The sequence below is a fragment of the Anomaloglossus baeobatrachus genome, chromosome 1 (genome assembly GCF_048569485.1).
Source record: "Anomaloglossus baeobatrachus isolate aAnoBae1 chromosome 1, aAnoBae1.hap1, whole genome shotgun sequence".
Taxonomy (NCBI): domain Eukaryota; kingdom Metazoa; phylum Chordata; class Amphibia; order Anura; family Aromobatidae; genus Anomaloglossus; species Anomaloglossus baeobatrachus.
In genome coordinates, this window is record NC_134353.1 from 538,948,012 (window position 1) to 539,020,100 (window position 72,089).

General features: G+C 45.6%; 1 long non-coding RNA gene across 1 annotated transcript; it reads left to right on the forward strand.

The window, feature by feature from the left end:
* Window positions 1–26,762: 26,762 nt before the first annotated feature.
* On the forward strand, window positions 26,763–32,807 carry LOC142296142 (uncharacterized). Its single transcript, XR_012751594.1, has 3 exons — window positions 26,763–26,804; window positions 28,379–28,445; window positions 32,749–32,807. It is a non-coding gene; the product is annotated as an uncharacterized LOC142296142 (long non-coding RNA).
* Window positions 32,808–72,089: the final 39,282 nt, after the last annotated feature.

Here is a 72,089-nt window from a genome sequence, read left to right on the forward strand (position 1 = left end):
CTTACCTTTGTTTTTGTCCACCCTTGCTGTTGCAATGTTGGAGAGCTGTTGCTGCAATCTTCTACGAAGTTCTTGGGTCATCTGACCAACATAGCTTTTAGGACAATCACATATGAAAGCACATAGATTAAGTTACATGAACAACAGTTGTGATACATTCTAGATTTAATCTGTGTGGGAAGAGAAGGTAGAGAAATATGGTCCCCAGCAATCAGGTAGGGACATGTCATACAGGAGCCACAAGCACACAACAATTTTGTTCCTCTGTGACATTTTAATTGACTTTCAGTTAATATGCTCTTGAAATTCTTTGCTCTTCTAGCAATAACCCTGCTTTGGGAACTGATATGTGGAAGTAATCTGGAATCACTGAGTAGGATCCCCAAATTTGTTGAAATAGTTGATACATATCACGCCATTGATTATGGAAAGTGGTAATCATATTCACAGATTGAGGAATATCTTATTGCTTTGAACACAGAAAGTCCTCTTGATTCGAGGCATGTGAAAAATGAAATGAGTCAGCTATCACCTTCTTCGGTTAGCCCCAATGGTGCAATATAAAGGTTAGATCCTGAGCATGAGCATGGAAATCCTGATTGTTACTGCGGTTTCTCTTAATCCGCATAAGTGTCCTTTTTGAATGAAATTACAAAGATGCAATGGGTGGAAACTGTCGTAATGCTAAATATTATTTGTGGAAGTAGGCTTACATTAAAGGTTGTGATGATGAATGTATACTTAATGGAAATTTTTAGATCAAAGAATTCAATGGCGGTATGTGACTTGTTTGAGGTAGAAGTAATATTCTATGGGTAGTTATTGAGGACCTCGATAATTGGTCACAATCCTCCATGGTCCCTGTCCAAAAAATCAGAATGTCATCTATAAATCTGAACCATCATGAAAACAAGCACACACATAGACCATGATAATGAACAGGTGATTACACAGAGCCACTCCCAAATAATACACAGAATTCAGCAGGAGAAGAAAGGGAGAATAAAAAGGCCCATAAATAGAATAATTACTCAAAATGAAATCCTTTTGTTCAAAGTGCAAAGTTTATTAAGTCCAAGTGTCATTACAAAAGGATAAAAGAGTCCATTTACAAAACATTACTTAAACACAAGTACAAAACAGATGCACAGAAAAGAATCTAAAGAAATCAACCACCAAAACAGCATAGACCCATGGGGGAGAGTCCCTCTAAACACCAGTATTTTCAAAAAGCCGGGTTAAAGAAAAGTCAAATTTCCAATCTTTATAAACCTAATAGCCTACCATTATCTGTAAGCACCACTAATGCTGGGTTCACACTAAACGACAGCGACAACGACGTCGCTGTTACGTCACCATTTTCGGTGACGTAACAGCGACCTTGTAAGTCGCTGTTATGATCGCTGCTTAGCTGTCAAACACAGCAGAAGCAGCGATCATAACGTCGCTGTGCTACATGTTCAGAGAGCAGGGAACCGCGCTTAGCGCTGGCTCCTTGCTCTCCTACAGTACACATCGGGTTAATTAACCCGATGTGTGCTGCAGCTACATGTCGCAGTGCAGAGAGCAGGGAGCCGCGCGCACTGCTTAGCACTGGCTCCTTGCTCTCCTTGCTACAGTATACATCGGGTTAATTACCCGATGCATACTGCAGCCACATGTCACAGTGCAGGAGCCGGCACTGAGCAAGAGCGGAGGCTGGTAACCAGCGTAAACATCGGGTAACCAGGGAAAGGTCTTCCCTTGGTTACCCGATGTTTACGCTGGTTACAGCTTACCGCAGCTGCCAGTGCCGGCTCCTGCTCGCTTCATTTCGTCGCTCTCTCGCTGTCACACACAGCGATGTGTGTGTCACAGCGGGAGAGTGACGACCAAAAAATGAAGCTGGACATTCAGCAACGACCGGCGACCTCACAGGCAGGGGCCAGGTCGTTGCTGGATGTCACACACAGCGACAGCGACGGGACGTCGCTGCAACGTCACAGAAAATGGTGACGTAGCAGCGACGTCGTTGTCGATGTCGCTGTGTGTGACACCAGCTTTAGTGAAGCCAGAGAAGAGCGGTCATTCAGGCACAGTGATAATGCATTCCAATAAATCATTATAAACAAACCGGGCTAATTGTGCAGATTAAATTCATGACAAAGAGAAAACTTAACCAAAATGGGTCAGCTGAATGGTGATAATGCGCCCCGACGGTCATTGGGGACTCTTCAAAACAAGGAAGCTGCGGAGACACCATCACATGTTTCTCAACGCTGGCAGGTAACTAGCCAGGTCTTTCACCATGAAGGAAAAACCACGAGAAGGGCAGTCTCCAGTCAAGGAAACCATCTAACTGAATAGGATAACTGAAGTGAGCACTAATATATATATTATGAGTGCAAGCCAAAAAATACATACTATACAAAGGATAAGGCTGCACATCAAACATAGATAATGGTATAATGCCTCAAGCATATGGAAAAATATTGGAATATACAATGAAAAATGCTACTTGCTAATTTGAACATGTGAATAATGAATTGCATACTTGCCATGAATATTAGGAAAAAGGAGATATTTAGCAATCGCATTGATCAATGTAACTGAGCCCCAAGACCTCGTCAAGGTATATCTCTATATTGGGGTCCCTAGCTCTGTGACCCTAACTGTGTGTCATCTCATTGCAATTAAAAACTGCTGTGGGTGGAGAGGGGTAACTAAGGACTTTCTTATATAGGAGATGGAAAAAACATGGCCGAAAGGGGCGGAGCTGTGTTCACATTCAGAAAAAAAAAAAAATACATATAACTGAATAGGATAACTGAAGTGAGCACTAATATATATATTATGAGTGCAAGCCAAAAAATACATACTATACAAAGGATAAGGCTGCACATCAAACATAGATAATGGTATAATGCCTCAAGCATATGGAAAAATATTGGAATATACAATGAAAAATGCTACTTGCTAATTTGAACATGTGAATAATGAATTGCATACTTGCCATGAATATTAGGAAAAAGGAGATATTTAGCAATCGCATTGATCAATGTAACTGAGCCCCAAGACCTCGTCAAGGTATATCTCTATATTGGGGTCCCTAGCTCTGTGACCCTAACTATGTGTCATCTCATTGCAATTAAAAACTGCTGTGGGTGGAGAGGGGTAACTAAGGACTTTCTTATATAGGAGATGGAAAAAACATGGCCGAAAGGGGCGGAGCTGTGTTCACATTCAGAAAAAAAAAACTACATATAACTGAATAGGATAACTGAAGTGAGCAATAATATATATATTATGAGTGCAAGCCAAAAAATACATACTATACAAAGGATAAGGCTGCACATCAAACATAGATAATGGTATAATGCCTCAAGCATATGGAAAAATATTGGAATATACAATGAAAAATGCTACTTGCTAATTTGAACATGTGAATAATGAATTGCATACTTGCCATGAATATTAGGAAAAAGGAGATATTTAGCAATCGCATTGATCAATGTAACTGAGCCCCAAGACCTTGTCAAGGTATATCTCTATATTGGGGTCCCTAGCTCTGTGACCCTAACTGTGTGTCATCTCATTGCAATTAAAAACTGCTGTGGGTGGAGAGGGGTAACTAAGGACTTTCTTATATAGGAGATGGAAAAAACATGGCCGAAAGGGGCGGAGCTGTGTTCACATTCAGAAAAAAAACCAAAACTACATATAACTGAATAGGATAACTGAAGTGAGCACTAATATATATATTATGAGCGCAAGCCAAAAAATACATACTATACAAAGGATAAGGCTGCACATCAAACATAGATAATGGTATAATGCCTCAAGCATATGGAAAAATATTGGAATATACAATGAAAAATGCTACTTGCTAATTTGAACATGTGAATAATGAATTGCATACTTGCCATGAATATTAGGAAAAAGGAGATATTTAGCAATCGTATTGATCAATGTAACTGAGCCCCAAGACCTCGTCAAGGTATATCTCTATATTGGGGTCCCTAGCTCTGTGACCCTAACTGTGTGTCATCTCATTGCAATTAAAAACTGCTGTGGGTGGAGAGGGGTAACTAAGGACTTTCTTATATAGGAGATGGAAAAAACATGGCCGAAAGGGGCGGAGCTGTGTTCACATTCAGAAAAAAAAAACAAAACTACATATAACTGAATAGGATAACTGAAGTGAGCACTAATATATATATTATGAGTGGAAGCCAAAAAATACATACTATACAAAGGATAAGGCTGCGCATCAAACATAGATAATGGTATAATGCCTCAAGCATATGGAAAAATATTGGAATATACAATGAAAAATGCTACTTGCTAATTTGAACATGTGAATAATGAATTGCATACTTGCCATGAATATTAGGAAAAAGGAGATATTTAGCAATCGCATTGATCAATGTAACTGAGCCCCAAGACCTCGTCAAGGTATATCTCTATGTTGGGGTCCCTAGCTCTGTGACCCTAACTGTGTGTCATCTCATTGCAATTAAAAACTGCTGTGGGTGGAGAGGGGTAACTAAGGACTTTCTTATATAGGACATGGAAAAAACATGGCCGAAAGGGGCGGAGTTACATTGATCAATGCGATTGCTAAATATCTCCTTTTTCCTAATATTCATGTCAAGTATGCAATTCATTATTCACATGTTCAAATTAGCAAGTAGCATTTTTCATTGTATATTCCAATATTTTTCCATATGCTTGAGGCATTATACCATTATCTACGTTTGATGTGCAGCCTTATCCTTTGTATAGTATGTATTTTTTGGCTTGCACTCATAATATATATATTAGTGCTCACTTCAGTTATCCTATTCAGTTATATGTAGTTTGGTTTTTTTTCTGAATGTGAACACAGCTCCGCCCCTTTCGGCCATGTTTTTTCCATTTCCTATATAAGAAAGTCCTTAGTTACCCCTCTCCACCCACAGCAGTTTTTAATTGCAATGAGATGACACACAGGGTCACAGAGCTAGGGACCCCAATATAGAGATATACCTTGATGAGGTCTTGGGGCTCAGTTACATTGATCAATGCAATTGCTAAATATCTCCTTTTTCCTAATATTCATGGCAAGTATGCAATTCATTATTCACATGTTCAAATTAGCAAGTAGCATTTTTCATTGTATATTCCAATATTTTTCCATATGCTTGAGGCATTATACCATTATCTATGTTTGATGTGCAGCCTTATCCTTTGTATAGTATGTATTTTTTGGCTTGCACTCATAATATATATATTAGTGCTCACTTCAGTTATCCTATTCAGTTATATGTAGTTTTTTTTCTGAATGTGAACACAGCTCCGCCCCTTTCGGCCATGTTTTTTCCATCTCCTATATAAGAAAGTTCTTAGTTACCCCTCTCCACCCACAGCAGTTTTTAATTGCAATGAGATGACACACAGTTAGGGTCACAGAGCTAGGGACCCCAATATAGAGATATACCTTGACGAGGGCTTGGGGCTCAGTTACATTGATCAATGCAATTGCTAAATATCTCCTTTTTCCTAATATTCATGGCAAATATGCAATTCATTATTCACATGTTCAAATTAGCAAGTAGCATTTTTCATTGTATATTTCAATATTTTTCCATATGCTTGAGGCATTATACCATTATCTATGTTTGATGTGCAGCCTTATCCTTTGTATAGTATGTATTTTATGGCTTGCACTCATAATATATATATTAGTGCTCACTTCAGTTATCCTATTCAGTTATATGTATTTTTTTTTTCTGAATGTGAACACAGCTCCGCCCCTTTCGGCCATGTTTTTTCCATTTCCTATATAAGAAAGTTCTTAGTTACCCCTCTCCACCCACAGCAGTTTTTAATTGCAATGAGATGACACACAGTTAGGGTCACAGAGCTAGGGACCCTAATATAGAGATATACCTTGACGAGGTCTTGGGGCTCAGTTACATTGATCAATGCGATTGCTAAATATCTCCTTTTTCCTAATATTCATGGCAAGTATGCAATTCATTATTCACATGTTCAAATTAGCAAGTAGCATTTTTCATTGTATATTCCAATATTTTTCCATATGCTTGAGGCATTATACCATTATCTATGTTTGATGTGCAGCCTAATCCTTTGTATAGTATGTATTTTTTGGCTTGCACTCATAATATATATATTAGTGCTCACTTCAGTTATCCTATTCAGTTATATGTAGTTTTTTTTTCTGAATGTGAACACAGCTCCGCCCCTTTCGGCCATGTTTTTCCATCTCCTATATAAGAAAGTCTTTAGTTACCCCTCTCCACCCACAGCAGTTTTTAATTGCAATGAGATGACACACAGTTAGGGTCACAGAGCTAGGGACCCTAATATAGAGATATACCTTGACGAGGTCTTGGGGCTCAGTTACATTGATCAATGCGATTGCTAAATATCTCCTTTTTCCTAATATTCATGGCAAGTATGCAATTCATTATTCACATGTTCAAATTAGCAAGTAGCATTTTTCATTGTATATTCCAATATTTTTCCATATGCTTGAGGCATTATACCATTATCTATGTTTGATGTGCAGCCTTATCCTTTGCATAGTATGTATTTTTTGGCTTGCACTCATAATATATATATTAGTGCTCACTTCAGTTATCCTATTCAGTTATATGTAGTTTTTTTTTCTGAATGTGAACACAGCTCCGCCCCTTTCGGCCATGTTTTTTCCATCTCCTATATAAGAAAGTCCTTAGTTACCCCCAGGGCCGGATTATAGGCGGGGCAGGTGGGGCTTCAGCCCCGGAGCCCCCACCATAAGAGCTTCCAAGGGGGCCCCCACCACCAGGGCCATACTTGCCACCCGTCAGCAATTTTTTTTTTTTTCTTCACACCCTCTCCCCCTCCGTAGAGACAGTCTAATAAATCAGCTGTGTTTTCGGGGGGGGAGAGGTACGCGCACCTACATTTATTTTTATCTGTGTCTCTAAGACGCAAAAACAAACTGCGGGCGCAGGACGCTGATTGACCCCGGAAGTAGCTTGTACTTCAGGGGTCAGAGGTATGCCTGCTCCCTGCTCTGCTGCGGGGTCCAATGCCGGACGCCGCCGCGAATGAGAAGACCGGCGCCGTGGCCAGGAGAGGAGACTCACCGGAGCAGGAGGATGGCCGCGGCACTGGAACAGCAGCAGGAGGATGGCGGCCTATACCGGAGCAGCAAGAGGATGGCATCAGAGCAGGTAAGGGCAGCGCTGAAGAAAGATGTGTGGTGTGTGAAGCAGAGCTGTGTGTGTGAGAGAAACAGAGCTGTGTGTGTGTGAAACAGAGCTGTGTGTGTGTGTGTGTGTGTGTGAAACAGAGCTGTGTGTGTGTGTGTGTGTGTGTGTGTGAAACAGAGCTGTGTGTGTATGTGTGTGTGTGAGAAACAGAGCTGTGTGTGTGTGTGTGTGTGTGTGTGTGTGAGAAACAGAGCTGTGTGTGTGTGTGTGTGTGTGTGAAACAGAGCTGTGTGTGTGTGTGTGTGTGTGAAACAGAGCTGTGTGTGTGTGTGTGTGTGTGCGTGAGAAACAGAGCTGTGTGTGTGTGTGTGAGAAACAGAGCTGTGTGTGTGTGTGTGAAACAGAGCTGTGTGTGTGTGTGTGAGAAACAGAGCTGCGTTTGTGTGTGTGTGAAACAGAGCTGTGTGTGTGAGAAACAGAGAGGTGTGTGTATGTCTGTGTGAAACAGAGCTGTGTGTGTGTGTGTGTGTGTGTGAAACAGCTGTGTGTGTGTGTGTGAAGCAGAGCTGAAGAAAGATGTGTGTGTGTGTGTGTGTGTGTGTGTGTGTGTGTGTGAATCAGAGCTGTGTGTGTGTGTGAAGCAGAGCTGTGTGTGTGAAACAGAGCTGTGTGTGTGTGTGAAGCAGAGCTGAAGAAAGATGTGTGTGTGTGAAGCAGAGCTGTGTGTGTGAAGCAGAGCTGTGTGTGTGTGAAGCAGAGCTGTGTGTGTGAAGCAGAGCTGTGTGTGTGTGTGTGAAGCAGAGCTGTGTGTGTGTGTGAAGCAGAGCTGTGTGTGTGTGTGAAGCAGAGCTGTGTGTGTGAAGCAGAGCTGTGTGTGAAGCAGAGCTGTGTGTGTGTGTGAGAAGCAGAGCTGTGTGTGTGTGTGTGTGTGTGTGTGTGTGTGAGAAGCAGAGCTGTGTGTGTGTGAGAAGCAGAGGTGTGTGTGTGAAGCAGAGCTGTGTGTGTGTGAAGCAGAGCTGTGTGTGTGTGAAGCAGAGCTGTGTGTGTGAAGCAGAGCTGTGTGTGTGAAGCAGAGCTGTGTGTGTGTGTGAAGCAGAGCTGTGTGTGTGTGAAGCAGAGCTGTGTGTGTGTGTGAAGCAGAGCTGTGTGTGTGTGTGAAGCAGAGCTGTGTGTGTGTGAAGCAGAGCTGTGTGTGTGTGTGAAGCAGAGCTGTGTGTGTGTGTGTGTGAGAAGCAGAGCTGTGTGTGTGTGAGAAGCAGAGCTGTGTGTGTGTGAAGCAGAGCTGTGTGTGTGAAGCAGAGCTGTGTGTGTGTGAAGCAGAGCTGTGTGTGTGTGAAGCAGAGCTGTGTGTGTGTGAAGCAGAGCTGTGTGTGTGAAGCAGAGCTGTGTGTGTGAAGCAGAGCTGTGAGTGAACCAGCTGTGTGTGTGTGTGAAGCAGAGCTGTGTGTGTAGCAGAGCTGTGTGTGTGTGTGTGTGTGTGTGAAGCAGAGCTGTGTGTGTGTGTGTGTGTGTGTGTGAAGCAGAGCTGTGTGTGTGTATATATGAATCAGAGCAGTCTGTGCGGCACCGCAGAGCGCTAAGCCACCCATCCCAGTAATGTGTACGCCACCAGAGCTGTTTGCCACTCCAGCAACATCTATGCCCCCCAGTAACGTCTATGCCCCCTGCCCCTCCTGTAATGTATATATTGTAGGCCCTAGCCCCTCCTGTGATGTATATACAGAAGTGCTGTGTCAGTGTGCATGGTGTGCAGTCATGTCTGTTAGTGATGGCCATCATGCAACACAACCACATGTCCTGGAGGAGCTGGACGGAAACAAGCGGGGGAGGTGAGTGATGCTGCTTGTGACTTCTACATATTAACACCTGTAATGCGTCTGTGTCTGCATGTGTGTCAGTGTATATGACTGTGCATATATTTGTCTGTTTAAATGTATTTTTGTGAATTTGTCTTCAAATATGTATATGTACGTATGCCTGTATGTGTATGTGCATGTCTGTGTGTGGATGGGGCCCACTGAGACTCAACCGGGGACCACAAAAACCTGGAGCCGGCCCTGGCTGCCTTAACATTGGGATGAATAAAAAAAATATGTGAGTAACTCTACTTTCTGTGTATAAGTGACTGCTGTGAGTGATCCTGGACTGTATCTGTATTGTACTGTGTGTATGGGTGACAGCTGTGAGTTATCCTGGACTGTATCTGTATTGTACTGTGTATAAGTGACGGCTGTGAGTGATTCTGGACTGTATCTGTATTGTACTGTGTGTATAAGTGACGGCTGTGAGTGATCCTGGACTGTATCTGTATTGTACTGTGTGTATAAGTGACGGCTGTGAGTGATCCTGGACTGTATCTGTATTGTACTGTGTATGGGTAACAGCTGTGAGTTATCCTGGACTGTATCTGTATTGTACTGTGTGTGTATAAGTGACTGCTGTGAGTTATCCTGGACTGTATCTGTATTGTACTGTGTGTGTATAAGTGACTGCTGTGAGTTATCCTGGACTGTATCTGTATTGTACTGTGTGTGTATAAGTGACTGCTGTGAGTGATCCTGGACTGTATCTGTATTGTACTGTGTGTATAAGTGACAGCTGTGAGTGATCCTGGACTGTATCTGTATTGTACTGTGTGTATGGGTGACAGCTGTGAGTTATCCTGGACTGTATCTGTATTGTACTGTGTGTGTATAAGTGACTGCTGTGAGTGATTCTGGACTGTATCTGTATTATAGTCCTGTAAATCTGAATGTGGCAGAACAGGAGAAGATAAATGTTCATTAAATTTATATCTAAATGCTACAGTTCGCGCTCTACTGTTATGGCTAAAAATGTTAACGTTTATGGGGCCCCCACCAGATTTTCTGCCCAGGGGCCCCCACCAACCTTAATCCAGCCCTGGTTACCCCTCTCCACCCACAGCAGTTTTTAATTGCAATGAGATGACACACAGTTAGGGTCACAGAGCTAGGGACCCCAATATAGAGATATACCTTGACGAGGTCTTGGGGCTCAGTTACATTGATCAATGCGATTGCTAAATATCTCCTTTTTCCTAATATTCATGGCAAGTATGCAATTCATTATTCACATGTTCAAATTAGCAAGTAGCATTTTTCAAAGGAAACCATCTATGCCAAAACATGGTATCCATCCACAGACAGCTGTTTCGGGGTATTTGCCCCTCATCAGTGTGGAGTAGGAAACTGGCTAGTGGGAGCAATGCATAAAAGGAGGAAATGGAAGTCTTTCATTTTGCCAAGGTAACCACATACCCCATGGTCAGAATCAACAATCAGTCATAGGCACCTGTGTGCAGATAAAAAATATTTTTTAATTGATCAGACAAAGATATATAACAAAGGGCGTTACTATACAAAGGGTATACAAAGCAGTTTTTAGGGCAAAGAGGGTGAACAGGTCCCCATATGAGGCTGCATGCAAAGTCGTGCTAAAAATAAGTATACATAGCTCTCTGGTATGGTAAGTGCTGAAAAATAGGGTTGATATAATAGATACAGTCAGGTTATACCCACAAGGGGTAAAACACTGGACAAATCAGAGTACCAACTAAAGGGGGAGTAAGGAATAACCGCAGCACAAAACCAAAAACCAGCAAGGAGCTTACCAGATTGAATAGAGGAGCATGCAGGCACACATGGGGATTGTCCCAACACGTGTTTCGTGTGATGACTTCTTCAGTGTGGAGTAGGAAACTGGCTAGTGGGAGCAATGCCTAGTAGAAGACTATATAGGTAAGGATGGTTGACCTTAGGGAGATCAACATTCTCAATCTTCCACATGGGTCTATGCTGTTTTGGTGGTTGCGTTTTCTAGATTCTCTTATGTGCAAGTGTTTTGTACTTGATTGTAACCCCTTAAGCCCCCAGCCTGTTTTCACCTTAAAGACCCGGCCATTTTTTGCAATTTTGACCAGTGTCACTTTGACAGGTTATAACTCTGGAACACTTCAACGGATCCTGGCGATTCTGACATTGTTTTTTCGTGACATATTGTACTTCATGTCAGTGGTAAATTTAGGCCGATATGTTTTGCGTTTATTTGTGAAAATTTCGGAAATTTGGCGAAAATGTTGAAAATTTCGCAATTTTCAAAATTTGAAATTTTATGCCCATAAATCTGAGAGATATGTCACACAAAATAGTTACTAAATAACATTTCCCACTTGTCTGCTTTACACCAGTGCAATTTTTGAAAAAAAAAAAATTCCGTTAGGAAGTTAGAAGGGTTCAAAGTTCATCAGCAATTTCTCATTTTTCCAACAAAATTTACAAAAACATTTTTTTAGGTACCACATCACATTTGGAGTGATTTGAGAAACCTAGGCGACAGAAAATACCCAAAAGTGACCCCATTCTAAAATCTGCACCCCTCACTCTGCTCAAAACCACATCCAAGAAGTTTATTAACCCTTTAGGAGCTTCACAGCAACCAAAGCAATGTAGAAGAAAAAATGAAAATTTTACTTTTTTAACACAAAAATGTTACTTTAGCCATAAAAATTAGTATTTTCACAAGGGTATCAGGAAAAATGCATCATAAAATGTATCGTGCATTTTCTCCTGAGTACGCAGATACCTCATATGTGCTGGAAATCAAATGTTTGGACACACGGCAGGACTCGGAAGGCAAGGAGCACCATTTGAATTTTTGAGTGCAAAATTAGCTGCACTCATTAGCGGACGCCATGTCGGGTTTGAAGACTCCCTGAGGTGCCTAAACAATGGAGCTCCCCCATAAGTGACCCCATTTTGGAAACTAGAGCCCTCAAATAATTTTTCTAGATGTTTAATGTGCACTTTGAACCCATGAGGGCTTTATAGAAGTTTATAACGAGCCGTGAAAAGAAAAATTTTTATTTTACCACAAAACTGTTGCTTCAACTAGGTAGCTTTTTTTATTACAAGGGTATCAGGAAAAAATGCACCATAAAATGTATTGTGCATTTTCTCCTGAGTATGCAGATACCCCATATGTGGTGGAAATCAAATGTTTGGGCACACGGCAGGACTCGGAAGGCAAGGAGCACCATTTGAATTTTTGAGTGCAAAATTAGCTGCACTCATTAGCGGACGCCATGTCGGGTTTGAAGACTCCCTGAGGTGCCTAAACAATGGAGCTCCCCCATAAGTGACCCCATTTTGGAAACTAGAGCCCTCAAATAATTTGTCTAGATGTTTTATGTGCACTTTGAACCCCTGGGAGCTTCACAGAAGTTTATAACGTTGAGCCGTGAAAAGAAAAAATGTTTTTTTACCACAAAACTGTTGCTTCAACCAGGTAGCTTTTTTTATCACAAGGGTATCAGGAAAAAATGCACCATAAAATGTATTGTGCATTTTCTCCTGAGTACGCAGATACCTCATATGTGGTGGAAATCAAATGTTTGGGCACACAGCAGGACTCTGAAGGCAAGGAGCGCCATTTCATAGCAAAATTGGTTGGAATTATTAGCGGACGCCATGTTGCGTTTGGAGACCCCCCCTGAGGTGCCTAAACAATGGAGCTCCCCCACAATTGACCCCATTTTGGAAACTAGACCCCTCATATAATTTTTCTAGATGTTTGATGTTCACTTTGAAACCCTGGGGGCTTCACAGAAGTTTATAACGTTGAGCCGTGAAAAGAAAAAAAAATTTTTTTACCACAAAACTGTTGCTTCAACCAGGTAGCTATTTTATCACAAGGGTATAAGGAAAAAATGCACCATAAAATATATTGTGCATTTTCTCCTGAGTACGCAGATACCTCATATGTGGTGGAAATCAAATGTTTGGGTACACGGCAGGACTCGGAAGGCAAGGAGCGCCATTTTACAGCAAAATTGGTTGGAATTATTAGCGGACGCCATGTTGCATTTGGAGACCCCCCTGAAGTGCCTAAGCAATGGAGCTCCCATACAATTGACCCCATTTTGGAAACTAGACCCCTCATGGAATTTATCTAGCTGTTTAGTGAGCACTTTGAACCCCTGGAGGCTTCACAAACGTTTGTAATGTTCAGCCGTGAAAATATTTTATTCTTTTTTTTACCACAAAATTGTTTTTTCAAACAGGTAGCTTTTTTTTCACAAGGGTATCAGGAAAAAATGCACCATAAAATGTATTGTGCAATTTCTCCTGAGTACACAGGTACCTCATATGTGGTGGAAATCAATTGTTTGGGCGTACGGCGGGGCTCAGAAGAGAAGGAGCGCCATTTCACAGTAAAATTGATTGGAATTATTAGCAGACGCCATGTTGCATTTGGAGACCCTCTGAGGTGCCTAAACAATGGTGCCTAAACTATACCCAAGTACTCTTCTGAGCCCCACAGTGTGCCTAAGCCATAGTTAGCGGTCACAAGTTTGGAGCAAAAGAAGAAAAAAAAGAATGTCACTTACAAAATGGACATCTTAATTTATTAAAACAAATAGGACATTTAGAAGCAGTGGGGGATGCGGGAGGAGTCAGAGACTTCAGTGGCCGTTTTGCGCTAGCAGGCGCTTCATCGGGTCGAGAGTCACTCACAAATCCACAAGTTTGGCATTATTGGAGTGACTAGAGCCTGCCTAATTTACAAGGTGCATGTCTCCAGAAATTCCAGCGGGGCACAATGTATGGGCATTACAATGTACGGGCACCACAATAACAGATTTCCATTTTCACACTGCAACATTCATTGCTGCTTGTTTCTGGAAAATACTCATGGAGTCAAAATCATCACTACACTCATAGATAAATTCCCAGAGGCGTGTAATCTCCAACTTGAGGTCTCTTGAGGGATGTTTCTGCTCTTCTGGCACTCAGGCGCTCTGTATATGGAGTCTGAAAACTATTCTAGGAAACTCTGTGCTCCAAAAGTCAAACTGCGCTCCTGGGGTATTGTCAAGTTCATGAGAAGTTGAGTATCAACTATGCGGTAATTTTCATCTATTTCCCTTTTGAAAATGTAAAATCTGGGGCTAAAACAACATTTTTGTAGTAAAAATGTAATTATTTTTTTCTTCACCGCACAATGGTAAAACATTTTGTGAAACATATGTTGCTCGATATGCGCTCCTTCCTTTGAACAGTGCCTGAAAAATTGTTTCCGACCAGATATAGGGTATTGTCTAAATCAGCAGAAATTGGACAATAAATTGTATGGTGTATTTTTTCCTGTTACCCAAATTTGGGATTAAAACATCATTTTTGTTGAGAAAAATATTTTTTTATTTTCTTGTCTCAATGTTAGAAAATTTTGTGAAGCACCTATGGACTCAAGATGTTTACCACATTTTTATATAAATTCCTTAAAGAGTCTAGTTTACAAAAAACAGTAACTTGTGGGGAAGCTCCACGGTTTAGGCACATCCTGGGCTTTGTATATGCGACATGGCGTCCGCTATCGATTCCAGTCAATTTTCCTTTCCTTTTATCAAATGGTGCTCCTTCCCTTCTGAGCCCTGCTGTGTATCTGTGTACTCAGGAGAAATTGCACAACAAATTGAAAAGTGCATATTCTTTTTGCACTCTTGTGAAAATGCAAAATTTGGGGCTTAAACAACATTTTTTTGGGGGAAAAGTATGTAATATGTAATTTTTCTCTTGTCTCAGTTCATTGTTATAAAGATCTGTGAAGCACCCAGGGATTCAAGGTTTTCATCAAACATCTAGATAAATTCCTTGAGGGGTATAGTTTCCAAACTGGGATCACTTATGAGGTAGTTTCCACTGTTTAGAAATGTCAGGGGCTCAGCAAACACGACATGGCGTCCGCTATCGATTCCAGACAATTCTACGCTCCATAAGTTAAATGGTTCTCCTTCTCCTCCGAGCCTTTCCGTGTGTCCCACGTGTTCCTCTCTATATTGCTTTAATTCTTGTAAAGTCACTTCAAATGTGATGTGGTCCCTAAAAAGAATGGTTTTGTAAACTTTGATGGAAAAATAAGAAATTTGTGATAAACTTTAAACCCTTGTAACTTCCTAACAAAAAAAATAATGTTTCCAAAATTATGCTGATGTAAAGTAGACATGTGGGAAATGTTATTTAGTGACTACTTTGTGTGACATAATTCTCTGGTTTAATGCTATAAAAGTTCAAAGTTTAAAAATTGCAAACTTTTTACAATTTTTGTCACATTTCTGATTTTTTTCATAAATAAACGCAAAAAATATCGTACTAATTCTACCATTACCATGAAGTACAGAGTGTCACAAAAAACACTCCCAGAATCATTGGAATCCGTTGAAGCGTTCCAGAGTTATAACCTCATAAATTGATTCTGGTCAGAATTGAAAAAATTGGCCTGGTCATGAAGGTGAAAAGAGGCTCAGGGGGGAAAGGGGTTAAACAAAAATGCAATGTAAGTTACGTAACCCTAAGATGATATGTTGTGAAGTAGCGATACGTAGCTTAACATCTGGAGTTAACAAATGCAGCATGCAGTATGGTTATGGGGTGTATGGTATACGGTTGATAATTTTGAGAATTATAGGGCATTTTACATTAATATCCTTAGGATAAGTCATTAATATCTGATTGTTGGGGGTGTGACACCCAGGACACACTTACCCCACAATCAGCTGTTCTCAATGGCGCAGGGGTCTGGAAATGCTGAGTTGCAAATCACAGCTTCATCAACTGTATTGGGGCTACAGCCGGGTACTACACATCTGCCTCCTATTAGAATCAATAAAGGATGGATGTGCAGTACCCGGTTCCACAACTGAGCACCTCTAGCCAATGCTAGACATTGATCACCCTTTCCAATGGATAGGGTCATCAATGCAAAAGTCCCTGACAACCCCTTTAACTCCTTAATGAAAAATGATGGACATAGCACATCATGATCAGGTGTCAGTTCCCCCACAATGATGTGCTATATACGTCATGGCTTTGAACTGTCATTGCGTGTAAACACAGAGTGACAGATCCGTGCCGACAGCTGTCACTGGAGGGTTGGTTAAGCACAAAGCTAACAATATTTGGAAAAATGGACCAACACCAGTTGGTAGAATTGCAATGTGTAGGTGCTAATTCACACTGTGGCCATTAACAAAAAAACCTAAAATAATAACAGAGCAAATACCCTGCATAAGTAAAGAAATAAATAGTAGTACTTGTAAATAACATAGGGTACTCAGGTGACAAAGCAGTGGAGAGAGCCACAGGGCTTAGAAAAATAAAGAATTACTAGTCCAGTTTCCCAAGTCATCATCCAACAGTAGTTCAGTAGTTGCCAATTTTAGATATTTTTGGCTTTTTCTGGCTAATTTGAACCCCAACCTGGTCATATTGGTCTGCTTAATGTCACTGTGGTCTTATATTGAAAAAAAATAATTTCTGTTGATTCTGTTTGGCTACTGGATTGGTTTTACATATTTGATTGAAATCATATCCTCAAGCAGAATTCTTAAACCTGATCAACACAGGCATTAAATTAGACCTTAAAGGAGTTCTTCCATCTGGGACATCTATGACATATTGTCAGGATATGCTGCCACCAGGGCTCACACTTAGTATTAGACTAAGACCCCTTTCTACGTTCCCAAGAATGGAGAGGTGGGCACACACGTGCGGCTGTCTGGAGAACGTGCTTGCTTAGGATTTGTAGCTTCCATCTAAATGAATTCAGACTTTGGGCAGCTACATCAATATTACTGACACTAAAGTGCCCGACTATGCATGAACACCCCCCCCCCCCCTATTATTGGTAACACCAAGATCCCAATTAATTTATACATTTCTATGATTAATAACAGAGAAACAACACAACATGGAGTTTTAACAGTAGACGCTCCAGAATTGTTCCACATTCTTCTGAACATTAGGATTGTAACTTTGTCTACTCTTCATTCCAGGTAACTAACGGCTCGTCATTACATAAATTTGGTTGTGGAACCGGTGGAACGGCCATTTATCCAAAGTGTTTTTCAACATGACAACGTAAGGCTACATGTTCTTCATTCTACTAAGAGCATATGAGCATCTTGTGTGCCGCCCCCGTGTCAGCAGCCAGGCTACTCGGATCCGGATCCGCGGTGGCTCGAGGGGCGTCCGGACCCGGGCGTCGTGTGGCCACTTAAATGAAGGGGGTATTTACAGGGGATTATGTTTAGAGTTTGTGACGCCACCCGTGGTGTGTGGTAATGTGGAGTACCACCGCTGCAGTTGAAAGTACCCGAGGGTGATGGAGTGGGGCAGCCAGGTGTTGGAACCCTCCACGGGTAGGGGGGATGCCATGGGACTCAGTGGTGGAGTTCGGGGAGTGCCGTGGGGAGTGAAGGGGGTCACTTTCGTACTCACTCAGTCCAAAAAGCTGACACCGAGAACCGGATAAACCAAAGTTCTGGACAGAGAAGGAGAGGAGCTAGTTTTGGGTACCGTCCCCGATGGTGCTGCCTGGTGATCTGTGACCTTCCTCCTGGCACTTAGTTCACTTCTTTGTTGGTCCTGGTAGCATAAAACTAGTCGGGTCCCGCTCCCCAGTGTGGCTAACTGTGGGAGCTTGCTCTCAGGGTTCATGCTTGGACCGTTTTGGTGGAAAGTCCTATCCCCCTCGTTACGCTCGTACCCCGATTTTGGAGTAGGTGGAGAGCGGATCTTGAAGGCTCCATTCTCGTCGGGTAAATTGTCAGGTTACCTGAAGCTACTCCCTGACCTAGTGTCCACGTACCCTGTCGTGTCCTGGTCCCAGCCCGGTCATGGTAAAATATATGGAGAGAAGGATGCACACCAGTGACTATCTAAGGGGAATATATGAAAAGCAGAAACTGCTGTGTGAATACTGACATGAAAAATCCAATAGCTATATGTAAGAGTGAAAGTATGAAAAATGGAATCTGCATTACTGCCATGAACATATGAATAAAGAGAAAATTAGCTATTGAATTGATCAATGCAACAGAGCCCCAACACTACGCCAAAGTATTTCTCTACGTTGGGGTCCTTAGCTTGTGTGTGTCCTCTCATGCAGTTAAAAAACTTACCGTGTATGGGAAGCTGAGACCCAGGCTATGTATGCGTATAATGTGAACTGGCAATAGGTTTGTCTTGGGCCGGGTTCACAAACGAAAGACTACAAATCAATCAAGAAATAACGTCTGGAACACCATTCTGAGTCTGAACTGGGTGCAAAACCTAAAAAATCTATACTATATGGAGAGAAGGTATGCACACCAGTGACTATGTAAGGGGAATATATGAAACCACCTATTGCCAGTCCACATTAAATGCATACATAGCCTGGGTCTCAGCTTCCCATACACGGTAAGTTGTTTAACTGCATGAGAGGACACACACTAGCTAGGGACCCCAACGTAGAGAAATACTTTGGCGTAGTGTTGGGGCTCTGTTGCATTGATCAATTCAATAGCTACATTTTTCTTTATTCATATGTTCATGGCAGTAATGCAGATTCCATTTTTCATACTTTCACTCTTACATATAGCTATTGGATTTTTCATGTCAGTATTCACACAGCAGTTTCTGCTTTTCATATATTCCCCTTACATAGTCACTGGTGTGCATACCTTCTCTCCATATAGTGTAGATTTTTTAGGTTTTGAACCCAGTTTAGACTCAGAATGGTGTTCCAGATGTTATTTCTTGATCGATCATGGTACAAGGCCGCCAGCTGTCCTCCTCGACAGTTCCGTGCCCCTTGTTACGATACCATGTGACCGGGGGTCCAGCTCCTACTAGGCCCAGACCACCGTCTGCTACCCAGTTGCTTCCAAGGAGCCCGGCTCCTTACCTTCTCTCTCCTTGACTTCCAACACTTCACTCTCCTGCTCCTGACACTCCTGACCTCCCCTTACCAACCCCCCCAAGTAGGCGACCCTATTCCACTCAGGCCGTCCACTGGTGTGCCTGGTCGGTGTGTACCAGAGTGTACCTAGGACTTTAATTGGTTGATGTAGGCAACACCATGTAGTTGGGGACCCATAACCAAGGAGGAGGTGGATATTGCAAAGAAGGGCAGATTGCCCAATACCCTGTGACGACCTGATAGTCCAGGGGCATCACACTTGCATGGCTTAAACGTGCTACCATGGCCTGTAGCATCTCTGGACATGTCTATTTTCAAGCACATCTGAGATATCATTGGTCAGCAATTGCAAAGAGTGTTTCAGCAGCAGATCTTGATGATGTGTGTGCCCTAGTGCATTCAGCATGGTAGAACCATTCTTAGATGACCATTAATACTCTCATTGACAGCATGGTAAGGTGTGCAAGTGCATTTATTTTTGCGTATGGTGCTCATACTTGATAGTGAGAAAAAATATTTTCAATATTTTGTTTCTATTTTTTCTATTTCCATATCACCAACATGTCTATAAATCCAGAGATGTCCATAATTCAATTACTTTTTCTTCTTTGTGTTGCAATTTCAATGTTGAGGAGTTTAGTATGGACTACAAGTGTTTAATAAAACAGATATAATTTAACAAAATATGTTTTATAAAAGAAAAGCCAGCCAAACTATTTTTTCTCAGGCTCTCTGCATACAGTCGTCCATGCTGGGGTACTCTTCTTTTCAGATCCTGCTCATTGTCCGTCATTCTTCTCAGGCGCTCTGCATACAGTCATCCATGGTGGAGTGCTCTTTTCAGACCCTGCTTTTTGGCCGTCATTTTTCTCAGGCTCTCTGCATACAGTCGTCCATACTGGGGGTTTTTCTTCAGACCCTGCTAATTTGCCATCATTTTTTTCAGGCTTTTTGTATACAGTCGTCCATACTGGGATGCTCATCAGACCCTGCTCATTAGCCGTCTCTCTTTCAGGCTTTCTGCATACAGTCGTTCATGCTGGAGTGCTCTTCTCTTCAGACCCTGCTCATTGTCAGTCAATGTGACATACCGCTCATAGAGGTTGTTTAAAAAAAAAAAATTCTAAGAGGAGGTGGAAAAACACAGAGGTTGCAAACAAATTATCAGCCACATAAGTGGAAAATGTAGGATTGGTAATCGAACTCCAAACGTCCAGGTAAGGCCTCCTAAACTAATTCATACCAAGTTAAATATTTCCTTACATCAATTTTGAGAATCTGGCACAAATTAGGTAAACTTGGCACAAACACTTTTAATAAAAATGCTGATTGAACATTAGCCAAAGAAATGACATACAGTTGAAACCAGAAGTTTACATACACTATCTAAAAAGACATATCTGCATGTTTCTCACAATCTGAAATTAAATCAGAATTAATCTTTCCCAATTTAGGTCAATTTGGATTGCCAAAGTTATTTATGTTTGCCAAACGTATAAGTAAAAAGTTTACATACACTAAAAAAAATTAATATGGGAAACGCCATAAAATGATGTCATGTCTTTAGAGGCTTTTGACCTGCACAAGTCTGGTTCATCCTTGGGGGGCAATTTCCAGATACTTTAAGGGGTGTCGCTGATCTGTACAAACAATTGTATGCAAGTACAAACAAGATGTGAATGTCGAGCCATCATAACGCTCAGAGAGGAGACTGGCTCTGTGTACCAGAGATGAACGTGCTTTGGTCAGACATGTGCATATCAACTCAAGAACAAAAGCAAAAGACCTTGTGAAGATGCTGGTGGAAGCTGGTAAGATTGTGTCATTATCCACAGTGAAGCATGTACTTTATCAACATGGGCTGAAAGGCCACTCTGCCAGGAAGAAGCCATTACTCCCCAATAAACATAAAAAAGTTAGATTAATATTGGCAAATGCACACAGGAAGAAAGACCTTTTTGAGACATGTCCTGTGGTCTGACAAAACTAAAATTAACTGATTGGCCATAATGACCATAGCTACATTTGGAGGAAAAACAGAGAAGCTTTGAAGCCTAAGAACACCATCCCAACTGTGAAACACAGGAGTGGCAGCATCATGTTGTGGGGTTGTTTTGCTGCAAGATGGACAAGTACACTTCACAAAATAAATGGCATCATGAAGGAAAAAGATTATGTGGCAATACTGAAGCAACATCTCAAGACATCAGCCAGGAACTTAACACTTGGGTGGAAATGGGTCTTCCAAATGGACAATGACCCAAAGCATACTGTCAAACTGATTACAAAGTGGCTAAGGATAATAAAGTCAATGTTTTGGAGTTACAATCATTAAGCCCTGATCTCAATCGCATTGAAAATGTATGTACAAAGTTGAAAAGGCAGACGCGAGCAAGGCGACCAACAAACATGGCTCAGTTACACCAGTTCTGTCAGAAGGAATGGGCCCAAATTCCTACCAACTATTGTGAGAAGCTTGTGGAAGGAGATCCAAAACGTTTGACCCAAGTCATACTGTTTAAGGGTAATGGTACCAAATACTAATGAAATTGTAACATTACCACTTTCTCTCATTATTTTGGCATTTGTCACGCTCCCCGGGTCCCCTGTCCAGCTCCCCGGCTCCCCTGCCACGCTCCCCCGGTCCCCTGTCCAGCTCCCAGGCTCCCCTGCCACGCTCCCCGGCTTCCCTGGCTCGCTCCCCGGCTCCTCTGTCCGGCGTCCCCCGCTCCACAGCCTCCAGGCCTCCTCACCTAGGATCCCCAGGCGTCCCGGTCCCCGCTCCCAGCGTCCGCTGTCAGCTTCGCTCCAGCCCGGCTCCCCTGCCTCCTGTTCGCCGCTCCCTGCCCTGGCTTCTGGCACCCGGGCCTCGCGCATGCGCATTAGGGCGCGCGCGCGGTCATTGACCCTTTCTTAAAGGGCCAGCGTCCACAGACAGGATATTGAACACACAGGTACAGGGTATAAAGGGGTTTAATGTCCAAGTGGGCGGGGCCTGTTCTTCGTGTTTCCTAAGCTAGGAGTCAGGTCTCCTTGTGTCTCTGTGATACTCACCTCTCTCTCTTCTAGAGCCGCTCCTGTATCGCCATCCGGTCCTGCCGATTCCCGAACCCCGCACGCTGACTATCTGCCATCCCGTCAGTCCGTACCATCTTTGATCCCTGTGGTGACCCGTCCTCTCGCTCCATCAGTTCCGGACTCTGCCTGACAACATCTTGGCCTCCGAACCTGAGCTCCGTCACCCGGACTACCATCTGTGACTCCGTGGTCCCAGGGACTTCTACATTCCACTATTTTGCACGGACTATCCTGCTACCTGTAGTGCTCCGGCTACCGGACCCCTTGCCTTCAGTGAGGAGTTTGGCCCAGTGGATCCACCTCCTGGGTCTGCCCGTCCACCTGGCCCTAACAGTAAGAACAGGCCATGGATCCCGCCGAAGCACTAGCGGCCTTGCAGGAGGAACTCACACGCCAGCGTGAGACCCAGACCCGCATGCTGAACTTTATGTCTTCTGTGGACGCCCGCCTGAACACGCTACAAGCGTCGGTTACATCTTCGGCATCTCGAGCTTCCACTGGACAATCCACGGCCCCAGCTCCCGTGGCAGCCTCCTCGGATGCTTCCAGGCTTCGTCTGGCCTCACCACCCCGGTACGCCGGAGATCCCAAGACCTGCAGGGGATTCATAAACCAATGCTCCCTCCATTTCAAGCTGCTGCCGCATTTGTTTGCCTCCGACCAAGCCAAGGTCGCGTTCATGATGTCCCATCTAGAGGGTGAGGCACTGGCGTGGATGAACCCCTTGTGGGAGAAGGAGGACCCTGTGACCACTAACATCCAGGAGTTCCTGCAGGCATTTCGTGGCACCTTTGATGAGCCCGGACGCGCCTCCGCGTCTGCCTCATCTCTCCTCCGGTTACGTCAGGGGACTCTGACGGTGGGTCAATATGCCATCCGTTTTCGCACCTTGGCTTCGGAACTCGGGTGGAACAATGAGGCTCTAACCGCCGCCTTCTGGGAAGGTCTCTCGGGTCGAATTAAAGATGAGCTGGCTGGTCGTGACGTGCCGTCCACCCTGGATGCCCTGATTGCCCTAGCAACTCGAGTGGACTTTCGCTTTCAGGAATGATCCAAAGAGGTGTCCCGTGAGAGACGTCCGATACGGCATTCCTCTCCTCCGCAGAAGCCCGCCGTACTTCAGTCAACGGCATCTGGTGTCTCCGTCCACGAGCCCATGCAGATCGACCGTTTGCGGCCGTCTGAACAACGCCGAGCAGAACGGCTCGCCAAGGGCCTCTGCTTCTACTGCGGAGAGGGCACACACCTTCTACGCTCCTGTCCAGAGAGGCCGGGAAACTCCAAAGCCTAGGGTTGGTAGGAGAGGCCACCCTAGGTGCTGGGACTCTCTCAGACCCGGTGACGTGGACTGTTCAAGTGACAACGGGAGAGACGCGGTTCACGGCCGAGGCGTACCTCGATTCCGGGGCAGCAGGCAATTTCATCCAGCAGGCCACGGTGGACAAGTACCAGGTGCCTGTTACTCCACTCGACAAACCCCTTGTGATTGCCTCTGTGGATGGGAGACCCCTCTCTGACACCATCTCGTGGATCACCAAGCCGGTGGAACTGCGTATCGGTGCCCTGCACACCGAGAACATCGCTCTCTACGTCCTCCCACACATGTCCCATCAAATCCTGCTGCGACTCCCCTGGTTACGGACACACGAACCCTCAGTCAGCTGGGGTACTGGTGAAATCACCCGATGGGGCTCCTCTTGCCACGAGAACTGTCTGAAGACCATACAACCCATCCGACGACCTCCGGTTCCAGAGTCCCTACCAGGACTGCCCTCGGCCTACTGGTCCTTCGCGGACGTCTTTGACAAAAAGGAATCAGAGGTACTTCCGCCACATCGTCCTTACGATTGTGCCATCGAGCTGCTCCCGGGAACTACACCACCTCGAGGTCAGATATATCCGCTGTCTCCTGCCGAAACAAGGGCCATGTCTACCTACATCACAGAGAACCTGACAAGGGGATTCAGTCGGAGATCCTCCTCTCCTGCTGGAGCAGGCTTCTTCTTCGTTAAGAAGAAAGAAGGCGACCTACGCCCATGCATAGACTACCGGGGATTGAACCAAATCACCGTGAAAAATAAGTACCCCCTGCCGCTCATCCCCGAATTGTTTGATCGGCTTAGAGGAGCTCGTGTGTTCACCAAGTTGGATCTTCGGGGTGCCTACAACCTGGTCCGCATCCGCTCAGGGGACGAATGGAAGACCACGTTCAATACTCGCGATGGGCACTATGAATACTGTGTGATGCCCTTCGGCCTGTGTAACGCTCCAGCAGTCTTTCAGGAATTGGTGAACGACGTGTTCCAAGACCTTCTCTACGTCTGTGTGGTGGTGTATCTTGATGACATCCTGGTCTTTTCTCCGGACCTCCAGACCCACAGAGAGAACGTGCAGCTGGTACTACAAAGACTGAGGGAGAATCGTCTGTACGCTAAGTACGAGAAGTGTGTCTTCGAGCAGTCTTCTCTTCCCTTCCTGGGTTACGTAATCTCCGATACCGGCCTGCAGATGGATCCGGAGAAGGTCTCTGCCATTCTCAACTGGCCCCCTCCTTCTGGACTGAAGGCAATCCAACGCTTTCTGGGATTCGCAAACTATTACCGTCAGTTCATCCCTCACTTCTCTGCTCTGACTGCACCTCTCTCCGCCTTGACCAAGAAGGGGGCTAATCCAAAGGACTGGTCACCTGCGGCCAACGCCGCGTTTGGCTCCCTGAAACGGGCATTTGCTTCCTCCCCTGTGCTCCACCGTCCGGAGTTAAACCGACAGTTCACCTTGGAGGTGGATGCCTCCTCCTCGGGAGCCGGAGCAGTGCTCATGCAGAAGTCCTCCTCCGGGAAGATGGTTACTTGCGGTTTCTTCTCCAAGAGCTTCTCTGCGCCTGAACGCAACTACACCATCGGTAACCGAGAGCTATTGGCAGTCAAACTGGCTCTGGAGGAATGGCGCTACCTTCTGGAGGGAGCAGTGTACCCCGTGATCATTTACACGGACCACAAGAACCTGGAATACCTGCGGTCAGCTCAGCGACTGAACCCACGGCAAGCCAGGTGGTCCTTGTTCTTTGCCAGGTTCGATTTCCAGCTCCATTTCCGACCCGCGGACAAGAATGTACGCGCAGATGCCTTGTCCAGGTCATTCATGCCCATGGAGCAGGAGGAGGAGACATCCCAGCCCATCATATGCCCTAGTAAAATCATTCCGGTGGCTCCTGTCACCCTGGCCCAGATACCGCCCGGGAAGACCTATGTCTCTGAAACCGACAGACAAAAAGTGTTGCACTGGGGCCATGCCTCGAAAACAGCCGGCCATGCTGGTCAGAAGAGAACATGGAGTACAATTGTACGTCACTACTGGTGGCCATCCCTTCGCACAGACGTCGCTTCTTTTGTCTCAGCCTGCTCCTCTTGTGCCAGGAACAAGACTGTCACGCTCCCCGGGTCCCCTGTCCAGCTCCCCGGCTCCCCTGCCACGCTCCCCGGGTCCCTTGTCCAGCTCCCCGGCTCCTCTGCCACGCTCCCCGGCTTCCCTGGCTCGCTCCCCGGCTCCTCTGTCCGGAGTCCCCCGCTCCACAGCCTCCAGGCCTCCTCACCTAGGATCCCCAGGCGTCCCGGTCCCCGCTCCCAGCGTCCGCTGTCAGCTTCGCTCCAGCCCGGCTCCCCTGCCTCCTGTTCGCCGCTCCCTGCCCTGGCTTCTGGCACCCGGGCCTCGCGCATGCGCATTAGGGCGCGCGGTCATTGACCCTTTCTTAAAGGGCCAGCGTCCACAGACAGGATATTGAACACACAGGTACAGGGTATAAAGGGGTTTAATGTCCAAGTGGGCGGGGCCTGTTCTTCGTGTTTCCTAAGCTAGAAATAAGGTCTCCTTGTATCTCTGTGATACTCACCTCTCTCTCTTCTAGAGCCGCTCCTGTCTCGCCATCCGGTCCTTCCGATTCCCGAACCCCGCACGCTGACTATCTGCCATCCCGTCAGTCCGTACCATCTTTGATCCCTGTGGTGACCCGTCCTCTCGCTCCATCAGTTCCGGACTCTGCCTGACAACATCTTGGCCTCCGAACCTGAGCTCCGTCACCCGGACTACCATCTGTGACTCCGTGGTCCCAGGGACTTCTACATTCCACTATTTTGCACGGACTATCCTGCTACCTGTAGTACTCCGGCTACCGGACCCCTTGCCTTCAGTGAGGAGTTCGGCCCAGTGGATCCACCTCCTGGGTCTGCCCGTCCACCTGGCCCTAACAGCATTTACTAAATATCAATAATTTTTGTTCCCAATTCACCTAAAACAGGAAAGGTTTATTCTGATTTCATGTCAGATAGTGAGATAAACATGCAGATGTGTCTTTTTAGATCGTGTATGTAAACTTCTGGTTTCCACTGTATAACAACATGGCACCCACCAATGGCAATAAAAAGAAGGATTGAAAATATAAAGATAACTTCAGATTCTTAATTTACGTAATTGGACACCTCATATTTCAAATCCAACATTACTGTACATTATCTGAGCGTACTTTCTCTTTAAATTTGCTAGAGAATAAACCATCATGGTGGGTGCCACAAGCTTCAACCAATAGAATCGCAGAATTTCTTTATAAGACTAGAAAAAACCGTCAGTTGGTGCCAGTCTGCTATTGCTTTTATAGAGATAGTACAGGCTTCACTTTGTTTCAGAAGTGATTTAGCGAACATTGTTACATTTTTGGAGGAAGAAGACCCCCTACTGCACATCAACATCTTCTGGAAGATAACACCAACTGTCTTCAAGTCATCAGTGGTAAATTACCATCATTTATTACCTTGTATTACCGCTCCATGTCATCCAGAGCCAATGTCAGTTAGCTGTTTACCAAAGAAAGAGAAAGGACTTTATTAATAAACTCAAAGATTTTCACCTACATTCTCCAGAAAGTAGATAAATGGTGGTGACCTGAGAAACACCCAAGACTCATCACTTCCATTCCCCAATTCTAAAAACAAAGTAACAAGGAGTATAACATGCAAAAGGAATGTTTATGTTAAATATATCTCCAAGTGGTAAGGATTAAATATCCCCCCCCAAAAAAAATAATAATAACAACACTGGATAGGAAAACAATGGATACATATATCCTATTTCAAGGCACGGATGTATCAACTGCTGGGATAGGGATGGGCGTAAAGTGGGGTTATCAGAACTGTGATGGCGGGGTGTTGGTTAAATGTAAACATTTCTCTCCTATATCTCATTAATCCATAAAGTGCATGTGCCCATATTGCAACTATTTTCAGAAAACCAACCACAGCTGATCATGTAAAAAGGTTCAAAGATGTACGCCCCTTTGGTTATTAACATTCCCCAATTTTGTCTGATGAATGGATCCAAGATGTAGGACAATAGGGAATCACCCAGTAATTCGGTGTTAGTCTTCATTATTATTTCATGGTTATTAGCATTTTGGGGGGGATTGGACTAGAGAGGGGCAGAACATATATAGGGGTTATGTGAAATGACAGGGTCCAGGGTGGCCGAACTGTGATCTTCCAGAACAAATACAATTATAGCACTTTTATTATATCATGTAATTACTGAATATGTATTTATACTTAATAGGGAAACACAAAGGATAAGATTTTTTAGTGTGTTCACCAGAAATCAGGCGTAAATCATTAAAAACACAAAGTTACACAATAATGTTGTGAATTTACGCATTTCTATGCACATTTAAAGAAGCTCTGCCAAAATGGAAAGAGCTGGGAGAAGGCAGGGCAAAAGTGGGCATGCAGTGCCCGCTTATCAAATTAAACAAAAGTGCCGGCGTTTCATACTCCAGGAATGCTACTCCCGTTTCTGATTGGAGGAGCATTTTTAGGGAGGAGCGCACAACTTAGGAGATGCGCCGAATACACCAGGTGTAATGATTCATGATTTTAGGGCAACATTCAGGGATCCCTTCATTACGGTTGTACACTGGAATTAACACAATGTCAGTCTTAGTGACTAGGCCACAAAAAAGACCAATATATGCCTACATAATGCTAAGGTATGAAGCCCATGGGCCTCAATACCATGTGTAGCAGGGCCCTCATACACCATGAGCCAATATAATGTATACCTTTATAATGCTGAGGTATGAAGCCCAAGGGCCTCAATACCAAGTGTAGCAGGGCTCTCATACACCATGAGCCATTTCATGTGGCTATTGGGCTCCCTCCGACATCGGGGCGGGGTGTGAGACCAACCCTGTGTATTGCCTATAGGTGTGCCCATGATATAATAGAGGTCCAGCTCTTATATTACAAGCTCATGGTAATATAGGTCTCTGTAAAGTCTCTGGAAGATGTTCATGGTGATCTTCTTTTCTCTCTAAGACTCCCAGGAAGAAAAGATGAGCAAGAAGAGGAAGAGAGAGCTGATCGCTCTTTATGAAGAAGAGACGTGAGATTTATTAATGTTATAATCCCCCAATATAGAGTCCACACTTATTCATTACAGGTTATCTGATATGATATTTATGGCTCAACACTCAAAAGTTTTTTTGCCATTTCCCGTTCTTCCAAGATGACAGCGCTAAGGTCGGGTCATGCAGCTTACTTACATTACAATTTGTCATTTCTTATAAACCCTTTCACACTGCAGACAATTTTTATTCAGCCATTTTTGTTTTTCTCCCCGTCCATCCACATAGGTGAAAATACGCTGCCCGGTATTTTTTTTCCAGGAACATATATCATTTTATTGACCTTGTTCATTTTACCCTACAACGTACTGGAGAATCAGTATAATAAAAGTCCAAGTAGGGGAAATTCCAAAAGTAATCAGTGTTCTTCCATTATTTATGGGTTTGTGTTACGGTTATTTGTATAGTAAAAGTGTCCTGGCAACATGATTCTCCAGCTTAGCACAATTACAGAGAATAGGGTCAATTACCGTATTTTTCGGACCATAAGACGCACTTTTTTCCCCCCAAATGTTGGGGGAAAGTTGGGGGTGCATCTTATGGTCTGACTATAGGGCTGCGGATGGAAACGAGGGTGCTGCGGTGGAGCCCGCTCATTACATATGCACGCCCATCCTCCCGCCCATCTCTCAGCGCTGAAGCCGGCACTGACAGGTGGGCGGGAGGATGAGCGGGGCGCGCGCATAGTAAAGAGCCGGTCCGCATGATCACCCCTGGCAATTACAGCCTGGAGTGATCATGTGCGGCTGTATTCACTGCCCCCCGCGCGTCATCATCATCGCCGGGTGCAGTGAATCAGTACACTCACCCGTCCCCGTGTGTAGAGCCGTCCCCCTGCTGCACGCGATGTCTTCCTGTCTGTGCCGGTCAGCTGATCTGGGCTGATCGGCACAGACAGGAAGACATCGCGTGCTGCAGGGGAACGGCTCCACACACACAGGTCATTGCCGCTGAGAGAAAGATGATCGGTGCTGGAGGGAGTGAGGAAAAGGTGAGTATAAACGTTTATTTTTTTCTCTGTGCTATAGGATACAGGCCATACACCAGGATGGTATATGAGCACGATGGGGGCATATAGCAGGATGGGAGTATATGAGAGCAGGATGGATGGGGGGTATATGAACAGGATGGGGGTATATGAACAGGATGGGGGTATATGAACAGGATGGGGGTATATGAACAGGATGGGGGTATATGAACAGGATGGGGTATATGAACAGGATGGGAGTATATGAACACGATGGGGGCATATAGCAGGATGGGAGTATATGAGCAGGATGGATGGGAGGTATATGAACAGGATGGGGGTATATGAACAGGATGGGGTATATGAACAGGATGGGAGTATATGAGCACGATGGGGGCATATAGCAGGATCGGAGTATATGAGCAGGATGGATGGGGGGTATATGAACAGGATGGGGGTATATGAACAGGATGGGGGTATATGAACAGGATGGGAGTATATGAGCAGGATGGGGGTATATGAACAGGATGGGGGTATATGAACAGGATGGGGGTATATGAACAGGATGGGGGTATATGAACAGGATGGGAGTATATGAGCAGGATGGGAGTATATGAGCAGGATGGGAGTATATGAGCAGGATGGATGGGGGAAATATCAATAGGATGGGGGTATATGAACAGGATGGGGGTATATGAACAGGATGGGGTATATGAACAGGATGAGGGAATATGAGCAGGATGCTGGTATATGAGCAGGATGGGGGTTTATAGCAGGATCATATACAAGGCAGGAGGATCATTACCAGGATGGGGTACCTTAGTAGAGAATTTGGGGACATTACCCCCATAACAGTGTCAGCAGCAGATCCTCGCTCCATAACAGTGTGTCATGACCACATTTTTTTGCTTAAAGTTTTATTTTCCTATTTTCTTCCTCTAAAACCAGGGTGCGTCTTATAGTCCGGTGTGTCTTATAGTCCGATATATAGTATAGATATATATAGTATTTTTTTATTATTTAATTGGTGAAAAAATTTTCAATAAGTTGTAAACATTTTTTATTCTGCTGCCATTTTCTTTGCCATTTTTCCATGGATGGAGCCTTGTGAGGTCTGTTTTGTTCCTTTCCTTATTTACAGCCGAGCTGATGGATTTTTTAATTACACTAGTTTTGTTTATTTATGATATTTTGATCAGTTTTTATTGCATTTTTTTGCAGAGATGCAACAACTTAAAATGACATTTCCAATGTTTAAATTTTTTGATTTACTGATTTCACTTTATATATGACATATTTTATATTTTGATGAATTGAACTTTTAAGGATGCAGCAATACCACATATTTATTTATATATCTACAGTGCCTTTAAAAACTATTCATACCCTTTGAACCTTTCCACATTTTTTTCACATTACACTAATGTGATTTATTGGGATTTTTTTGTGATTTACCAACATAATCTACCAAGTATTTGTGACATGTAAAGGAAATGAAATAAGCTTTTCTAAATATTTTAAAATTAGGAATCTGAAAATTGTGAGGTGCATTTTTATTCAGCCCCTTGTGGTTTGATACTTTGCAGGACCACCTATCACTGCAATTACTGCTGCCAGTCTTGTGAGGTATGTCTCTGCCAGCTTTGCACATCTAGAGGCTGAAACTATTGCCCTTTCTTCTTGCTTCTTGGCCTCATCATGTGGAAGTGGGTGCTCTTGTCAGATGACACCAAAGTAGAACCTTTTGGGATAAATGCTAAATGCTATGTGTGGTGGAAAACTGAAACTGCATATCATCCTGAAAACACCATCCTCACCGTCAAACATGGTGAAGGCAGCATCATCTTCAGCAACTTCAGTAGGCACAGGGAAGCTAGTCAGAGTTGATGGGAAGATGGATGGAGCTAAATACAGGAAAACCTGTTGCAGGTTGAAAAAGACTTGAGACTGGGGAGAAGGGTTCACCTTCCAGCAGGAAAATGATCCTAAACTCCAAACCTAAATCCCACTGAGAATCTGAGGCAAGACTTGAAAAATTGTGTTCACAGACACTCTCCATCCAATCTCACTGAGCAAGAGCTAGTTTACAAAAGAAGAATGGGCAAAAATGTCAGCCTCTAGATTTGCAAAGGTGGAAGAGACATACCCCAAAATCCTCACAGCAATAATTGTTGTGAAAGGTGGTCTTACAAGGTAGTGACATGGGAGTGAACTACAAATGCACGCCACCATTTTCAGATTTCTATTTTTCTAATATGTATAAATCCATAAGCAAAAAAACATTGAGTATATTGAGCCTGAAAATATATTTTTATTACAAATATTTTAAATTCAGGATTAAAAGCATTTTTACAAATAGATGCTGATACATAGAAACAGGAAATTATTCCACTTGAAAAATACAAAAAATTCAATGATACCAACAGAGACAATATGAATTGCACTACTCAAAAAAATAAGTAAATCACCATCAATAATGGCCATCGAGGGTAAAATATATAATGCCATGTAATAATGATATACAATTTGCATACAACCATTGGCAGTATATTTACAAGGCTACAGCTTGGGTTTATACTGTATATTAAGGTGTCAAAAACCATAAGAGATAACTAGAAGTGACCAAATGTCATAGTAGAATAGCTACATCAGTCTCAATGCAATGGTATAAGTAGATTTTCAAATCACACCTAAACAGCAGCTCCTCATGTGTCAAAGCCGTGTGAATCACACTGCACTAAGCAATAGACCTGAAGTCCATACAGAAAAAATATTTTTTTGTAAAAATAAAATTTGTCACCAGATGTAGGTAACAAGCCATCCAACCCACACAGGCAAAGAGACGATAGATGTCCATAAACTTAGTAATGTGTAATAATGGGAAGTCACACAGGGAAAAAGTATTGAACACGCTCGTTGAAATTTAATACTAAAGCAGCTTCAAAACGCCTCCTGCATGATGAAACTAGTAACATGCATTGCTCAAGTGTGATTTTGGCTAAATCTTTCACACAAACACTGAAATTTTTTGGTGCGTTCAATACTTATTTCACCTCATATATATATACATATATATATACATATATACAGTAAAAAATTGTAGTTAATAACATAAATGGGAGTGATTCGAATGTTCTCTTCAGTTAATAATTTTAGATAATTTTTAACTCCCCTTATGGACCCAACATGCCCCTCATGTGTATTTGGCAGATGTCATGAAAGAGTTAATTGTAAATGTATTAATTAGTACCGATCTGTATTTGTATATTATAACACTGGAATATCTGATTGAAATATCTACTGTAATATCACAGTTCACAGACCACCATTATAGAAAATTGCCAAAAGAAGATGAAGGAGCTTAACCTGCGTCCAGAAGAACGGGCTGCTTTCTTTAATCTGCTTGGTAACATTTCCTGACTGTTGGGTTATCGTGTTTAGTGGGGATCTGACTTCTGCAGCCCCATCTATCAGCTTGGTGCTGATAATTCAGTACTCTAGTGAGAGGAATATCCTCTTCGCTGATTACCTTGGCTTTACACCATACGGTTGTGCCGTGGCTGATATTGCATGTCACTACATCTGAGTCCCATTGAAGTGAATAGGAGTGAGCAGCAGTACAGGACGGATATGGCCACACCTGTATATGTAGTGTTCTGTCTTGGTAACCATTGAAGTGGACGCTGCTATGGATAGTCCATCAACATTAACCTCTTCATAACATGGTGATTTTATGTTTTTGGGCTTTTCATGTTTCCTTCTTCCAACAGCCAAAACTTTGTAATTTTCCCATCCCCATAGCCATATGAGGACTTGATTTTTTTGAGGGATGGATTGTACGTTTGAATATCACCATTCACTTTATCATTAAATGTACTGGAAAACAGGATCAAAATTCCAAGTGAGGTGAAATTGCACAATAACACATAAATCTGATATTGTTTTTTTGCTTTTTGTTTTTTTTTGGGTGTTTTATTCTTTTTTATTCTTTGCATTGTAAAAGTAGGATTTGCCAGGTCAGTAAAATTACCGCGATACCAAACTACAGGCAGCAGGAATCAGGGCCGACTATACGTTTGCTCCATTTATGTTGTTGTCTGAAACGCACCAACATTTCAGAGAGTAAAGTTTCCTCATCCGGCCAGAGACCATAGCTGGAGACGAGACTAGTCCAGTTATAGTCCTCAGCCGAATCCTCTAACTTTATCCCTTCTGAAACGTCATTTTAGAGAATAACATACTTAGCTGCAATCGTGTAGCCGGGCTCTGATTCATTCTGCCCACGGATTGGACACCATGAGTCACATGACAGGTTTCTTTTATCTAATAAAAAACATTGGAAATTCATAAAAAAAAAAATAAAAAAACTGCCTATGTCGCCATTTAGCAAGATGACATTTTTGTAGATAAGATTTGGGAAAGATACAACATTTTGATCCCTTTTTGTGGTGTTACAGTGACTGAAATACACAATTCTGGCATTTGGATAATTTCTCCTTTGGACATTTGCTGATAAGTTTAATTAATGTTATACTTTGATAGATCGGACACAGTGATACAAATAACATTACTTTTTTTCTGTTTCCTTTTGTATCACAAACTGGAAAAGAGCAAATATTTGGCTCTCAAATAGTTGAAGAAACTGGTATTGTATTGAGTAATCTTGACCAGATACAGCACAGGCGATTTTGCCACACAGCGGAGGACACCGTGATCTACACCAGCGCTACTATCACTCACCAGCGGAGCAGATCGTCTACACTGTACACTGATGAAGGTCTGTGTTATACCGAAACGTCTGTGCTGTATCTGGTCAATATCACTCAATAAAATACCAGTTTATCCACCTATTTGAGTGCCAAGTATTTGCTCTTTGCTACTTACGGGACTGGATCCTACTTGAGCACCTACCACGCAGAAGAGCCGTATTTATCCACAACAATGTATCACAAACTGGGACCTGATATACTATTGCATTACCTTATATATCAGGAAGGGGTTAACATTACAGAAATCAGATTTAATGACGTGTAATTTATTAAATATTTTAAATCTAAATCTAAATAATCTTATTTTAACTTTTCTCCCAGGAGATGAGGATATCCAGCTATTTTTGGCAAAAGACATCTGTTTAAGGATTTCTGACAAGGTACCTGTATAAATACAAGAACAATAAGCCAGGCAATGTCTTTACATGGAACCTGTCATCAAGATGTTATACCCCTTAGGTGCCATCATTGCCCACGGTCATCTCATCCGATGGGGAGACGCATGTGTAGATTAGCTAACGTCATCAGGAGCTTACTGCGCATGCGCCACCGCCTCTGAGGAGACATCTGTGGGCAATGATGGCACCTGGTGCAGAATCTCAGCTAGGGAAGGCCGGTCACTGAGAGAAGAGTGAGGAAACACTACAAGCAAAGTATTGATGCAATCATCAGTGAAAGGCCTTTTCTAAGGTCTAGTTTCCTGATGACGGGTTCCCTTTTTATCGGAATTTACATTTTACATCCACATACTAGTAGAGAGGTATTACAGGTGCACAATAATCTGTGACCTTTCTGTTCAGATTACAGAATGACATTATTCATCATAAAATACAGCGACATACAGTTATCTACTGTGTAAAAACATTTCCAAAATATAACTTTTTGTCTTCTTCCTCTAGTATCTCCTGGCCATGGTCCTCGTGTACTTCAAGAGAGCCGGACTGAGCACCGAGGAATATAGAGAGAACTTCTTTCCATCCCTGCAAGTGTTTTCATGAAAACATATTTTTAGCAAAACTCTCAATAATTGTGGATCCGGTATTTTATATTAGATTTATCAATTATAGACGGAAACGCAATTATGGTCATTATCTGATTGGAAAGTAAAAAATATTTTATCATTGTATCTGCAAAGAGAAAATAGAAAGCCTATATATCTTGGGCTGTGTTCAAACACATGATTCTTGTGGGGGTTTTCTGCAGCTAAAATCTGCTCTCTGGGAAGTAAATTGCTGCTGTCAAAATGCCCATTTTTCAACAACTGAGATGCTGCAGATTTCAAAATGCCGCAGTTCTCAAATTCAGAAAGAAAAGACAACACGTGCATGAGATTTCTGAAATCTTAAAGCTTTTGATAAAAAGCAGTTTCTAATTTACACGAAAAAACACTGAAAAAATAAAGCTGAAAAACGTGTGATCAGAACCATACTATGCGGCCTTATGACTTACTTGGGGTCCATATTGACTGTTTTTTTTACATCATTGTATCATTTATATTCACCCCTTCCTTTTGCACTTACAATATATATGGGTCATAATGTTTGTCTTTTTTTCAGCTTCTTAGCCAACCAATTTGAAGAGGACGTTGACTTCCGTGAAGAAATCTACGCGTGGGCGTTAGGAAGAACCTGGGAACAGCGGAAAGAAGAGCTGCATTACCAACGCAACCAGCTGCTCCTCCGGATGGACTTCAGAGCTTGGGTGGACCGGGCCACATGTGATCTGGTAAGTATACCGTATTTTTTGTTTTATAAGACGCACCAGATTATAAGACAAACCCCAAATTTAAAGATAAAAAAGGTAATAAAAAATGGGATCTGTCTTATAGTCCAGTGGTGTCATACCGGACGGGGGCCGCAGCAGTGTCACAGGAGGCAGGGGTGGTGCTGGAGTAGGGCGATGCTGCAGGCGCTGTGGTGGAGACTGTGCTGGCTGCGGTGGGGGCTGTGCTGGCTGCGGTGAGCACTGTGCTGGCTGCGGTGGTCACTGTGCTGGCTGCGGAGGGTGTTCTGGCTGTGTGGAGCAGGGCGGTGCGGCGGATGTCACAGATGCTCTGTTGGAGGGTTTCAAAGAAATGGCGCCCAGCATTTTCACGTGCACAGATTGAGATCTCGGCTCGATGACAAGCCCAGATCTCATCTGTGCACGCGCCACCTCCGTGCAGTATTTTCCTTAAGTTCACTGCTGAGAGATCAATGGACCGAAGACACGCATGTACAGATCAGATCTGAGCCAAGAGCTCCATATGTGCACGCGCCGACTGCGGGTTCCATTATTTAAAGCCCACACCGCAGACAGAGCATCTCACCCACCACACCACCCTGCTCCACACAGCCCCCACAGCAGCCAGCACTGTGCTCACCGTAGCCAGCACAGCCCCAGCCGCAGCCAGCACAGCCCCCGCTGCAGCCAGCACAGTCCCCGCCGCAGCCAGCACAGTCCCTGCCGCAGCCAGAACAGCGCCCAGCAGCCAGCACTGCACCCACTCTCATTTTCCTCCCAAATTTTTGGAGGAAAAGTGCGTATTATAATCTGAAAAATACAGTATATGTGTATATATATATATATATAGATATCTGTCAAGTGAAGACAAGTTTCATTATATAAGATGTCATTCCAGATCATGGCACAAGACCCTTCCCATTGGGTGTGGATGAGAAACCGGCGAATCCATCACAGCTGGGCTATTGGGTACGAGAAGAGGCATGCATGGGAGCTCAAAGTCCATGGCCCATGGAGGAGGCCGCCATCCTGTGCCCGCTGCAGAAACATCATTTTGCATCCATGCAAGTGGGAAGTGAATGGAAACATCATTAGCCGGAAAGACACAAAAGTGGACCCTGGGACATCAGTTGAGATCCATGACTAATATCACCAATGGTAAGTAATTATTAATGCCATAGAGAAGTAGGAAATCATTGATATAACTAAACTGTGAAATAGTATTCTGTATGTCAGGTAAATACAAAATACAGTCATGGTTCTTACATCTTTTGTACATTCATTTCTCACTAGGAGATACTGCTGCCCGAGAGGTAAAGACCATGATAGATGACCAACAAAAGGAGCGGGTAATGTATAATGCACGCATGCACATAAAAAACACACATAATACATCATAATACATCCACAAATACTAACATACCGCACATACATACAAACACACACTGAATGATTTATAGTGTTAACCTCCCTTAGTATGCCCGGAGGAAGGGCAGTACAGCGGCCATGGATTCCCTGCAGGTTTCCTCCACTGGGGGTTTTTCCTGACCTGAGTGTCGCTGTACGCTCTTCGTGAGTGATGAGAGGTAGCAAACATATACATATAACACATACTAAACTATAATAAATATCACTTAGTTTAACTTTCTTTACTTGGTCTGAGTCTTTTCTTGTGTGAGAGATATATTGCGGCCTGTGTGATGGATTTCTAACGTCGTCAGGGTTGTATTTGGCCTTCGTGCTGCCCTAGGCACTTGAAGTGGTCGCACCCCTTACCAACAATGTAAAACTATGATTTTGGGCACACAGCATCTATTTAAGGTGGATCTGCTCTGTAACACACTTGAAAAAGTTCTAAACGCTATAAGAATGAAGATCTGCAATTGCTGCACACATGTTCAGTTTTATTTAGCTTATTGTAACAGCTTCAGATTTTCAAAGACACTAAAGGCTGCTTTACACGCTACGATTTCTCGTGGGATCGCATGTGCGATCGCACCCGCCCCCATTGTTTGTGCGGCACGGGTAATTTGTTGCCCGTGTCGAACAAAGTCGATAACCCCCGTCACACGTAGTTAACTCCCAAATGACCTTGCTGTGGGCGGCAAACATCCACTTTCTGAAGGGGGAGGGACATTCGGCGTCACCGCGACGTCACACAGCGGCCGCCCAATAGAAGCGGATGGGCGGAGATGAGCGGGACGTAACATCCCGCCCACCTCCTTCTTTACGCATTGCCGGCGGGACGCAGGTAAGCTGCAGTTCATCGTCCCCGGGGTGTCACACGGAGAGATGTGTGCTGCCTCGGGAACAATGAACAACCAGCGCGCAGAAGGACGTTCGATTTTTAGAAAATGAACGACGTGTCAACGAGCAACGATAAGGTATTTTTGCACGATCACAGTCGCTTGTAGCTGTCACACTCTACGATATGTCAAACGGTGCCGGATGTGCGTCACTAACGACGTGACCCCGACGACATATCGTTAAATATATCGTAGCGTGTAACGGGCCTTTTAGGCTAAGAAAGCCATGGAACCCATAGGGTGGAGGGGCGACATGACTAGAGGGAAGGGAAGGAGTGATGGGGTTAATGGAAACAGGAATGGTTTGTTTATAAGGCAGAGTAAAGGGATTGGTGGGTAGGAGGAGTTCCCTGGAGGAAGAGGTGGGACAGTTGAGGGGTGTAAGTAAAGGACTTTGACTTACCCCCTCTCTCTTGACTTCCGGATATGGAACGATCTGACTGGAGAGGTTCCTATAAGGTGTCAGGACGTCACCTTCTATTTCTCCATGGAGGAGTGGGAGTATTTAGAAGGACACAAAGATCTGTACAAGGACGTCATGATGGAGGTTCCCCAGCCCCTCACATCACCAGACTTCCGGATATGGAACGATCCGGACGTGCGACAGGATGGCTGCTACCCGGGAGCAGCGGATTCATCATGGCAGTGCACGGGCCCCTGGCAGCGCGGTCCCACGTCTTGGCTGCTGGGGGTTAACCCGTTGGCACTTTCCCCTCGCTCCCCTGTCAGCTGCGGGCGGCGTCCCCCCTCCCTCATATCTCAGGTACTTGCCGTGTGCGGGGGGGAGCGAGGAGGAGATGCGAGAGCCCCTTCGGGGACCCTCCGCGGTAGGACGTGGGCAGGGCAGTACTCAGCTGCTGCTCCGGCCGCGGGAGGAATCTCCGTCCGGGCCGCGGCAGCCGGGAGGGGGGCGTGGCTTGGCTGCGGCCTACTTCCGGTCCGAGCCGCGGCCTGGATTGCTGGATGCGGCGGCTCCCGGACGGGGAGAGCGCCCGGCGGTGACAGAGGCCAGCTTTACCCCTCGCGGAAGGCGGGGGGGGCCGCGGAGCTGCAGCCAGTGGTGGGTCCGGCACCAGGGCAGGCGGGCCTGGGGCGACGGGTGCCCAGGAAGCGTCGGTGAGTGGGGGTGACGGCAGGGGCCCTGCAGTTCCTGCTTGGTCACCCAGATCAGGTTGCAGCTCCCGGCCGCGGCGGTCTCCCCCAGGAGGGGGAGGGCCCAGCGGACAGAGGCTTTCATGGGGCCCAGGAGGGCTGGATGCGGCGGCTCCTGGCCAGGAGAGCGCCCGGCGAGGACGGAGGCCAGCGTTACCTCCCCCCCCCCCGCGGGTGGATGGGGGGGGGGAGCGGGGGGCTGCAGCCAGCAAGGGGTCCGGCACCAGGGCAGGCGAGCATGGTGCGACGGATGCCCGGGAGGCGTCGGTACGTGGGGGTGACGGCGGGGGCCCTGTGGTCCCCGCCTGGTCACCCAGAGCAGGCGTGCAGCTCCCGGCAGCGGCGGTCTCCCCCAAGGGGGGGAGGGCCCGGCGGACGGATGCCTTCTGGGCCCAGGAGGACAGGAGGCTGGCGGCTCTGGATGGGAGTCTGCTGGCAGCGGGTCGGGCCACAGGTACCCCCTGTCCTTGCAGGTAGCAAGGGGGGGTCAGGCCAGAAGATAAGGCCCGCGGTGGCAGCCCGTAGGACGGGACGGTTTCCGGGGTTGTCGCCGCGGGACAGAAGATGGAGCTTGGAGGATGGTGCCCACGCGGCGTACCAGGAGGACGGCCGTGGTGGTGGCAGCGCTTCGGCGGCGTCTGCATTACATGAGCCAGAGGCGGTCGGCTCCAGCGAGGAGGAGGAGGAAGCAGCGACGGATGAATCAGACGTCCGGATGGCGTGATTTTTATTCCAGGATATGCCGGGTCGCGGTCGGGTGAGACGGCCGTGGATTTGGCAGGGCTGGGGGGGGGCGGCTGCGGACACGGCAGTGCCGAGTGGGTTGGTGTTTTGACCAGGTATGGGGTTTACTGAAGTGGTGTATACGGTTGTGGAGAGTGCGCATGCACCGCCGGCGGCATGGACGGGTTCGGTGGTTAGTAGGCGCAGGTGCGGCAGACAGAGTGAGGGCGCATGAGGCGGCAGGGGAGCATTTTCGGGCAGCGGCGGCAAGGGCTGTGACAGAGTGAGTGGTGAGGAACGAAGAGGGGGATGAGGTGGTGCGTCTGGCTGACAGTGGCCAAGTGTGAGAGGTATGGGTGCTTCAAAGGCCCGCTGGGGGGGCTCACTTGCTGGAGGATGTGAGGGATAAGATTTGAATGGGGAACGTGTAGCAATAGTTTCGCTGCTCCCCCGGGAACAGTTTCACATGGATTAGGTTAAGCCAAGTGATTCCAGGAAGGATAAGTAGAGGGAGGGGAGCGCCGGTGAAGGCTCACCCTCGTATATTTGCAACGTGGCTGCGGGCATTTGCGTTTTTTGGCAAGGGTATCGGGGGAAGGAATTGGGTAATTGGTTCGGCATTTGGGGTGGCTTGTTAGGTCATATGGCGGTTTAGTCTGGCTTCAGTACGCCGAGTAATTTCAGCAAGGGAAGGTGTTGCGTGCCAGTATGCGGTAGGATCATACGGGCACATCCTTATGGCTGCAGTGGATGGCGGCTCCTAGTCAGCCCCCCCCCCTTTTTGGGGGGTAGTTGGCTGTTCGGGGCTTGGAACCCCGGCGACACGGACGATGAGGGTTTTTTGGGGGGAATAGAAGGATGGGTGGTGCAGATTTGGCGCGGACGGTTGTCTTAAGCATAAGTGTTGGGTTGTGGTAAGGAACATAGTAATTCTGCGTCATTCTATTTATATTGGTGGATCTTTGCCTCCTTATTGGAAGTTTGCGCTGGGCTAGGGGACACCTGGTGGTTGTCAGTGGAAAGAGGGGTCAGGAAGTGGTGTTGGGCAGGATGGGTGGGCCATTCGGGGCCCTCCTTGTCACGATTGGGTTTCTCTGTTGGGGGGTAGTGCCGCAAATGAGCCGTATATAGATGTATATATTTCGGCTTGTTCAAAACGTATCTTATCTGGAGGAGTCATCGGTGTATGCCTGCTTGGCTCCAGAATTGTCGGCGGTTTATTATGTGTCGTTTGACAGAGGGTGGGATTTGGTAAAGGCGGTGAGCCGGGGAGCATTGATGGCAAAGGCGAATTTGGAGGCGGCATTTAGGTTGTTACTGGTCCACCCTGCTAGCTAGCAGTTCTGGTGCTGCGGTGGGGAGGGGAGTTATTATTATGTTGATCGGTGGGTGCTAATGGGTTGTTGTCCCATTTTATGTTCCTTTGGAGGCGGTTATTTCTTGGTGGAGTGGTTTGTGCGTGGTGTGTCCCAGCTTACACCTCTTATTCATTATAGGTTGATTCTCTTTACATCGGGTTGGCGGGTTGATGATTCGTTGAGGTTGATTGTTTTATTACAGATGGTGGTGGATACTCTTTTGGGCCTGTTGGCGCAGGCGAAGACTGAGGGTCCAACGCCAGTGATACGGTTTGTGGGGATAAAGTTTGATGTTATGGTCAGAGGGGTAGGATTCGTGGGTAATGGTGTGGTCCTATGGGCTGCGATAGAGGCAGTTAGGTCAGCTAAGACGGTGCGGTTTCAGGCGGTGCAGTCTTTGCAGGGGCGGTCGAACCACGGGTGCAGAGTTACGCCGCTGGGGTGCGTGTCTGCTGGACGGCTGGCGATGGCTGCGCCAAGGGTGCAGCCATCGGATCCTTTGTGTGTGGTCACGAGGGAGATCAATGATGATCTGATGGTGTAGGAGGTTTTTTCTTACGGCGATTTAGTGGCCGCGGATTGTGGCTGGGTAAGGTGCTACCTGATGGAACGTAGCTGCGGTACTCGGAGGCAGAGGGTCCAGTTGTTTTCTGTTTGGGCATTGTGGGGTAGCGCTTCCAATCGCTGGTAGTGGTCGGGTGGTGGAGGTTGGCAGTTTTTTCCAAGAGGAAGGTGTGCTGTCATTCTGGCTATCAGTTGGTGGAGAATTCGATTAATAGTTGGTTTGCTAATCCTGGGGCCAAGGGTGGCGTACTTGCGACAGTTGGTTTCTCAATTGGATGTGTTTTAAAAAAAAAAAAAAAAAATGTTATGCGTGGCGCAACCAGTACTGGGGTTCGCCAAGGGAATAGCAGCTGCTGTGTTTCCTTCCAGTTCTGCAGGTCTCGGGAGTTGAGGCCGGGTAGCAGACGAGGTGGGCACGGTGTGTCCGGAGGGCTTGTGGAGTCTGGTGTGGCTGTGTTGGGGAGCGGCTCGGTGCCCAGTGACTGAGGTTATTTGGGGCTGATATTCAGAAGTATGGGTGGCGCGGATAACGTTTGGGACAATGTGTGAGGAAGGCCCGGTGGAGTATTTGATGGTGGCGTTGGCAGTGGTGAGTAACGGTTTTCAGGCTGCTAGGCCGGCGTCCGCAGTGGAGCAGAGGGTGGCGGCTGTGGCTGTCTTGTTAAGGATTAGATGTGGAGAGATGTTTTCGCAGGATCTTAGGGCGCGGCAGGCCTTGAAGGGTTTGGTCGTAAGGGTGTGAGGGAGCGGGATACAAGGGTCCGTCTCCGTTGTTTTGTGGCAGCGTTTGGTGAGTGGTTTGTGGCGGCTATGTTCATCTGAGCACGAGCGGGTTTTTGTTTCCCTTGTCCAAAACGGTTTGTGTTAGCCTTTTGGGGGGCTTTGAGATTGTGGGGTTGGTCAGTCCATCTACGGTCAAGAGCGGAGGTTGGATGTTGGAGGATGTGTCCGAGGTGGTGCAGTGGGTTGAGCGCCGGCTTTGTCGCTCACCGAATTAGATTAGGCGGGTGGTGAAGGTTGGTGTTGTTATACGCGGTCCCGGGTGCGGAATTATGTTGTGAGGGCGCCCAGGCTCATTATTGTGTCGCGTTTGTTAAGGTACCATTTTGTGGCAGTGCTGCAGACTTGATTGCAGGTGGCGGGGGTGGGCGCCCGGAATACTATGGGTCGTATTCCTTCTGGATTGGGCTGCCACGGAGGCCCCCGGTGGGCTCAGAAAAGGGGTTGTGAGAAGTATTGGGAGGTGGGAGTCCTCTTGTTTCGGTGTTACGTTTGGCCTCAGTTGTTATCGGGTTAAGGCAATGGGGGCATTTGAGTCTTTTGGGAGTGGAATGGGTTGGCGTAACAGGTTGGTGTTATCTGTGGGTTTATAACCCCTGGGTTTTTGTGGTGAGGGTGTGCCTCATTTGGATATTTGGGCATTCGTTGGTTCTCGGGGCCTCGACGGTCTGAGGCTTGCCTGAATGTTGCCAGTTGGGTCTGGACGGGTCGATGGTACTGGTCCAGAAATTGGAGGCAGCGATTTGGTATCTCGAGAAGTTATTTATGAATGTTTTAAAAAAAAAAAAAAAAAATAGTTGGTTGTTGCATTGTGTAAGACATACCTGAGCTTAATCGTGGGGTAGTTTTGATAGTGTGACCAGGTTGGAATGGCGTGTGGCTCGTGCGATAGGCAGTATCAATCGAGCCTTATTGGGGGGGCGGCGCCAAAAGTTGGTGGCGCTGAACTGGTGGTTTTGGGGATGCGATGGGGGTGCATCTTCACGTGCTTGGTGCTGTTTTGTGGACGCTGGGATTGCGTGGAGGTGTGGTACAAGCTTTTGGTGTGTGGCGGGTCCAGGCCACGTAAGGAGTCACGTGCCCTGTCCTGTGGCGGGGGGTAGGTCTGGTCCAGAGGCGGTTGAAGGCAATGGTAACTGGACAGAGAGACACCATCTTGGTATGGTGGCTCCAGGTTCCGGGATGTTGCAGGCACGGGGTTCTGCAAAGTTGGGGGGTTAATCCGTAGGTGATTAATACCTCATCTCTGGGTCGGTGTGTTGCGGCCAGGGATACTGGGGTGAGAAGTGGTTCCTGGACTGGGCCTACTCAGGGTTGTATATTTACTGTATTGGTTACTGTGTTACCTATTGTTATTTGTTGGGGTCGCCCGTTGGACGGCGCCCCCTTGTGTTAGTATGTAAATAATAGGTAATAAAGGCTGCTGTGGCCAATTTTAAACCAAGTCACATGCAGTTCGTGTATTATTTACAGATGGTATTGGTGGGTAACACACATACAGCACGACTGGAGAATCCTTCCTCAATGGTCAAGAAAGCCATGGAACCCATAGGGTGGAGGGGCGACATGACTAGAGGGAAGGGAAGGAGTGATGGGGTTAATGGAAACAGGAATGGTTTGTTTATAAGGCAGAGTAAAGGGATTGGTGGGTAGGAGGAGTTCCCTGGAGGAAGAGGTGGGACAGTTGAGGGGTGTAAGTAAAGGACTTTGACTTACCCCCTCTCTCTTGACTTCCGGATATGGAACGATCCCCGCCCACCCTCCCTTGTGTATAATGCCGAGGGGAATTTGGTCTGGGTTGTTTCTTTGTCACAGCAGCGGGGGGTAGGTCTGGTCCAGAGGCGGTTGAAGGCAATGGTAACTGGACAGAGAGACACCATCTTGGTATGGTGGCTCCAGGTTCCGGGATGTTGCAGGCACGGGGTTCTGCAAAGTTGGGGGGTTAATCCGTAGGTGATTAATACCTCATCTCTGGGTCGGTGTGTTGCGGCCAGGGATACTGGGGTGAGAAGTGGTTCCTGGACTGGGCCTACTCAGGGTTGTATATTTACTGTATTGGTTACTGTGTTACCTATTGTTATTTGTTGGGGTCGCCCGTTGGACGGCGCCCCCTTGTGTTAGTATGTAAATAATAGGTAATAAAGGCTGCTGTGGCCAATTTTAAACCAAGTCACATGCAGTTCGTGTATTATTTACAGATGGTATTGGTGGGTAACACACATACAGCACGACTGGAGAATCCTTCCTCAATGGTCATGTGCCCACGGGACTTTGTACCTGCGGATATTAAACATTTTAAAAATACCTTATTTTTTGGGAGATATCTTCTATGTTTTAGGTCCAGTAATTCTGAGCACATTGGTGTGGGTCTGGGTCTGGAGACCCCCGTAAATTGTTCAAAAGACCCCTTAGAAGTGCACAGCTCAGGAGACAGGACAATGATTTTCTACAGGATCCGCTCTGTGCTGTGTGTCCTCTTCTAAAAGAGCTTTTCAGTTGTAGTTGAGAGTCTCTGGACCAGATTTCTCACCAATCTGCTCAGAATTATTGGGCATAAAATATAAAAAAAACTAAAAGTTCAGTTACTCTTTGTGGTGCATTTACACTGCTGCCAATAATCAGAAACCGATTGATCTATCTAAACCGGCTGTCAGATCACCCGATGCACAAGCAAAAGGTTTGTTTGGTGAAGTGATTTTACCATTTACATAAATAAAGATTGATATAAGGGACGATTCCTCTACAAAAATCACACACAGTTTAGCTTAAAAGGGGTTGTCCGATCTAGAATGATAAGTCTGCAGTGCGTCTATGTGTTACTCTATGACTGCAGACTTGTGAATCCTCCAGCGCACTCACGATGGTCAAGTATGCGATATGCAGACTCCTAGAGAGAACTCGTCTAGTGGGTACGACCTCGCATAATGCACTTGCATTGAGCGAGGTGGTGTCCCCTAGACGGATTCTAGCTGGGACTCTGCATATCGCATACTTGACTTTCATTCTCGTCGCAGACACCGGAGAATCCTCGTAGTGCACAGTGAGTGCACTCGGAGGATTCACAAATCTGCAGTCATACAGAGTGACACACAGAGGGACTGCAGACTTGTCATTCTAGACTGAGCAACCCTTTAAATATTTGCTTCAAAATCTATTTTTTAAAATGCAAATGAGGGGCTTCGGTGCACCCTTGGCGTGGACTATGCCTTAGTGCACTCTTATATTTGCATATGAAAGCCAGTCCCTTGTGTTGACTGACAGTGCTCACTTAGTAAGAGCAATAAAAATCAGACATACAAGCTGATATTAGACAGCTCTCACTTTTACTATTGGAGCGCTGTCAATAAATACAAAAGACTTTAAAATACAAATATGGGAGCGTAACGGTGCACCGAGACAAATCCCACCCCAACGGTGCACCGACACAAAGACTACCCCAATGGTGCACCGACACAAAGACCACCCCAACGGTGTACCAAAGCAAAGCCCACCCCAACGGTGCACCAAAGCAAACACCACCCCAAGTGTAAACCAAAGTAAACACCACCCCAACAAAGACCACACCAAGGTGCACCAAAGCAAAGACCACCCAAACAGTGCACCAAAGCAAACACCACCCCAACGGTGGACCAAAGTAAACACCACCCCAACAAACACCACACCAACGGTGCACCAAAGCAAAGACCACACCAACGGTGCACCCACACAAAGACCACACCAACAGTGCACCAAAGCAAAGACCACACCAACGGTGCACCCACACAAAGACCACACCAATGGTGCACCAAAGCAAAAACTAGCCCATTGGTGCACTAAAGCAAAGACCACACCAATGGTGCACCAAAATGCCCTCAATTTGCATATTAAATAAAAGTAGATTTTTCTGCAAATATTAAAGGGAACCTGTCACCAGTTTTTCAGTCTATATGCTGCGGCCACCACCACTGAGCTCTTATACATGGCATTCTAACATGCTGTATACAAGAGCCCAGGACACTGTGTAGAACATAAAAATCCCTTTATAATACTCACCTAGGGGGCGGGGCGGTGCAGACTGGTCGAATGGGTGTCTCCGTTCTTCGGTACCGGAGCCCCCTCCTTCGGCCATCTTTGTCCTCCTTCTTCTGAAGCCTGGGTGCATGACGCGTCCTACGTCATCCACACTCGCCAGCATTGTGGTCCTGTGCAGTCGCACTTTGATCTGCCCTGAATGCATTGTAGTGCACCTGTGCAGACCTCAATGTCGGCTAGTATGGATGACGTACAACACGTCATGCAGCCACGCTTCAGAAGAAGAAGGACAAAGATGGCCGAAAGAGGAGGCGCCAGTCAGGGCCGTATTTACCATTAGGCACCCATGGTCCCGTGCCTAGGGCACCACGTTGCGGGGGGGGCGGCACTTTCTGGCTGCAAAAAAAAAAATTTACATTTTTTTTTACATCTTCTTCCCCTCCGGACAGTCTATTAAATCCGCTGTGTTTTCGGAGAGGGAGGGGAAGTGGGCCGGGGGGTGGGGGCGGGGGTGAGAGACGCACTTCCATTTATCTGTATCTGCGTCTTTAGGACGCGAATACAGATAAACTGTGGGCGCCGCCGGGCACAGAGAACTGATTGACCCTGGAAGTGCCTGCACTTCCGGGGTCAGAGGCGCGCCAATCAGCTCCGTGCTGTGGCATCCAATGCTGCAGATGCCAGGCAGGACAGAACACTCACCGGAGGCAGCAGCAGCATGAGGATGACGGACACTGTAGGAGGAGCGGCAACAGCGAGAGGAGGCGGGAGGCACAAGAGCAGGTAACCGCTGGCAGAGTTCCAGTGCTGTGAAGTGAGGATTCTGGGGGAGGGGCAGGCAGGCTACAATGTGAGTATAGTGGACGAGGGACAGGCAGAGGCTACAATGTGAGTATAGTGGACGAGGGACAGGCAAGGCTACAATGTGAGTATAGTGGACAAGGGACAGGCAGAGGCTACAATGTGAGTATAGTGGAGGAGGGGCAGGCAAAGGCTGAGACTGGGGGGAGGCTGGAGGGAGGCAGAGGCTGAGACTGGGGGGAGGCTGGAGAGAGGCAGAGGCTGAGACTGGGAGGAGGCTGGAGGGAGGCAGAGGCTGAGACTGGGGGGAGGCTAGAGGGAGGCAGAGGCTTAGACTGGGGGGAGGCTGGAGGCAGGCAGAGGCTGAGACTGGGGGGAGGCTGGAGGGAGGCAGAGACTGAGACCTGGGGGAGGCTGGAGGGAGGCAGAGGCTGAGACTTGGGGGAGGCTGGAGGGAGGCAGAGGCTGAGAGTGGGGGGAGGCAGAGGCTGAGACTGGGGGAAGGCTGGAGGGAGGCATAGGCTGAGACTGGTGGGAGACTGGAGGGAGGCAGAGGCTGAGATTGGGGGGAGGCTGGGGGAGGCAGAGGCTGAGACTGGGGGGAGGCTGGAGGGAGGCAAAGGCTGAGACTGGGGTGAGGCTGGGGGTAGGCTGAGACTGGGGGGAAGCTGGGGGGAGGCAGAAGCTGAGACTGGGGGGAGGCTGGGGGGAGGCAGAGGCTGATGCTGGCAAACGCTGGGGGGAGGCAGAGGCTGATGCTGGCGGAGGCTGGGGGGAGGCAGAGGCTGATGCTGGGGGAGGCAGAGGCTGATGCTGGCGGAGGCTGGGGGGAGAGAGGCTGATGCTGGCGGAGGCTGGGGGAAGAGAGGCTAATGCTGGGGGAGGCTGGCTGGAGAGAGGCTGGTGCTGGAGGAGGATGGGGGGGTGAGGCTGATGCTGGCAGAGACTGGGGAGTGAGGCTGTGGCTGGCGGAGACTGGGGAGTAAGGCTGATGCTGGGGGAGGCTGGGGGGAGAGAGGCTGAAGCTGGGGGAGAGAGGCTGATGCTGAGGGAAGAGAGGCTGAGGCTGGGGAGAGGCTGCTGCTGGAGGCGGGGGGAGAGAAGCTGCTGCTGGGGGCTAATGCTAGAGACAGGGGACAAGGGTTGAGGGATAGTGCAATGACAAAATCGATTGGGTGGGGGGAGTGTAAGGACTCAGAATTAGAGGGTGGCAGCATTGGGAGCTCATTATGGAGAAGGGGCAGCATGTGTGGGCTCAGTATGTAGTGGAGCAATGTAGGGGAGTCAATATCAAGAGTGGGGTACTGTGTGTGTGGGGGGGTGTCTCAGCATAAGCTCTAGTGTGGTGGTCTTAGCATGAGTGGGGCAAAATGGAGGTGTCATTATGGAAAAGAGGAAGGCAGCATTAGGAGCTCATAGAGAGGGGCAGCATGTATGGGACACTGTGAGGAGGGGGCAGCATGCATGGGACACTGTGGAGGGGGCAGCATGCATGGGACACTGTGAGGAGGGAGCAGCATGCATGGGACACTGTGAGGAGGGAGCAGCATGCATGGGACACTGAGGAGGGGGCAGCATGCATGGGACACTGAGGAGGGGGCAGCATGCATGGGACACTGTGAGGAGGGGGCAGCATGCATGGGACACTGGAGGGGGCAGCATGCATGGGACACTGAGGAGGGGGCAGCATGCATGGGACACTGTGGAGGGGGCAGCATGCATGGGACACTGTGAGGAGGGGGCAGCATGCATGGGACACTGTGGAGGGGTCAGCATGCATGGGACACTGTGAGGAGGGGGAAGCATGCATGAGACACTGAGGAGGGGGCAGCATGCATGGGACACTGTGAGGAGGGAGCAGCATGCATGGGACACTGTGAGGAGGGAGCAGCATGCATGGGACACTGTGAGGAGGGGGCAGCATGCATGGGACACTGTGAGGAGGGGGCAGCATGCATGGGACACTGTGAGGAGGGGGCAGCATGCATGGGACACTGTGAGGAGGGAGCAGCATGGATGGGACACTGAGGAGGGAGCAGCATGCATGGGACACTGAGGAGGGGGCAGCATGCATGGGACACTGTGAGGAGGGGGCAGCATGCATGGGACACTGTGGAGGGGGCAGCATGCATGGGACACTGTGAGGAGGGGGCAGCATGCATGGGACACTGTGAGGAGGGGGCAGCATGCATGGGACACTGAGGAGGGGGCAGCATGCATGGGACACTGTGAGGAGGGGGCAGCATGCATGGGACACTGTGAGGAGGGAGCAGCATGCATGGGACACTGTGAGGAGGGGGCAGCATGCATGGGACACTGTGAGGAGGGGGAAGCATGCATGGGACACTGAGGAGGGAGCAGCATGCATGGGACACTGTGAGGAGGGGGCAGCATGCATGGGACACTGTGAGGAGGGAGCAGCATGCATGGGACACTGTGAGGAGGGGGCAGCATGTATGGGACACTGTGGAGGGGGAAGCATGCATGAGACACTGAGGAGGGAGCAGCATGCATGGGACACTGTGAGGAGGGGGCAGCATGCATGGGACACTGTGAGGAGGGGGCAGCATGCATGGGACACTGTGAGGAGGGGGCAGCATGCATGGGACACTGTGAGGAGGGAGCAGCATGCATGGGACACTGTGAGGAGGGGGCAGCATGCATGGGACACTGTGAGGAGGGGGCAGCATGCATGGGACACTGTGAGGAGGGGGCAGCATGCATGGGACACTGTGAGGAGGGGGCAGCATGCATGGGACACTGTGAGGAGGGGGCAGCATGCATGGGACACTGAGGAGGGGGCAGCATGCATGGGACACTGAGGAGGGGGCAGCATGCTTGGGACACTGTGAGGAGGGGTCAGCATGCATGGGACACTGAGGAGGGGGCAGCATGCTTGGGACACTGTGAGGAGGGGGCAGCATGCATGGGACACTGTGAGGAGGGGGCAGCATGCATGGGACACTGTGAGGAGGGGGCAGCATGCATGGGACACTGTGAGGAGGGGGCAGCATGCATGGGACACTGTGAGGAGGGGGCAGCATGCATGGGACACTGTGAGGAGGGGGCAGCATGCATGGGACACTGTGAGGAGGGGGCAGCATGCATGGGACACTGTGAGGAGGGGGCAGCATGCATGGGACACTGTGAGGAGGGAGCAGCATGCATGGGACACTGCGAGGAGGGGGCAGCATGCATGGGACACTGTGAAGTCACACTGAATAGTAATGCAAATAATTCTTTATTTAGTCCTTTTTTGAAAAAATTGCATGTATGGTTTGTGTCCAATTCAAATTCAATTTGACGTTTCGGCCTAAGCCTTCGTCAGATTGGACTTATCTAAATACAATGAAAAAAAATAACAAAAATGAATATCACACAGAAAAAGTGAGAGGACAATAACATACAATGCATTGCTACAATTGAGATGAGACAATGATGCAAATTAGAAACAAGCAATACTGATACCATAATACAGGATAAGATAGGTACAATGTCATCATGTATAACGGGTCAGAGAGTCCTCCTGACTCCCCCGGCACTGATATAGTGGATTCTTTCTTCACTTCGCATTGGCTCATTCACCACATGTGGACGCCACTCTAGTCACGCCCAGATACACTCCCGGAGATGTAGCGCACACTGCGCATGCGCGGTGTGCGTTCCACCTCCTAGCTTCCTGCGTTCCACACGCAGGAAGTGATCTGATAATCCCACCTACACGTCCTACAAGAACCCTCGCACGCTGGACAACGCTTGATATAGTTAGAGACCTTCACCACATTCCACAGAATGCATATCTTGTAACACTCGACGTGAACAGCTTGTATACTAGCATCTCACATGATGAGGGTATTAAAGCTGTACACTGGTTCCTCAACGAATTCACAACTTTACCTAGCAATAACCAAGAATTTTGCCTTGATCTTCTTAGATTGGTACTTGAGAAAAATCATTTCCTATTCCAGGATCAGTTCTACTTGCAGCGTAAGGGGACCGCCATGGGTTCCAACATGGCGCCCCCTTATGCTAACATCTTTATGGCCTCCTTCGAGGACCGATTCATCCATCCCAATCCATTAATCAATAAGCACGCCTTACTTTGGCGAAGATATATCGATGACATATTCCTGGTATGGGATGTCCTCCTTGGATTCTTTTCTGATCTTAATGGGTTTATGCCGGGACTTACCTTCACCCTCCACCAGGACCAGCATCAGATTAACTACCTTGATTGTCTAGTTATAATAGAGGATGGCGGCCTTTTGGCAACTGACATCTTTGTCAAACCTACGGATAGGAATAGCCTCCTCTATTATACCAGTAACCATCCGAGACATGTTAAAAGAGCCCTACCGATATCGCAACACGCCCGCGTGGACAGACTTGTTAGCAAACCAGAAACAAGGACATTACGCCATGAAGAGATGAGCCAGAAGTTTATACAGAGGGGTTACCCACAACACGTAGCTGCCACAAAAACCTCCACTACTCGACGTAACATGACAGGTCAGGATCAGGTGGCGTGTGTCACAACTTATCACCCCTTCCAACCCATGGTTAAAAAGATTATTTGCCAACACTGGCCTCTCCTCAAAACAGCGTATCCAAAAATTGATGCCTTCCAGAATTTACCTCTCTTTTGTCATAAGAGATCGCCAAATCTTAGGAATAAACTGGTACGGGCTGACATAGGTTCTCAGAAAACTGTGTCACGCCAAACATTTCTGGATACCCAGCAGAGGGGCACCTTCCCCTGTTTGGGGTGTGCGCAATGTGCCAATGTCACTAAGGGGAATACATTCACACATGGTAGGACTGGTAAGAAATTTCAGATAAAAGGTTTTTACACTTGTGATAGTACCTTTGTGGTGTACTACATTAAGTGTCCATGCGGTCTCGGATATGTTGGGGAAACCACCCAGCATGTCCGAGACCGCATAAGTCTCATCCCAATTGTAGAAATGCATTGTATGTTATTGTCCTCTCACTTTTTCTGTGTGATATTGATTTTTGTTATTTTTTTTCATTGTATTTAGATAAGTCCAATCTGACGAAGGCTTAGGCCGAAACGTCAAATTGAATTTGAATTGGACACAAACCATACATGCAATTTTTTCAAAAAAGGACTAAATAAAGAATTATTTGCATTACTATTCAGTGTGACTTTACTCTTATTGGGAGATTTAGTGTGCCGGGGTTATCCTCCTTATGTATTAATTTTTTACCTCTGAGCACCTATATATCAGTGAGCAGAGCTTCCTCTTTTGTACTTCGATTTTTTTGGCTCTTGCTCCTGACCTCCCTCCTTTGACGGACATATCGGTAGATCCACAAATGTCACAAACTAATTTTTCTGCTTTTTCTACATTTTCATACAATGATGAGGAATCCTCTACCATCGTCTCTAAAGTTACTACGTCCAACAAATTTCTAGCAACACCTCCGGAAGAACTTCGGGGTAGAGACTATGAGAAAGAACTACAACGACAGACAGCACTCGATTTACATTTGGTCACCTTAGCTGAGTACCATCGTACGAAGAGAATACCTAGAGGTCTGAGGGTCTCCCTCAGACCCACCCTTTTTTCTTATAATCCTCTGTATTGTGACAAGTTTGAGGCTATAATAAATAAATGTTCTATGGACATCATCATACTTACTATCGAGTTCCTACAGAAAGAGATTCAGCAGGTATCAGACAGCATTCGATCCACGGAGGAACAACTTAAACAATCACTATCAGCCTCTGATCTCGACCAACTAAAAGCTAAGACAAACGACTTCATAGCAAATTTTCGTACTAACCTGGAAACGAAGAAACGACAAAAATTTTTTAGAGACCAGGAAGACTATACCAAGGGCACGGTCTATAGATGGCGATCTGGGGATGGCTCCCGTTTCCATCGCCCCTACAGATTTGGAGGCTATGCATCCACCAGCGACTCCGAGGGAGACTATGGAGCACCCCGTCAACAGAATTTTTTAGAACGCAGACCACCTACAAGAAGACCAGGCGGGGGAAGAGAAAGGTATCCCAACAAATCGAGAGGGCCGGATATGGACTCGGTCACAGGTAACACCAACCTTGTCCTCAATATTTCCTCCTATAACCTGTCGCCGGCGGAACATCTAGTGTTACAGAAGGGGTTGTCCTTTTGTCCCACTTCTAGATATGACACTTTTCGGGTGGAGCAGGAACTTAACCGTTTCTACAGGTCTCTGAGATTAAGGGCACATTTTGTCGCTGACAAGGATGTCATGGGATCTCCATCGGGTGATGCTGTCTGTTTTAACACTAAGGATCTGGGGTTGAGCATGGCCAGTTCATATATGCCGCCCAGACAGTACCGCCCGGTTGAGACCTTTATTTCTTTGGTTTCTAATGATATCGATACATTGAATACTAGGATACATAAGGGTGATTTTCATTTGAATCACAATCTCAGTATAGAGGAATCCAGAGCTATTCAGAGCTTGAGAGAGAATACTAATATTGTTATCAAACCAGCCGATAAGGGCGGAGCTACAGTAGTATTAGACCGTGACTATTATGTGATGGAGATCTTGGGGCAACTTTCTGACACCAGTACCTATGAACCTATATCAAGGGATCCTACATTATCTATTTCCTCTTTGATCAAATCCCTTTCCACGAGGTACCTACAATTGGGCACTATAGACCAGAAACTGGCTAGTTTCTTAACTAACCCATATCCCACAATTCCTGTCTTCTATACATTGCCCAAGATCCACAAGAATCTCACTCGCCCTCCCGGGAGACCCATTGTAGCGTCTACGGACTCAGTACTTACCCCTCTGGCCAAGACTATTGATAAAATACTTTCACCTTTTATACCTCTCATACCATCGTACATGAAGGATTCTTCTCATTTTCTTGATATAGTTAGAGACCTTCACCACATTCCACAGAATGCATATCTTGTAACACTCGACGTGAACAGCTTGTATACTAGCATCTCACATGATGAGGGTATTAAAGCTGTACACTGGTTCCTCAACGAATTCACAACTTTACCTAGCAATAACCAAGAATTTTGCCTTGATCTTCTTAGATTGGTACTTGAGAAAAATCATTTCCTATTCCAGGATCAGTTCTACTTGCAGCGTAAGGGGACCGCCATGGGTTCCAACATGGCGCCCCCTTATGCTAACATCTTTATGGCCTCCTTCGAGGACCGATTCATCCATCCCAATCCATTAATCAATAAGCACGCCTTACTTTGGCGAAGATATATCGATGACATATTCCTGGTATGGGATGTCCTCCTTGGATTCTTTTCTGATCTTAATGGGTTTATGCCGGGACTTACCTTCACCCTCCACCAGGACCAGCATCAGATTAACTACCTTGATTGTCTAGTTATAATAGAGGATGGCGGCCTTTTGGCAACTGACATCTTTGTCAAACCTACGGATAGGAATAGCCTCCTCTATTATACCAGTAACCATCCGAGACATGTTAAAAGAGCCCTACCGATATCGCAACACGCCCGCGTGGACAGACTTGTTAGCAAACCAGAAACAAGGACATTACGCCATGAAGAGATGAGCCAGAAGTTTATACAGAGGGGTTACCCACAACACGTAGCTGCCACAAAAACCTCCACTACTCGACGTAACATGACAGGTCAGGATCAGGTGGCGTGTGTCACAACTTATCACCCCTTCCAACCCATGGTTAAAAAGATTATTTGCCAACACTGGCCTCTCCTCAAAACAGCGTATCCAAAAATTGATGCCTTCCAGAATTTACCTCTCTTTTGTCATAAGAGATCGCCAAATCTTAGGAATAAACTGGTACGGGCTGACATAGGTTCTCAGAAAACTGTGTCACGCCAAACATTTCTGGATACCCAGCAGAGGGGCACCTTCCCCTGTTTGGGGTGTGCGCAATGTGCCAATGTCACTAAGGGGAATACATTCACACATGGTAGGACTGGTAAGAAATTTCAGATAAAAGGTTTTTACACTTGTGATAGTACCTTTGTGGTGTACTACATTAAGTGTCCATGCGGTCTCGGATATGTTGGGGAAACCACCCAGCATGTCCGAGACCGCATAAGTCTCATCCCAATTGTAGAAATGCATTGTATGTTATTGTCCTCTCACTTTTTCTGTGTGATATTGATTTTTGTTATTTTTTTTCATTGTATTTAGATAAGTCCAATCTGACGAAGGCTTAGGCCGAAACGTCAAATTGAATTTGAATTGGACACAAACCATACATGCAATTTTTTCAAAAAAGGACTAAATAAAGAATTATTTGCATTACTATTCAGTGTGACTTTTTACTCTTATTGGGAGATTTAGTGTGCCGGGGTTATCCTCCTTATGTATTAATTTTTTACCTCTGAGCACCTATATATCAGTGAACAGAGCTTCCTCTTTTGTACTGGGACACTGTGAGGAGGGGGCAGCATGCATGGGACACTGGGAGGAGGGGGCAGCATGATGTGAGGACAATGTGCAGATCATATTTCGAGGAAGGTGTGGTGGATATAATTTATAAGGGAGGGCAGTGTGTAGTTTATTAGGGGCAGTGTGACAGTCACAGTATATAAGTGGGGATGGTATGGTGGGAATATTTTATACTCATGCTATGTTTTGATGTGCCTGTGATGATCTCCATTGGGGGGTTAGTGACCTTCGTTTCTTATTGATACTTTTTAAAGCGTTTTACAGAGTAGATCTGCCTTTAACAGATGTCGTGTGCAAAAACTCAGTTTTACGTTGTCACTAAGGGGCGCGACCACTTAAAGTGCCTAGGGCAGCATGAAGGCAAAATACAGCCCTGGAGCCGCCTGTGCTTCACAGTCAGTGCTCCGCTATAACGGGGACAACAGGTAATAGGTATTTGCATATGGCTGTAGGGTGGGCCCCTGGAGTCAATTCCTCTGGTGGGCCCCAAATACCCCAGTCCGACCCTGTCCGCAGGTGCGAGCTCCCGTGAGCACATAGCCTTAGAGAGACTGAAAATTAACCCCTTCACACTCATGCAATTTTCCAATTTTCTTTTTTCCTCTGTTTCATCCAAGAGCCATAACTTTTTTATTTTTCTGTCAGTATAGCCATATGAGGGCTTGTTTTTTGCTGGAAGAGTCGTACCTTTGAATGACATCATTCATTCTGCCCCATATTATACTAGAAAAGGAAAAAAAATGCTGTGACATTGCAAAAAAAAAGTACAATTGCACTATTGTTTGTTTGTTCTTTTTTTCATTTACCGAGTTCACTATATGGTAAAACTGACCTAGTAGTAGGAGTCCCCAGGTCAGTGCAAGTTTGTAGATACCCAAGTGGTGTAAAAAAAAAAATCACAAATTCGTTTTTGTCAGCATTTTCCTTGACCCGTAGCGTTCTCATTTTTCAGGATCTGGGGCTTAGTGATGGCTTATGTTTTGCGTCTTGAGCTAAAATTTATAATTTTACCATTTTTTGATAGATGTAATGTTTTGATCGCATGTTATTGCATTTTAATGCAATATTGTGGTGACCGAAAGACTAATTCTGGCATTTTAATTTATTTTTTTCGGTACAACCTTAATTGATCTGATTAATTGATTTTATATTTTGATAGATTGGGCATTTCTGAACTCGGCAATACCAAATATGTGCATTTTATTATTATTGTTTTATTTTCAATGGGGCAAAAGGGAGTGATTTGAAGCCTCCATCAGCACCCTCTGAACAGCAGAAATGCTGACATCCTGCACTGACCCCCAGCTATCATGACAACCCATCAGCACCCCACGATCGCTTCACGGAGCAGCCGATAGCGGTGTGGAGTGGCGTGATTCACAGCGGTATGTTAGATCACGCTGTCAGAGTATGACAGCACGATCTAACTACTTAAACATGTAAATTGTCTCTTCATGGAGGAAGGAGACAAACTCTAATGCCACCTATTGAAAGTAAAAATCCTAAAAGTCAAAAATGACGCTGTAACGAGCCTTGTCATATGACCTAGGATTTATGCCAGATTAGAACCTCAATTTACAGACATGGTGTTTCAGGGTGATTGCCCCTCGTCAGTGCAAAGTATGAAATCGGATCTGGCTGTATGAGAAGCTAAGACTGGGTCTAAGGGGAAAATGTTCTACTTGCGGAGACTTATAGCGCAATGCTTCTATGGGAAATATGCAAATTGTCTCTTCAGAAAGGAAGGAAACAAACTCTAGTGCCACCTATTGAAAGCAGCAATCCTGAAAGTCAAAAGTGGCCCTTTCATGAGCCTTGTCATATGACCTAGGATTTATGTCAGATCAGAACCTCAATTTGCAGATACGGTGTTTCAGGGTGATTGCCCCTCATCAGTGCAAAGTATGAGATGAAATCTGGAAATCTGATCTGGCTGTATGAATAGCTAAGGATCTAAGGGAAAAACCTTTCTCCTTGCAGAGACTGACACACCAATCTGGCTGCCAGTGAGGAGACTTATAGCTGCAATGCTCCTCTGGGAAATATGCAAATTGTCTCTTCAGGGAGGAAGGGGACGAACTCTAGTGTCACCTATTGGAAGTAGCAATCCTAGAAGTCAAAAGTGACTCTTTAACGAGACTTGTTATATGACTTTGTCTCCTTCCTCCTTTGTCTCCTTCCATGAATAGCATGAATGGAATAACCACTGAGAACAGAATCGCTGGAGTTATGCTAAAGCTATTTTTGGCGGTCTCCTACTGCACTCCCCAGCCTTAAATGCGAAGAGACCAGCTATGGATGGTAATTAGCAATCCGACTCTCAGAAGAGTTGCACACTACACTTAAAAAAGGATTAGCTCTGTCACGGCTGGGACCAGTAAAACAACTCAGCCGAAGCCCAGCAAAGCTGAGCACTTAAGAGAGACCAAGTTTCCTATCGGACTCTGCAATGTGACCAAAGTCCGATGCTGTAGTAGTAATCCAAGTGTGCGGACCTGGACAGCACATGACAGGACGTTTCTAATAATTCTGCCATTGAGTTACCTGCAAAACGGAAGAAAAGTTTATAACAAATGGGAGAGTGGCTAGATGTGAGTGATGACATGCTTCTCTAAGCTCCTCAGCATCACCCAGGAAAATCACAGGTATACTGCAGCTAACATGGGAAAGAACACAAAAAAACTAGGGCCAAATCACCACAAGAAAGTAATCCCCCAAGGGGATATTGAAGCTTACCTCACTTCTCCTCAACAGCCATCCTAGATATGTTAAAATCAAACACCACCAAACTATGTTGGATACGAGGTCTCTGACATGGCCCCGGCCTCAGATGCTCACGATGCACGGCACAGACGAGTCGTAAGTAGCAGACAGCCGCATGGGACAAAGCATTGCGGGAGACTTCAGCACCACGGACAGCAGGAGCAGGGACAGGTGAGTATCTCCCTGTACTATCAAAATAACACAGGGACATGCTGCAGCAAATCCACAGCAAACCGCGGTAAAACCGTATGCGGATTACAGGTAAGGTTTGCTGCAGTTTTTTGCCTCAGGTGCAGAATTCTTTCAGAGGGTGCGGATTTTTTTTCTTAAGAAAAATCCATTTTCTAGTGCGCACATAGCCTGAGGCCATGTTCACTCGTTTTTTGTTTTCTGCCGCTGTCCACACCAAACTACACAATAACAATCTTCTCTGATTATTGCATTTTTCCTGCATTTCTTATGCCTTTTCCGCATTCCATGCGTTTTTGGTGCAGATGTGAGTCTGCGTTTTTAAGTGTTTTAATAGTACAGAAAAGCTTTGATTCTGCAATTATTAACTGCAGTATTCTCCATGCATTTTTTAAAGCACCACATAGAAGCCTCTAGAGAAAAAAAACACCAAAACCGTCATTTCATGCTTGGACAGTTAAACACAGCAGAATTAATGTGCTAAAATAACAGCACTACATGTGAACACGGACTAAACATCCAAGCAAAGTGGATGTGACGTCATGAATTCTCCGCCCGCTGAGCATCCTAAGACACCACTCACCTGGGTGCTTTTTTGGGTTTATTTTCCCTATAGGCTTGTTTGTGGAACCTGAAACAAAACGCAAGAGAGAAACGTGCCATTACATTTGTAAACACAGAATCAAAGGTGTTCTGTAGTATTAAAATGCATTAAACACCCGCTTCACATCTGCTCCAAACATATTAAAAATCTTGGAAAATTCAAAAAAAATGCACAAGCACACAATGATCAGAGAGGATTATTATTGCGTTGCGTACTGCAGAAATCTTCCAAAAAAAGCAGCTTTTATGCTACGTGTGAACACGGCCTCAGTGATACATTTCTATTACACTATTTATGGGTTTAATAGAGAAAAATAATCAATTGCACCATATTTTTACTCCATTTACTGATCCCCATAAATAATCTGATCGCTGTGTTGTTCGGGTCGTTACCATTACAGGGACACCAAATATGTCCATGTTATTTGCTGATTTGTGATGTTTATTATTTTATAAAAAAGCACAATAAAAATTACATTCTAACTGTTTTCATTCTTTTTAAGACTTTTATTAGAATAAACAAATATCTCTTTTCCTCTTCTTCTAGAATATAGGACACAGAGATGCAGCTCTGTACAATGGATCGCTGTGTCCTGTGTAATCTGTGTAGTGAGAGGCTGCATTGCAGGGTCATCTATATGAAATCCTTCTTCTGAGGACATCTTCATCTGTGCTTGTGGCTCTACAGCTGGGGATGCAGGATATGTTTTAAAGTTGCTAGTTTGATTCCAAGGGTGTGAAAATAAAGAATTTATTTTATGTTTTTTTAATTTTTTATCTCATTTCTTTATAGTAATTTTATAGAAACAAAAGAATCTGACTTTTTCCTTCACCAACATAGAGATACAGTGCACATCTATCTCTCTATGTAGCTGAATAATCTGCTTCTCTGCCTGCACTACAGGTCAAGATAACCAAATCCTCCTATACCTCTCAGTATAGGCTGTGGCTATGTGGTAGAGCTGCTATCGATAGACAAAGAACTCACAAGTTCATTAGTTCTGTCCCAGGGAAACCAGAGCAGGTGAGAGTTTGATTTACACACTGCTCTTCTTGAGTTAATTTATTCACTGAACTGAGAAGAGGAGCTGGGTCAACTGTAAACAATGGGACTGCAGGGAGAGCCCTCAAATCGGGATTGTCCTGCTGAATCCGGGACGGTTGGTAGGTATGATAAACCCCAAAATTACCATATCAGTGTGTGGTTTGGCCATTACTTTGCAGCGGCATGCCCATGTCTTGGGGTTATATTTGACTCAGATCTCTCCTTCATCCGATCACTCGTGTCATCTACACCTCAAAAACATCTCTAGATTCAACATTTTCTTACCTTTGACTCTGCAAACACTTTTACTGTCGCTCTTATTCATTCTGGCCTAGTTAATTCTCTACTGAGTCTCCCTGTTACTAAGCACTCCTCTCTCCAATCAATCCTGCGTGCAGCATTCAGAAGCATATTGCTCTCCAACCGCTACACCGATGCCTCCACCTTGCACCAGTCATTGCACTGGTTGCCCATCCACTACAGAGTCCAATATAAACTTATCACTCTCATCCACAAAGTGCTCCCAGTTCTTCACCATTCTATATCTCCTCCATCATCTCTGTCTATTACCCTACTCGTGCGCTGTGTTCCACTAATAATCTAAGACTGATGTCCTCTATCATCCGAACCTCCCACTTTTACACTCCTGCAGTACACCAGACGAGCAGCACTCCATTAGAGGATAAGCCCTGGATGTCGGAACATACTACAATATAGGTGAGTGCATTATTATGCACCTATTCCACAATTGATGTAGCCCACTTACTACACTCCGAAGGCGCCGCACCTTTTTTCCCTTCTTTCTTAGAGACCTCAAGAAGTTTTTTTCTTTCACAAATCAGTGAGGACATCACATCAGCACGTCTGGTATGTGGAGCATCAGTGCAGCAGAGTGGCTTGCAAAAGTATTCTCCCCTTTAGTATTTTTTGTGGAATTTCATAGTTTTTTGAGGGTTTGCATCAGTTCAGTTCAGATCATGTCTACAGCTGAGAAGAACTTTAAAGAACATGCCTACAACTGTGAATATGTCGTTTTTTTTTAATTGTGAAGCAAACAACAAATAGGGCAAAATAACTGAAAACTGGTGATGAGTGAGAATGCGCGGCACAGCTCCATACTACGGTTCCGCGTTGCTCCACCACTCCTGCAGACGGCCACCACCGTCTGCCAACCTTGCTGTCAGTGCCTGGGCCACAACCCAGACACCCAAGTGTTTACTCCTCACACTTCAACCTCCTCAACTGATCTGCCACTTTTCCCGCCTCCAGGCCTGTGAACTCCTCGGTGGGTGGGGCCAACCGCTTGGCTCCGCCCCACCTGGTGTGGGCATCAGACACTGGAGGAAGGCAACAAGGATTTTTGTTTGGCTGTTGTCCCTGTCTAGTGGGGGTGGGGTGTTTGTATGTTATCTGTGATGACCTGGCTATGCCAGGGCGCCACAATAATGCCAAAGAATTTGTGATTGCACTCATTTTTCAGGAAGAAACCGAGTATTATCTGACAGAATTGCAGGGGTGCCAATACTTTTGGCCAGCACTGTATAAAGATGTCTCTCAATTATCTGGCACCAGATGAAGTTTGGGGGAGAGAAGTACCCGGCCTGTTAGATTTCCAATGGCTGCTCCTTCTTATCTCTGGGAGATAAGACAATGTCAGAGGAACAACTTAATGTCCAAAGCAAAATAGAAAATATTTTATTAGTAATTCAAAACCCATAAACAAAATCGCTGACATATATCTCATAAAAAACACTCCAAACCCATAAACACAAGGCCGTGTGGGTGATGTCAGCAAGTGACATGACGGCAGCATGACAGGTTGTATGTAGGGATATCTCAAAATCATTAATGCAGCAATTACACTAAGAAGCTTCATAGAAAGTAGTGTATAATACAGAGTATATAGGAAAAAACCTCAAGAGTTGTCATAGGGTCATAAGGCATGCGATAAGCCATATGACTCTAATAAAACATTAATACATATAGTCAGACATTATATCAGTTGAACATAATGATCATCAGAATTAGATGACATGTAACCCAACCAGGAGGCAGCCAGGGAGAGTTGTCATAGGGTTAATCAACAAATAAAGTAGCATATATTCATACCCAGAAGGATTATCAGAGGGATTTGTACCATGTGAGTCAGAGGGCAGTGCTGGTCTGGGGGTCAGTGCATGTGTTATGGCATCTATGGGTGGGTATTTTGGGGTTATGTGGATGCGGTTCCCATGACAACCCTTTTGGTAGTACTATAGAAAACGTTCTCTGGCTTGTATGGTGTTTGTATGCATGAAGGAAGGGCATGTATAAACACCAGGGATTTCAGTGAATAATATACAAGCTATGCTGAATGTTTCCTGCTCCCCCATATATCAGTGATCTCAGCTTCTCCTCTGCACCCTGCGGCCCTGATCACACTGCAGCTACTAACTCCACATTCCCTTTCATTTCATGTCTGCCCTTTGCTTTGTGTTGTTTTTGGGTTGGTTTGTTTTTTGGAGAGGGATAAAGCTGGCCCATTATATACAGTTAGGTCCAGAAATATTTGGACAGTGACACAAGTTTTGTTATTTTAGCTGTTTACAAAAACATGTTCAGAAATACAATTATATATACAATATGCGCTGAAAGTGCACACTCCCAGCTGCAATATGACAGTTTTCACATCCAAATTGGAGAAAGGGTTTAGGAATCATAGCTCTGTAATGCATAGCCTCCTCTTTTTCAAGGGACCAAAAGTAATTGGACAAGGGACTCTAAGGGCTGCAATTAACTCTGAAGGCGTCTCCCTCGTTAACCTGTAATCAATGAAGTAGTTAAAAGGTCTGGGGTTGATTACAGGTGTGTGGTTTTGCATTTGGAAGCTGTTGCTGTGACCAGACAACATGCGGTCTAAGGAACTCTCAATTGAGGTGAAGCAGAACATCCTGAGGCTGAAAAAAAAGAAAAAATCCATCAGAGAGATAGCAGACATACTTGGAGTAGCAAAATCAACAGTCGGGTACATTCTTAGAAAAAAGGAATTGACTGGTGAGCTTGGGAACTCAAAAAGGCCTGGGCGTCCACGGATGACAACAGTGGTGGATGATCGCCGCATACTTTCTTTGGTGAAGAAGAACCCGTTCACAACATCAACTGAAGTCCAGAACACTCTCAGTGAAGTAGGTGTATCTGTCTCTAAGTCAACAGTAAAGAGAAGACTCCATGAAAGTAAATACAAAGGGTTCACATCTAGATGCAAACCATTCATCAATTCCAAAAATAGACAGGCCAGAGTTAAATTTGCTGAAAAACACCTCATGAAGCCAGCTCAGTTCTGGAAAAGTATTCTATGGACAGATGAGACAAAGATCAACCTGTACCAGAATGATGGGAAGAAAAAAGTTTGGAGAAGAAAGGGAACGGCACATGATCCAAGGCACACCACATCCTCTGTAAAACATGGTGGAGGCAACGTGATGGAATGGGCATACATGGCTTTCAATGGCACTGGGTCACTTGTGTTTATTGATGACATAACAGCAGACAAGAGTAGCCGGATGAATTCTGAAGTGTACCGGGATATACTTTCAGCCCAGATTCAGCCAAATGCCGCAAAGTTGATCGGACAGCGCTTCATAGTACAGATGGACAATGACCCCAAGCATACAGCCAAAGCTACCCAGGAGTTCATGAGTGCAAAAAAGTGGAACATTCTGCAATGGCCAAGTCAATCACCAGATCTTAACCCAATTGAGCATGCATTTCACTTGCTCAAATGCAGACTTAAGACGGAAAGACCCACAAACAAGCAAGACCTGAAGGCTGCGGCTGTAAAGGCCTGGCAAAGCATTAAGAAGGAGGAAACCCAGCGTTTGGTGATGTCCATGGGTTCCAGACTTAAGGCAGTGATTGCCTCCAAAGGATTCGCAACAAAATATTGAAATTAAAAATATTTTGTTTGGGTTTGGTTTATTTGTCCAATTACTTTTGACCTCCTAAAATGTGGAGTGTTTGTAAAGAAATGTGTACAATTCCTACAACTTCTATCAGATATTTTTGTTCAAACCTTCAAATTAAACGTTACAATCTGCTCTTGAATTCTGTTGTAGAGGTTTCATTTCAAATCCAATGTGGTGGCATGCAGAGCCCAACTCGCGAAAATTGTGTCACTGTCCAAATATTTCTGGACCTAACTGTACATACACTTTCCCCTCCTGCGTCGCCCCTGTCTTGTTACTACATGTACTTTATTAAGTGTTCTGTGCAATATTAGAGCTTTAGAAAGGATTATTCTGACAATATGAGGATTATTATTACTATTTCTAATTGACTCTCCAATTACATTGTATATAAAAAGCCAAGGTTGAGCCTCAGACAAATGTTTGGGGCCTGAGGTGTAAATGCAGAGGCCATTATCTATAGTAATTGTCCTGGCTGCACAGCGCTTTCTGCAGCTTCAATACCTGCTGCTTGTGATATTAGGGAATACTGAGGATTATGGCTCCGCCCACACCGTATGACATCACACGTGCCATATAAGGAGCTGCCCGCTGACATTGTGATGTTACAGAATATAGAGGTTGCTGGCTCCGCCCACACAGTATGACATCACACGTGCTATATAAGGAGCTGCCCGCTGACATTGTGATGTTACAGAATATAGAGGTTGCTGGCTCCGCCCACACAGTATGACATCACACGTGCTATATAAGGAGCTGCCCCCTGACATTGTGATATTACAGAATATAGAGGTTGCTGGCTCCGCCCACACAGTATGACATCACACGTGCTATATAAGGAGCTGCCCCCTGACATTGTGATATTACAGAATATAGAGGTTGCTGGCTCCGCCCACACAGTATGACATCACACATGCCATATAAGGAGCTGCCCGCTGACATTGTGATGTTACAGAATATAGAGGTTGCTGGCTCCGCCCACACAGTATGACATCACGTGTGCCATATAAGGAGCTGCCCGCTGACATTGTGATATTACAGAATATAGAGGTTGCTGGCTCCGCCCACACAGTATGACATCACACGTGCCATATAAGGAGCTGCCCGCTGACATTGTGATGTTACAGAATATAGAGGTTGCTGGCTCCGCCCACACAGTATGACATCACGTGTGCCATATAAGGAGCTGCCCGCTGACATTGTGATGTTACAGAATATAGAGGTTGCTGGCTCCGCCCACACAGTATGACATCACATGTGCTATATAAGGAGCTGCACGCCAACATTCCATTGAGGGTTGTGTTAGTGGAAGGTATGCGCAGTGTGTTGTCAGCTTTTGTTTTTCATTAGTTGTTTCTTACATATTATAATGTTTCTATCACTGTCATAACTTGAAGCTCATGAGCCCCAATGAAAAGCTCCAGCGGTGGCCCCCAATTATTGCAACTCTTTAATAGCATTGGTCCTTTCATATAGGCCTAAATGCACTTTTTGAGGCCCTTTAGGCTCCAGGGCCCGGGTGTGATTGTGACCCCTTCACCTGTTATCATTATGCCCCAGGTTTCTACCTGTCCTCCAACTCCATATCATGTCTAGTTGCAGGCTGCCATGGGTATCTATAGGCACTACGTAATTGCATCATTTACTCACAGAGGTTACACGGCCATGATCAGAGTTATCACAGCTGTTACAGCAGTATATTGTCTATTACAACTGACGCCCACAAGTGATGGTGCACCAATAGACCTCAATAGTAAGGCAGCTTATGGGAATAATCCACCAACTGTGACATGGTATTTGAAATCCAGGAAGATGCTGAAATATGATATTCTGCCCTAATGCCACATTTAAAGAGTCCTTTTGCCACTTTTTCTGAAATGTCACAGTACTGATGATCCTATGGCGGGTCACATTGATTCTCACTTTCTGTTCTACTCTATAATAAGATGGATATTTGTATAATACAATGTCACAGTACTGATGATCCTATGGCGGGTCACCTTGATTCTCACTTTCTGTTCTATTCTATAATAGGATGGATATTTGTATAATAAAACGTCACAGTACTGATGATCCTATGGCGGGTCACCTTGATTCTCACTATCTGTTCTACTCTATAATAGGATGGATATTTGTATAATAAAACGTCACAGTACTGATGGTCCTATGGCGGGTCACCTTGATTCTCACTATCTGATCTACTCTATAATAGGATGGATATTTGTATAATAAAACGTCACAGTACTGATGATCCTATGGCGGTCACCTTGATTCTCACTATCTGTTCTACTCTATAATAGGATGGATATTTGTATAATAAAACGTCACAGTACTGATGATCCTATGGCGGGTCACCTTGATTCTCACTATCTGTTCTACTCTATAATAGGATGGATATTTGTATAATACAATGTCACAGTACTGATGATCCTATGGCGGGTCACCTTGATTCTCACTATCTGTTCTACTCTATAATAGGATTGATATTTGTATAATACAATGTCACAGTACTGATGATCCTATGGCGGGTCACCTTGATTCTCACTATCTGTTCTATTCTATAATAGGATGGATATTTGTATAATACAATGTCACAGTACTGATGATCCTATGGCGGGGCACCTTGATTCTCACTATCTGTTTTACTCTGTAATAGGATGGATAAAGATATTGCGAATAAAGAAGAGATGCATTTTGCTGCAGACATTGTAGCGTTGGATGACCAAGACTACTCAGATGAGATGTATATCGCTTCTTATTGTTAATTCTGATCTTTGTTGAGACAGTAAAACTCAATGATACAGGTGGAACATAAAAGCATTTTCCCATAAACAGCATATATCATCTCGTCACATGATAGGTGACAAATACTTTATTGCTTGGGCCTGACCCAAACAACCATGGAAATAGTGGAACCAAAGTCTCCTGTGTGAATGGAGCAGTAATGAGAGAATACACATAGATTAATGTTGTTTCTGGGACAATCCCTTTAAAGTTACAAATTAGAAACCATATACAGTAGATGAGGCCATAACATAATATATGGAACTGGGGAAACATAAATTTATGTACCACAGAACAGGTATATACGTCAAATACGAGTAGATAAACCAGGAGAACAAAGAAGTGAGAACACCAGAGCAAAGAATAATTATTATGGAAAATTATGACAAAGTTTATTATGTAATAAAGTAAAACATGTAAAACAATATATCATATTTTTCGGACTATAAGGCGCACCGGATTATAAGGCGCAATAGCAATGAGAGCCTGCTAAGGCACCTAGGTTCATATATAAGGTGCACCGGATTATAAGCCGCAGCGCATTAAGTTCATGACAGCTGTGAAAATGCCGGGGTGCAATCCGGAGTTCAGGGGAGAGCACCGGAGATCAGCCCGGGATGTCTGCAGCTGTCATGGACTGAACCGCAACCGCTGGGGAATCAATCACTCGGCGCTCGCGGTACAGTCTAGGCTGCACTCTGGAGCTCAGGTGGGAGCTCCTGAGTGCAATGCAGGTACCTGAATCCAGGCCTGGCATTACTGGAGATTCCTCCGGTAGCCAGTCCGACGCTGCTCTTATGTACAGCATTCTAACATGCTGTATATAAGAGTGCAGGCCGCACTGTAGAACATAAAAAACCACTTTACTCACCTAAACTGGTCGCTCCGGTGCTGGTTGGCCAGATGGGCGGTGCTGTTCTCCGGGACCGGCGCCTCCTCTTTCGGCCATCTTGCTCCTCTGTCTTCTCAAGCCTGTGTGCATGACGCATCCACGTCATACACACTCACCAGCACTGAGGTCCTGCGTAGGCGCACTTTGATCTGCCCTGCTCAGGGCAGATAAAAGTACGGTATTGTAGTGCGCCTGCGCAGGACCTCAGTGCCGGCGAGTGTGTATGACATTGACACGTCATGCACACAGGCTTCAGAAGACAGAGGAGCAAGATGGCCGAAAGAGGAAGTGCCGATCGCGGAGAACAGCGCGGACTATCTGATCAACCAGCACCGGAGTGACCGGTTTAGATGAGTAAGCATGTCTCTTAACAGGAGGCATCATGCTCGCTTGTATTCATATACAAGGCGAACCGGAGAATTCTGAGAAAATCATAGGCTTTTTTTTATGTGCGCCTTATTGTCCGAAAAATACGGTAAATGGAAAATTTGAGCAACACATACTGATGAACAGGAGAACTGGGCTGGTTACATACAGTGGGTACAGAAAGTATTCAGACCCCTTTAAATTTTTCACTCTTTGTTTCATTGCAGCCATTTGGTAAATTAAAAAAGTTCATTTTTTCTCAATAATGTACACTCTGCACCCCATCAAGACAAAAAAAAAGCAGAAATGTTGAAATTTTTGCAAATTTATTAAACAAGAAAAACTGAAATATCAAAGGGTCAAAAGTATTCAGACCCTTTTGCTCAGACACTCATATTTAAGTCACATGTTGTCAAATTTCTTGTTATCCTCCTTGAGATGGTTCTACTCCTTCATTGGAGTCCAGCTGTGTTTAATTAAACTGAAAGGACTTGATTTGGAAAGGCACATACCTGTCTATATAAGACCTCACAGTTCACAGTGCATGTTAGACCAAATGAGAATCATGAAGTCAAAGGAACTGCCCAAGGATCTCAGAGACAGAATTGTGGCAAGGCACAGATCTGGCCAAGGTTACAAAAGAATTTCTGGAGTACTCAAGGTTCCTAAGAGCACAGTGGCCTCCATAATCTTTTAAATGGAATTAGTTTGGGACCACCAGAACTCTTCCTAGACCCGGCCATCCAGCCAAACGTGGCCAATCTTGGCAATTGTGGGAGAAAAGCATTGAACCCCAAGATCACTCTGGCTGAGCTCCAGAGATGCAGTAGGGAGATGGGAGAAAGTTCCACAAAGTCAACTATCACTACAGCCCTCCATCAGTTGGGCCTTTATGGCAGAGTGGCCCAACGCAAGCCTCTCCTCAGTGGAAGACATATAAAAGCCCTCATAGAGTTTGCAAAAAAAACACATGAAGGACTCCCAGACTATGAGAAATAAGATTATCTGGTCTAATGAGACAAAGATAGAACTTTTTGGTGATAATTCTAAGCGGTATGTGTGGAGAAAACCAAGCACTGCTCATCGTTTACCCAATACAATACCAACAGTGAAACATGGTGGTGGCAGCATCATGCTATGAGAGAAGGGATAGGACAACTGGTTGCAATTGAAGGAAAGATGAATGCGGCCAAGTACAGAGATATCCTGGAAGAAAACCTCTTCCAGAGTGCGCTGGACCTCAGACTTGGCCGAAGGTTCACCTTCTAGTAAGACAAGGACCCTAAGCACACAGCTAAAATAACAAAGAATTGGCTTCAGAACAACTCTGTGATCATTCTTGTCTTGCGCAGCCAGAGCCCTGACCTCAACCCAATTGAGCATCTCTGGAGAGACCTGAAAATGACTGTCCACCAACGTTTACCATCCAACCTGAAGGAACTGGAGAGGGTCTGCAAGGAAGAATGGCAGAGGATCCCCAAATCCAGCTGTGAAAAACTTGTTGCATCATTCCCAAGAAGACTCATGGCTGTACTACCTCAAAAGGGTGCTTCTACTCAATACTGAGCAAAGGGTCTGAATACTTATGACCATGTGATATTTCAGTTTTTCTTGTTTAATAAATTTGCAAAAATTTCTACATTTCTGTTTTTTTTCTATCAAGATGGGGTGTAGAGTGTACATTAATGAGAAAAAAAATGAACATATAGCATGCATATAGCATGCAGCAAGAGCATAGTAGAGCACTACAATACCTCAGTAGATATAGTGAAAACCAGGAGGCAGGAGAAGGGGAAACCCCAACGTCCGTTTCGCTATAAGCAGCTTTTTCCAAAGGGTATACAGATGGAACATAAAAGGGTTATACCATAAACAGCATAGAGGACTAGCCTGATTGACATATGTGGAGTCGGAAGGAATTTTTCCCCTAATAATGACCTTCCTCTCTGCCCCATGGGGTTTTTGCCTTCCTCTGGCTCCACATGTTAGGCTATAGATTGATCTTGAGGGAAATCTATCCTCAGCCTTAAATAATGAAAATCCAATTGCAGAATCTGTCACCACACTAGCTCATACAGATGCTTCTCTCTGGCCATTTCTCTTACCAGTCCGTTACCACAGTACCACAATGGAAAAAACTTTTTGATAGTAAGTTGCCCGTCTCTACAGCGCTGCTCTCATTTTGGGTGTCTCTACAGCGCTGCTCTCATTTTGGGTGTCTCTACAGCGCTGCTCTCATTTTGGGTGTCTCTACAGCGCTGCTCTCATTTTGGGTGTCTCTACAGCTCTGCTCTCATTTTGGGTGTCTCTACAGCGCTGCTCTCATTTTGATGTCTCTACAGCTTTGCCCTTTTTTTAGATGTCTCTACGGCTCTGCTCTCATTTTGGATGTCTCTGTCAGGCTGTTACTGCTGGTCTCTATTCACTGGCCGGCACTTTCCACAGTTTGGGGCCCAATGAACAATAGATGGCACACTAGTACTGGATGCGATTTGTGTGGACTACTCAGTCACAGGAAAAACTCAGAAATGAGAACAGCATTATACATTATCATAAGTATAAGTGTTATCCGAGAAAAGAAGGATAGGACTCATATGTGAATGAGCCCTTAGGGAATCTCACCTGATCAGGGCCGGCGTCAGCACCCGTCAAACCCAGTCAAATGCTGGGGCCCTGGGCTGCTGGGGAGGTCCACTTGCAGTGGCAGGAGTGGCATACCTCCAATTGTGGCAGGCCACGTCACCGCTAGTCGGGGGGCCTGGTGCCAGCACTGTCACCGGCCTCTTCCCCCGCCGAGAATTGCACTTTCAATTGTATTGCCATCGCAGTTGCCGATACAATTGAAAGCAATGATGAGATGGAGCGGCGCGCTCCCTCTCTCATCATTCTCCCGCTGTGTCTGTCGGCGCTCTGAAAGCTTAGCAGCGGAGCGCGATGACATCAACACTGCGCAACTGCAGTGAGGTCAGAGCAACAGCTGTGGATGTGCTGAGGAGACCGGAACAGTGGGGGAACGTGGAGAAGTGAGTATGTATTCAATCACTGTGACCAGATGACCACGGGGTGCATTAAATGATTTGGGGGCTGTATACTACATGAAGGTGCCTAATGCTATCTGGCTCTGCACTGTGCTATATGCGAGCTGTATACTACATGAAGGTGCCTAATGCTATCTGGGTCTGTACTGTGCTATATGGGGGCTGTATACTACATGAAGGTGTCCAATGCTATCTGGGTCTGCATTGTGCTATATGCGGGCTGTATAGTACATGAGGATGCCTAATGCTATCTGGGTCTGCATTGTGCTATATGCGAGCTGTATGCTACATACATTTGCCTAATGCTATCTTGGTCTGCACTGTGCTATATGGGGGCTGTATACTACATGAGGGTGCCTAATGCTATCTGGGTCTGAATTGTGCTATTGTGTCGCCCAGGGTT